The sequence below is a fragment of a genome, unplaced genomic scaffold (genome assembly GCF_019419815.1).
Source record: "Pyrus x bretschneideri cultivar Hongxiangsu unplaced genomic scaffold, Pyrus_bretschneideri_v1 Contig16, whole genome shotgun sequence".
NCBI classification, from domain to species: Eukaryota; Viridiplantae; Streptophyta; class Magnoliopsida; order Rosales; family Rosaceae; genus Pyrus; species Pyrus x bretschneideri.
Window position 1 is genome coordinate 3,903,060 of NW_025999457.1, and position 61,136 is coordinate 3,964,195.

Sequence of the window (61,136 nt, forward strand, 5' to 3'; positions counted from 1 at the left end):
CTTTACTGATATTTGGAAAATGTCTTGAGTTTGAATCTTCATCCCTAGTTTAAAACTGCTCGAATCTTCTGCTTCATATTATCTGACAGCTCTCATTCAGATTTGTTTGACATGTTTTGTTTGAACCTCTCATTCAGATTTTTCGTACATATTTTTTAAAACCCTCTTCTCTACACCCCGAGTTGTATTTTAAACTAAAACACTGCACGATTGATTAGTTCAAGTGCAACTTGTCATTTCCCTACCTATTTTTCCATGATTTCTGTTTTTCTAGGTATAAGTATACCTAGAAATTTTGTACTTGTTTCAGTTTGCTTTTGATATTTGCGGTAATGTTGTTTTATCAGCTGATATAGCATAGCTGGATTATATTATTTGGTTTGTTCTTTGTGCCAGATGGAAAGCATGCAGTAGCATAATGTCCTTAATATTTTTTTCCTTTTTTTTTTTGTTTGGATAGATATGGATCGAAGGAAGCTTTTATTGATCTTATTGTTAGAGATGTCTCATTTAGAGACGATTTGCATTTGTACGATTCTTGTGTTGCTGATGCTAAAGGCAAAACAGAGACATGTTGAACGACGCACCTTGACTAACCGTTCACTTGTTAGACGAGAGATTAGTTTGTGTTATCTGAATGGTATAATAGGGAATACTGATGTTGAATGTGTCAACGAATTGAGAATGGATAGAAGGACTTTTGGCATATTATGTGACTTACTTCGTCAAGATGGGAGGGTAAAAACGGATGGTTTGGTCTCTGTAGAGGAGCAGGTGTGTATGACTTTACAAATACTAGCACATCATACTAAGATTCGTAGTGTTGGTGGTAGATTTTATAGGTCGGGAGAGACTATAAGTAGGTATTTCAATAGTGTATTGCAAGGAATTTTGCGATTACAAGGTATCCTACTAAAAGTCCCTCAACCTGTGCCTATTGATTCTACAGATCCTCGGTGGCGATGTTTTAAGGTATGTTGATAATTATTTTCATTTTCCCTAAGCTTTAACTCTTCATTCCCTTTGTATAAATTAACAAAAGCTTATTTTTTTTTTTAGAATTGCTTGGGAGCATTAGATGGAACACACATTGATGTGCATGTACCTGAAATTGACAAACCAAGATACCGAACTAGAAAGGGTCGAGTCGCAACTAATGTATTAGGTGTATGTTCAGGAGATATGCAGTTCATATATGTGTTTCCGGGGTGGGAGGGTTCCGCATCAGACTCTAGAGTGCTACATGATGCAATTACTAGGCCTAATGGTTTTAAGGTACCAACGGGTAAGATTATTAGTTAGTCTCAACTTTGTAAGTTAGGTCTAGTTTTGTTTGTGAACTACAAAATACTAATATAAGGTCTTTTTTTTAATTAGGTTATTATTACCTTGTAGATGGTGGTTATACAAATGGTGAAGGATTCCTTGCACCCTATAGAGGAATACCTTATCATTTATCTGAATGGGAAGGACGAACACCTTCTAATAAGGAAGAATATTTTAACATGAAGCATTTTAAGGCAAGGAATGTAATTGAACGTTGTTTTGGCTTGCTAAAAGGAAGGTGGGGGATACTAAGGAGTCCATCTTTCTATCCGATAAGGACACAAGGTCGAATAATTACCGCTTGTTGCCTACTACACAATCTTATTAGGCAAGAGATGTCTATAGATCCAATGGAGAATGTGCCAATAATAGAAGATGGACAAAATACAGAAGAAGGTGAATATGTTGGTAGTGTTGAAACATCTGACCAATGGACTGCAAAGAGGAATGCCATGGCTCAGGAAATGTATAATGAGTGGAGAGCAATTAGGAACCAGCAACCGAACTAGCTATATGTGTTAATGATAAGATTTTATTTTAGTTTTCCTTTTTATCATGCATATGTTGCATATTATTAAAATGATTGGATATTATGCAAATTGATTGGATATTATGCAAATTGATTCTTTGTATTGTATTTTAGTACTTTCAAATATTTTTTGTTTAGGTATGGATAACCACAATAATTTGAATGCTTCTCAAGAGCCAAAAGGAAGAAGGCGTAAATGGGAAGCATTTGAGGAAGAAGTATTACTATCCGTTCTTGAGGATTTTGTTGCTCGGAAGCAACGATGTGACACAGATGCTTTCAAACAAGGTACTTTGATTGAAATAGCGAAAGCTGTCAATGTTTTATGTCCTAATTCAAATATAAAGGCAACTCCACATATTGAGTCAAAGTTGAAGAAATGGAAAAAAACATATAGTTTGGTCCTTGACATGATAAACACAAGTGGATTTGCATGGAATGATGTCAAAAAGTGCGTTGAAGTTGACAGTGATGACGCATGGCTTTCTTATGTGCAGGTTCATATCCTATTTTATTTATACATTAGTTATATTCTTGCTGCTATATTTGTTATGCATGCTAAATTTTAGTTTTGCTATGTTCATATAATCTTAGAAAAATAAAGAAGCTGATGGATGGAGAAGCAAACCTTTTCCACTGTACGATAGATTTGCATATATATTTGGAAAGGCCGAAACCCCTGCTGAAATGATGGAGGAACAAAGTCATGATCAAGTTGGTGCAAGTGATATTGGAGGTGAAAATGTTGTATCTTCAATGAACCAACAAAGCCAACAAAGCACCCCATCTGAAAATAGCCAAAGAAAGAGGAAAAGAGCTATGGGAAATTCAAGTGATGGAACCGAGGCAATTATTAGTGGACTGAAAGAATTTTATGTTGAAAGTGGGAAGAGGATGCAAATGGTAACTGAAGCTTTAGTTCAAGGTACTGCAAATCATACTGACATAGCTAACGAACTTGAAGCAATGGGTCTTTCTCCTATGGATCAAATTGATGCATTGACTCTTATTTTGGAAAAACCACAAAATGTGGGAGTGTTCAGGGCAATCAATTCGGGACTCAAGAAAGTGTTCGTCCAAAGGCTTTTAAGCGACAAAGCAAGCGGATGAGTATATTATGTGGTGCCCTTAGACATGGAGGTATTTTATTAATCGTACAATCTTAGGTTATGGCTTCTAACTTAGCTTTGCACTATGACGTATTTTGGCAAATGTTAACTAGGATTTTGTAAAGTATGGAGATCTACTTTGGAATGCTATACTATAGTTAACTGGCATTTTGTAAAATATCCTGGATGAAAATTTAGTGAATGATGTATTTGTCGGACTAAGAAATCCTTGGATCAAGTTATGTTGATATAAGTATTTGATGGCTAATGACGTTTAATGTGTGATAAGAAGACAAATTAAATCAACTTTTAAGGGCAAGTTGTGGATTGATTACAATAACAATTCAAGAGATTAAACTCAGGGCAATGTGCCCAAATATTTGTAGTAATTTGTAAGATTGTTACTCCCATTTCAATTTCAATGCTGCTACACCTATGCCAACCCCAATTCCAATTCCAAACCCTCCAATATTTAGGGCGTTGGACACATGTATTGGAGCTATTAAAATAGAACAATAATGTAATCCTAGTCTAAGCAAACACAAATATGGTGAATAATCCTGTTTTCATTATCCTGCTTCTTAGTCCGACACTGCACCAAACGCTTCACTAAGTTAGTCCAGCTTAGTCTAGTCTAAGCCAGTCCAACTTAGTCCCTGCAGCTAGTCCAGTCCGAGACAGTCCGGTGCAACAAACGCACCCGTATAGTTTTCAAAAAATCATACTACGTATAAGTATGAAATCAAATGTAAATCAATAGTAAATCCAGGAAATATTCCAAATCACTACATATCAGTAGCAGTATAATAAAATCAGGTGTTCATCAATCTATGCTGACACACGAGTCAGAGTTGCCTAATGCAACTTGTATGACTCATAGGCAACCTGTACGACAGTGTCGGAGTTGCCTATTATTGCAACATGTGTGACAGTGTCGGAGTCACCTATTATTTCAACATGTACGACAGTGTCGGAGTTGCCTATTATTGCAACCTGTGTGACAGTATCGGAGTTACCTATTATTTCAACCTGTACGACAGTGTCGGAGTTGCCTGTGATTGCAACCTGTACGACAGTGTCGGTGTTGCCTATTATTGCAACATGTACGACAATGTCGGAGTTGCCTATGATTGCAACTTGTACGACAGTGTCGAAGTTGCCAATTATTGCAACCTGTACGACAGTGTCGAAGTTGCCTAAAATATAGTCATGCCATAACTCAATCATTTCAAATAACACCATAAACTCACATGAACTTACATGCGCATCCCACGTTCACCTTAGCACTTCAAAGCATTCACAACAATTATATGCAGATAATATGCATATGGATATGCCATGATGTAATCTAAAACTCAACCATATCATAATATTTTAAAATATATATATATATATATATATATATGACATGGCGTAAAATGCATAAATCAATTTAAAAGAATTTGTGGAAATATCAATCATATATATACTATAAAGAGGAAAAAACTCACTCACCTGAAGTCTACTCTACAATTCCCTAGCACAAATATCGAGGCATCACAAACTATCGTCGCCTATAACAATTATCAAATAATGTCTCAAAATTCTTATCAATAGAACATGTAACTTACATAAAATACATCCCCAAGGATGTTCTAGAATGATTTGAAACTCATTTACCAAAAGTCAACCGTTGGTCAAAGGTCGACAGTAGGGTCCACAATCCTACGTAACTCAATCCAGAAGATCCGTACCTTGGATTTCTGATCCATAACTTCCAAAGATTCACATTATGCTTCTAGAACATCATACTAAAATTTCATTACGATCCAAGGGTCGGATCTCCGCCGATTGCTAGAATTAAGTGGCAGACCTTAATGGCCTTAATGGAACTAAGTTCAAATGACGGAATTTCGTCAATTGGACTTCACATATGGGATTGGAGTATCAAATTTAGCCTAGAAAGGTCTAGGGACACCTTGGCCCATGCGTCGCCGCAGCTGGCGGTTGGCCGCCCCGACTTGCTGAAAAATTCAACTATTTTCAAAAATTTCCATATTTACAAGAATGAAGATCTCAATGAGTAGAGCAAGTTTTATACTTGTGGCCAAGTTTAATTTGGCCGGCAAAGGCTCCAAATTGACCCGAACCCTCTGGAAACCCTTAATTTGGGTAGTTATTGATTCGTCACCAAAACAAACTCCGATGCCTCATCCAAGGCTTGAAACTTACTCCCATAGTTGAGAGAATTCTTTTGTTGGTGGTCATCGATGGAGAAGCTCACCGGAGCCATCGGAAAAAGATAAAACAGCTAGAAAGGTCATGGGCTTTGTGGCTTTGAACTGGAAAAATGGGAAAGAAATTGGGAAATCTAACACTACAGGGATGTAGGGCTCATCAAGGGCTTTATATGGACACCCAGATCACCCAAAACAGAGTTCATATGAAGAAGATATGAGCAGGTCAAGTTGGCGGGTCGGGTGGAGAAACCGGGTTTGGCCGGTTATCTCCTTCTCCTTTCCCTCCTTTCCTTTCTTCCTCATTGGCCGGTTACATTCCTCCTTTCTCTCCTTGTCATCCCAACCGTCCATCTCTCACTTCCTTTTTCAATCTTAGCCACACATGTGGCTCATCCCATTACCCAGATTTTTTGGAGCCTTTTAAATGGTAAATTATCTATTTTGCGCTCCACTTCACTCATTAATAACTCCATTTCACGAATGGTTTGTGCCTATGCGTTCGTGAGGTCGAGCTCTATCCAAATATGTCAAGAAACATGACAAAATATACGAGGATCAAATACGTCCTCGAAAAATTAGGTTTTGCCCCCTAGGGCATTTCCATCAATTCCCTCGATTAAAATAAATAAAAACGTAAATTTAGGAATGGGTTGTCACAATTTTGTCACATCCCAGTCGCAACTCTGCCATAGCACGATATTGTCCGCTTTGGGCCCCGGCCACGCTCTCACGGTTTTGTTTCTGGAAACTCACACGAGAACTTCTCAGAGGTCACCCATCCTAAGATTGCTCATACCCAAACTCGCTTAACTTCGGAATTCCGATGAAACCCGAGGCCAATGAGTTCCCAAAAGGCCTCGTGCTATATGGAGGTGGGCATGTACATATAAGGTACATCACCCCCTCTCCATTGGTAGATGTGGGATGTTACAATCCACCCCCCTTAGGGGCCCGACGTCCTCGTCGACACACTTTCACCACAAGGCAGAGTGGCTCTAATACCATTTTGTCGCATTCCCAGTCGCGACTCTGCCGTAGCACGATATTGTCTGCTTTGGGCCCCGGACCACGCCCTCACAGTTTTGTTTATGGAAACTCACACGAGAATTTCCCAAGGGTCACCCATCTATGATTGCTCTTACCCGAACTCACCTAACTTCGAAGTTTCGATGGAACCCGAAACCAGTGAGTTCCCAAAAGGCCTTGTGCTATATGGAGGTGGGCATGTACATATAAGACACATCACCCCCTCTCCATTGGTCGATGTGGGATGTTACATGAAAGCTCCAAAAAAAGTAATAAAAAATAAAAACTTCTACTCCAAGCACACGTAATGAAGCAGTAGACAATCAAGTGAAATCCATCCACGAAATAATTTGATATATGGACAACATCGTTGTAATGAGGGTCTTAAAGTAACTCAAAATCTTGCCGTTTAAAAATAAAATAAAACATATAATTTTAATTAACAAAAAAAAAAAACAAAATTTTATCAACAAAAATATAAAATATAAAATTTGCCATTTAAAATCAATTACAAATTTATAAGTCAGTTGATTAACAACATTTGTGTATGCACTCAGAAATTCTACGTTGTGTGTTTGGTCTTTATGTAGAAACGGCCTTCAAGAGTTGACTAGTGCATATTGTTCATTTTTATCTAAATCAAATCAAAAGTATATATTACCATATAAAGCATGTGTTAGGAGGCCATAACAGCTATATATGTCAACCTACTCTCGAAGAAGAAATATGAATGTCGGATGAATACTGCTCAACTCATTGACCCAAGATTCAATACCATGCCACCACCTATAATCACCATAACTCTATTAATTAATATGTTCGACGTATTATATGGGACAAGTTGCTGCCAATAATATAATACGTGCCCACATGCAAAGATGGAGTGTTGGTGTCAAAATTTGGACGGAGTCTAGATTGCGTTTAACATGTATTTGTTTCGAGTGTTGTTTTCAGTTTTGGTGCCACGGAATGGCTCGAGAGAAAGAGAGAATAGATGTACCACCGTTAGAAGTTGCCAACAATCGATATTTGTGTTTGAGGGTGTGTGTGTGTGTAAAAATTGCGCGTAAATCTGGCTTCATAATTAAATGATTATTTGGCTATCATTTGTCTGAGAAAATGTTCAAAGAAGAGATCTGATTATTCAATATATTTCTACTTTAGAGAAAACTGTAGATGCACTCACCAAGGGTTTCTAATCCGTCTATGTGCATCATTGACCAATTTAATCGAGTTACCTCAGTTGAGATAACGAGGTCAATTGATTCTGACATGTAGATTAACTAGTCTTTAGATATCTATTGTGAGTTGTTAAGTTTAATTAAGAATTAGTTAGGATTAATTAGATTACTTTGTAATTAAGTATGCTTAGCTCAAGTATATAAACAGGTCTATCATAATTGATTTTGTGTAAAATTCTCTCTTACGATACCAAAAAACTTTTTCTCTATTTGCTTTCTCTCTCTCTCTTCTCAAGTTGTGTAGTAAGGTTGCGAAGTAAGGACATTTATCTAGTAAAACAGTGGTTACGGGGATAAAGTTTTTGAGGCAGGCACACTTTCAGTACCTTTCTTTTGAGAACCTAGATCTCGATTAGAGTTTGATCAATTAAAAGAGAAACAAGATTCTCCAGTTGGTGAGCACGAAGACAAGCAACCTGCTCATCTCGTTGCGAGGAGCTTTTTAGCAAGCTCTTCACTACCTTGGTAGGGAAATCAGAACAATGTCCGTTTCGATTTCATAACTTCCTTTTAATTTGAAGCCCCTTTAAATTTGAATAAGGCCAGGACCAAGTGCTTCCTTATAAAACAAATTGGCTGGGACCTTCTTCTTCTTCATGAACAGTTATTTGATCATTTGATCGGATATAGTTGATCAGATTAGAATCAGAGGTCTAAACTCGAGTTTGTGAGAAACTTAATTATCATTTCACGTCCACAAGAAGAGAATAAGTAATAAATTTAACTTAACTCTCTTGATTTCATTAGGGACCTTTTGATAATTATTTTATTTTCAATTTTTTGCTTTCATTTTTCACTTTTTGAAAATTAAAAAACTAAAAGCGAAATAATTATCAAACCAAATTTAAGATAAGCACAAACATTACGCGCGTTGTTTTATATTTTTACAATTTCTGTGTTCATACTACTTTGACATACAGTCTTCAAAGCCAATTTCAACTTTAATCATTGTATGTTTCCTTGTCTGTCATTTTTTGCCTAATATTTGTTAAATGAAGACTTTATTGCCACAAAAAAGGAAAACACTGTTACGGATAATAATTCCAATGTGCATAACAACCCAAAATCCAGAAGAAAATATGTATATAATTCAGTAGTGTCGTAATCAAATAAAATTATGCGTTGTAAAACGACCACTTGGCTTCACTGTATATTCAAAGATTGGGACATCCCTTCCTTACCCTTCCGTATTCCGTAATGCCTCTCACGAAAACGGAATGCTGGATTTTATTTTTTATTATTTTTTGAATAAGAGATATTATCGACATTAAATGAGAAGGAAAGAGTTTAATCTCACAATAAATTAGTAATAATGTAGTACAAATTCATTTTTAGTGAGAGTCGGACTCAAGACCTTCATTTACCAATGAAGAAGAATACAAGTAGACCATAATACTAAGATCATCTCCAATAGAGAGGGCTAAGGGTCCAAAAAAACCAAAAAATGACTTGATATTTCAGAATACTGATCTCCAACCAATGACTAAACTATATTATGTGGATCCCATCATGCCATTATTTGGCCAAATGTAGCCCCTCTCTTGGTTTTTTTTGTTGGGACTCAGTTCCTCAGTTGCAATAATTAATTCAAATTCAACAATTATTTTTGAAACTATACAACGGTACTTTAATTAAATTATCAATAAGTTTAAAGTATAAACTTAAAAATAATAAATTATTAAGAAGAGCTATGTTTAGCCCATCCGGTTGGAGGTGATACATGAGTATGGCTTAACATTGTTCATTAAAATATAAGTTTTTGCAAGATTATAATTCTAGACAGAGTTATATTTAGCCATTTAGGTTGAAGATTGGCTAAGTGGCCAGAATATTGGATTTTTAAATTTTATAAAAGTAGAACGGACAATTTTATTAAAATATTAGTTAAAATATAAAAAGTAGAGTGAAGAGGTTGGACCGAATTTGAGGTGGCTAATGGTGTGGGCCCCCACATACTCAAGCCCAGGATTTGACTGAAAAACGGGGATACCCTGCCCGCGGTCACGTCCCTTTTCACGTTATGAGCGCGAAGGCGTTTTGAGTCTGCGTCCGGGCAGCGGTCTGCACCGTTCGGGCAGCTCTCTCTCTCTGTCCCAGCTTTTTGCACTATCACTCCACTCCCTTTCTCTCTCTCTCTCTCTCTGCGCGCACGCTCACTCAAAAAAAGCGAAATTAGAAAAAGCATTAGAAAAAAACAGAGAGAGAGAGAACTATTAAGAAATAAGAATCCCACGCAACTGCTCAGAGGAGGGGGGAGAGAGAGAGAAAGAGAGAGCAAAAGGGGAAGGTAGGCGAAAATGGTAGCAGAGAAAGCGAATGAAATGGTTGAAAATTTATGATTTTTTAACTGGTGGGTTGCTTATGGTGGTGAGATCTTAGGGTTTTGAATTTGGTAGTGTGGGTGAATTTTGTGATTTGGGGAAGTGGGTAATGGTGGGTTTGTTGTTAGGGTGAGATTTGTGAGCTGGGATTTTGGTAATCTGAGTGAGTTGGGAGGGAGTTTCTGGGATGTTGTGTTTGGGGGTGAGACACCATTTGGATCTGAGACTTGTAAAAAGCAAGTGAGAGAGAGATGGAGAGAAAGGTTGGGAATTCAGTTTGTCTATGGTTCATCTTGGTGGCTCATCCACTATGGATGACAATGGTGCTTGCTAATATGGAAGGTCTGTAGTTGTTTGCTTTCTTCGGCTAGCTTTACTTATGCTGATCTTCCTTTTTCTCATTCTTTTTCCTACAGAATTTGTTATCTTTTTTAGTACAGAAAATTTAAATAAATTACTTTATTTTCTTGATATTATGAATTTTTGGAAATGGGTTACTGTTAGTGGAGTTTAGTATGCTCATTTAAACTTAGTTGCATACCTTGTACTGGGACTTGAAAGCCATTTATGAATCTTGAATATTGGAGTGTTTTCTTAAGCTTTTGATATGCTTAGAGAACTATTAAATGTAATGAAGTGGAAGCTGAACTTCAATGTGACAAAGCCTTGAAGAATCGTACTATTTTACAGCTTTTATCGGTGTTTCGGTTGTTACACTTGATTTTAAGTGCCATTATTTGATTTTCCAGTTGTGGCCTTATGATGTGTGATTTCTGTGTAAACCTCTATATATTTTGTAAGTGTTATGTGTCAATAAGACCTTGAGGGTAGTAGTTGCCTTCCATAGTTAATGAAGTGCTGTACCCACAGAACTTTATGATTGAAAACCTAAATTTAATCATTTGTTTCTGCTTGTGATCAATTGTGGGGATCGCGTTTTGCTTTGTACTTAAGTCCCACAAATTCCAGAAACTTGTATCTTTATGGATTATATTTACTGCTTTAAGTTCTCAAGCAATCTGTTTTTTTCTGCATAATGGTTTTATATTTCTTTCTGGATATTCTAGAATGGTGTGCTCTTTAAAATTCAAACTTTGTGGTCTGATATGTTAAGCCGTTCTAGCGTATTTATGGCTTACGATGAGCAACTAATTAGTTTTCTTGTTTTCGCAAACAGGTGATGCCTTGCATACTCTAAGGACCAACTTGGAGGACCCCAACAATGTCCTGCAAAGTTGGGATCCTACTCTTGTGAACCCTTGTACGTGGTTTCATGTTACATGCAACAATGATAATAGTGTCATAAGAGTGTACGCTTTCTCGCTCCTGACATCTTTAAAGAACATGCTCTTGCATCACTCCATTTGGGAAGAATAATCTTCATGATGCTTTGTTTTATGTGTAATCTCAGTGATCTTGGAAATGCAGCCTTGTCTGGTCAACTTGTTCCACAGCTTGGCCTTCTCAAGAATTTACAATATTTGTAAGTTACTTGGGAGTTTAATTATACGCTGTTGCTTTCATTCTTTTTCTAAGTATTGTTTGTCCTAGTGGAGTTATTTGTTTGTCCCAGTGGATTTATACTCATTCAATTTGCTTTCATACATTGCCATTTGATTTTTATGCATATGAAAGAACGTAGTTATTAGCTTAGCACATGGTGTAGCCTAGGCCATGGCGATCAGGTTGTTGGGGGCACAATATTCTCTCCATTTCGAGGATCTTTCATTGAGTTACTTCACTGGCAGTCCTAATACATGGAATTGGGGACATGGTTGTCAGATTGGTTGGAAAACATGATGTGCAAATAAATTGAATTCCTGGAATAAATACACTTCGGTCATATAAACAGAAATCAAGCACTATGATGGTGAAGAACTTAGCCTGCACTTTGAATCTTTTCTAGTTTGGTTAGATATACTGATATCTACTTAATGGAAGGATGTAAAGTTATGAGAATTTTAGAAATCTTAATGGCAAGTAGTAGACCCTTAAACCTTGACTACTAAGGTTGGTGGTGAGTTGGGGCTTACTTTAAAGAAAAAGGTGGCACTGTGTTGGAATAGGTCTTCATTTAGATTTTTTTTATAAAAGAAAAGTTAAACAAAATAAGGTTTCCTAATTTATTGCAAATTGTTCTACTCAATTTTGAAAGTATCTTTAAAAATAACATTTAGACTTGTTATACATTTTATGCCGTGATGAAACCATATGATGCTTGATAGGTAGACAAGCTTATGGAGGACAGCTTGTTGATAGTATAAATCAAGATGATTGCATAATGCATGGGGTAATGTAAATAGCTAACCATTTCAGAGTCAGTTGACACGGGCGGGGGAAGTAAGTGCAAGATTTTTTATCTGCCAACCGTATCTTGCCCAGTTAGCAGGATAACGTATGTGGTTGCATTCATCATTTGCAGAATCACACTTATAATCCTAATGAGCACTCGTGTTGTGTATTTTAAATGAGGTTTTTCTATGACTACTGTAACTTATGTCTTTTATACCTGGATGAAAACTAAACCAAACCAGATAGTGACATGAACTACTAAATATATGGAAAACTAAACCAAACCAGATGGTGTCTTTGAAAGTTCTTTGTCGATACAGTTCTGGTAGCTCTCCATTTCTGAACAATGAGATGTGGCTGTATGTAGAGATCTTTCCCTTATTGGCAGTCAAGTTTATTCAGTTTACAGTATTTAATTGTCACATGAGTATTTGTGGGAATATTCTCAAAATTTTCATCTCATATTCATTCAGTGTTTGCGTAATTGTTAACCGGTTTTTTAGTTGCTTCTCATCCAGATCATAAATATTGTCTACCAGTAGATTTGTTCTTTGATATTAAACTAGTTTCAGTGATAGCGAACTTGTTACAGCAGATAAAATTTGCTTTGAGATGTTGTTTGCCGTTGAGCCATGGGGGAAAGCCATATAGTAATAACATCTTTTGTATGCCCTGACCCTGAGAATGTTGGGTTTTTTTGGCAGATTAACTGGAAATCGCTAATCAATACTATCTAGCATTGTTTTTTTTTATTTTTTTATTTTTTTTATTTATTTTTTTTTTGTGACATACACGCTTTGAGATCACATTCTAGATTTTTCATATCATTTGTTTGCCTGAACCATCTGATAGTATTGCACAGTTTTTCCTGAACTATCTATTAAACTTATATGTTTTTTTTCCCTTTATGATAGGGAGCTCTACAGTAATAACATGAGTGGACCAATTCCTAGTGAACTGGGGAACCTAACCAGCTTGGTGAGCTTGGATCTTTATTTGAATAGTTTTTCAGGTCTAATCCCAGGCACCTTGGGCAAGCTGTCAAAACTGCGATTCCTGTGCGTATACTTATCTTTTACCTTATTTCTTTAATGCCCATGTTATAAACATAAGTACCATGTCATGCGTGGGATTTTTGGTTAGTCATCTAAAGCCTCAGGACCTAACAAAGATAGTGAAAAAGAAACTGCGAACTGCAGTATTCTGTACATTTTTTTAGTATAAAAGTAAAATTAGGATTTAGGGTTCTGTGAGCATAGAACGCCGCTGGGATGTTGATGGCATAAACGAGCATAGAAAACATATATCAAATCAGGTGGTGGTATAAAATCACCATTAATTATATTATACAAACAAGTGTATCACATTTCAGTTGAAAGATTAAGCGTATATAAATGTTGTGCTTGTGCTGTTTTGTTAGACTAGCATAAATTATTTATTTGTTGTCTATTAATGTTTCAAATGAGGGATTGACTGTAAATCTTACCGTGTATTTTCTTGAAATCCTTTGTGCATGGATAGCCGGCTTAACAACAACAGCTTGGCGGGTCCGATTCCCATGTCTTTGACTAATATCTCTTCACTTCAAGTACTGTGAGTGCCAATCTGATCCCAGTCTCTCTCAGACATCACATCTCATGTTTAGTATTGTTCGTTGCAAGATTCTATGCTCTGATATTGCTTTCAAAATGCAGGGATCTATCAAATAATCGTCTCTCAGGAGTAGTTCCAGACAATGGCTCCTTTTCTTTATTCACTCCCATAAGGTTTCTTGTTAATAGACAAACTTGGTTTTCTGACTCTGTTTTTTATGATTTCTGAATGACTGTTCTCTCCCATTTGCAGTTTTGCTAACAACATGGATCTGTGTGGCCCAGTAACTGGTCGCCCCTGCCCAGGATCTCCTCCATTTTCACCTCCCCCACCTTTTGTCCCACCACCGCCAATTTCAACACCAGGTAATTGATCTTCCTGTTATTGACTATTAAATTTCAGGGGTTTAGGTGATGCGTGTTGCGTGTTTTCATCCTGAAGCTACATAGCGTGTTTTCATCCTGAAGCTACATAGCATGTCTTTGCCTAAAGGCACAACCTGGTCCTGGACTCGAATGTTTTAAGTTTTAACATCTATATGTAACTTGGTCATTGTTGTTAATTTCACTTGCAAGGAGTTATCAGTTATGTTTATAGCAGTCGCAGTTTTATACATTACTTGAAAAGTATTTTTCATTTTCCTTTTGTTGTACAATTTTTTTTTCTCTCTATATTTTCCCCTGGTTAAAAATGCGATTGCTGACCTGTGGGAGGCTTTATTGCATTCATCTCTGCAAAGGCAGGTCTGGTCTTGTCATTTCAGGCTTCCAGAGTTTGGATCAACTGCACTATCTTTCTAAATTATATATATTTAGTGAAGTATTCGCATGTAACCTTTTTATTGGGCTATAAAACTGTGTGTAGCTGGTGTCTAATCTTTATTTCATCACATATCAGGAGGTAATGGTGCCACTGGGGCTATTGCTGGTGGAGTTGCCGCTGGTGCTGCTTTACTATTTGCTGCCCCTGCAATTGCATTTGCATGGTGGCGCCGGAGGAAGCCGCAAGAATTTTTCTTTGATGTACCTGGTTAGTAATTTAACTGAAATATGAATCACTTTCAGTTCAATAGTTTGTTTAAAAGCATACCATCATCTCTTGCAGCGGAGGAGGATCCTGAAGTACATCTTGGGCAGCTCAAGAGGTTTTCTTTGCGAGAATTACAAGTTGCAACGGATAGTTTTAGCAACAAAAACATTCTGGGGAGAGGTGGATTTGGTAAGGTCTACAAGGGGCGCCTTGCAGATGGTTCGCTAGTCGCTGTGAAAAGACTGAAAGAAGAGCGCACCCCTGGTGGGGAGTTGCAGTTTCAAACTGAAGTAGAGATGATCAGCATGGCTGTGCATCGAAATCTTCTTCGGTTACGTGGGTTCTGTATGACACCAACTGAACGGTTACTTGTCTATCCTTACATGGCTAACGGGAGTGTTGCCTCATGTTTAAGAGGTATAGCTTCATTGCATTTTAGAACACTTTTATGATGATACTCTACCTTGGAAGTTTTCTTCGTCTCACTCAATGTGCTGTTTATTCAATTATAACTAAAAAACGCTAACACTGGTTTCCACTTTCTTATTAGTTACTTAATGCTCATTGTCCCATTATATGTTCTTGTTATATTCATGCCTTTATTTATACATTATTCCAGAACGCCCGCCAAACCAACCACCTCTTGATTGGCCAACTCGGAAGCGAATTGCACTGGGATCTGCAAGGGGTCTTTCTTATTTGCATGATCACTGTGACCCGAAGATTATTCACCGTGATGTGAAAGCTGCAAACATTTTGCTGGATGAGGAGTTTGAGGCTGTTGTTGGAGACTTTGGGTTGGCTAAACTTATGGACTACAAAGACACCCATGTCACTACTGCTGTACGTGGCACAATTGGACATATAGCTCCAGAGTACCTGTCTACCGGGAAGTCATCTGAGAAAACTGATGTTTTCGGTTATGGTATCATGCTTCTGGAGCTTATTACTGGTCAGAGGGCTTTTGATCTTGCTCGCCTTGCAAATGATGATGATGTCATGTTGCTTGATTGGGTATTTTTCTGTTCCATTGTTACTCATTTTTGTGAATTCAATTTGCTTCTGCCATTTTTGCTGTGATCCCGGCCGCGGTTGGACATTTTCTTGGACTGTAGCTGTGAACTTGCGTTATAGCTTTTTATCCCTTGTGTAAAACCTGTAGAAACCAACAAGCTGTTTTCTTGATAATGATATCCAATCTTAGAATGGAGGTAAGTGCTATTGAGAGAGGATCAGCCTAGGTAGGGTAGGAATGCGTAATGAACTTTGCTTACGTATACTAATAAACTATGGATATTGAGACACCGTAAATGTAAATTAACAAGGTGAAGATTCTGTTAGAAGTTTTTGTTTATTTGCTCCTATCTGCTGTAGACACTTGTAATTATAAACAATCCGCTTAGTGGTTGTATGGCTAAAATTTCTAGCTCGTCTCAAGAAACTCTCGAGAATTGCAGTCTGACTAGTTTTCTGTATATTCGTTGCCTAAATTCAATACCCGGTGTCATATTTGGTATATGTTGAGTCAGATGACAAAAGATTTGTATTTGCTTTCTGGTGTCATATTTTTCCCCATTCATGTGAATGCCTTGCACAACTTGTCCTCTTTTGATTAAAAAGAGGAATTATCAACAATCTCGTGTGTGGGGTTTCTCTGCATTCGTAACAGAGTAAAATACGAAATTTCTACAACATTAACAGAGCTGAGTGCTTTTCCAGGTGAAAGGACTACTGAAGGAGAAAAAGCTAGAAATGCTGGTTGATCCTGATCTCCAGAGTAATTATGTAGAAGCTGAGGTAGAGCAGCTAATTCAAGTTGCACTGCTCTGCACACAAGGCTCCCCAATGGACCGGCCTAAGATGTCGGAAGTTGTAAGGATGCTTGAAGGTGATGGCTTGGCAGAAAGATGGGATGAGTGGCAAAAGGTCGAAGTGCTTCGCCAAGAAGTGGAGTTAGCTCCTCACCCGAATTCAGATTGGATTGTTGACTCAACAGAAAATTTGCATGCAGTTGAGTTATCCGGTCCAAGGTGACGTTGGTGTGGTAGACGCGAAAAAAGATGGGAGGTGAGGAATTATTTTCTACTTAATTTTTTAACCTACAATTTTTCGTTTCCTTTCTGAATGACGATATCCTGATTAATGTATCTTATAAGTCCATTCTGCATTTTATTCATTACACTTGTGCATATGAGTTGCTTTAGTAAGATGCAATTTGTATCATCTGCTGCAGTGTGACAAAGCCCTCCATTTTTTATATAAGAAAGCTGTGGCAGTCATAATCTTTATGCTCTCCATACTTATTTGCGGTCCAGTCGTTTTTGTATCTTATCCGTTTATACGCTGGCAGTCTCATCTCGGAATGAGGTCGAGTCCCGTAGTTGGAGCTGAATTTTTCTTTGGATTAATTTACTGGTTTGCTCGTTCATGTCATATAGGCCATATTCTGAAGAACAACTTACATGAAATAACTTACATGGAACGGGTTTAGCTGTTCCGTGGCATCTTTATCCAACAATGTATTGTCATGTGGAGAGCAATTTGCACGGGGTAATGCATTATTATACAAGGGGTGTCACGTGACAGTGAACGTGGGGCGGCAAAGAGTTGTGCTTGAAGTTGTAAGCTTTTGCGGTATAGTGGTGGTATAAATACATCACAAGAGTTGCTGCGTTATTTGTACAGAACGGGCTTTGGGGCTCTTTAGTGGCCGACTGGCCATAGTGTATGGGCTGACCATCCATTAACGGTGACCCACAAATTTTTATAAATTTTTTTTATGGTGATTTTAATGAAAAACTTCCGGTACTGTTTATTTTAACGAAAAATCATATTTTTACATTAAAAATTTAATCATGGTATTATTCATTTTACCGTTTATTCTGTCTTAATCGTTAAAACTTAAAGTTTTCAAGTTATTTTCATTAGGTTTTTTTTATTTTTTTTTATTTTTTTATAGAGATGGTACATGAATTTTCGCCCTAATTTACAATTAGTTTATGAATTAAAAATTCATTAATCGATGCTTAAGAGTATGGACTTGGATCCTTTCCTGAGCCCAAGGAGAGGATCCTTCTGACCAAATGACTTGGGCAATTGGATGAAAATCCAACGGTTACAAACATGGAGTTTTTTGAAAGTTATAATAATCCAAATGACTTGGGCAATTGGATGAAAATCCAACGGCTACAAACATGGAGTTTTTTTAAAGTTATAATAATTATAGCCGTCGGATTTTCATCCAACGTCCCAAGTCCTTTGGTCAGGAGGATTTTTTCTTTGGGCTCAGGAAATGATCCAAATCCTATGAGTATAATAGAAGTGCACTAGTGAAGAAGTGACACGTGTAAGAAAATGATTCGTGTTATTTGAAAAAGTGAAAAGATGCAAATGCAACTCCGCTTCGAACGTTGAAACAAATGAAAATTAGAAATTGATTCAATTTAAAGACCGCAAAATGTAATATAAAAAAATATTAAGACCTCAGAGTACACTTAAAATCACCTCAACAAGTCAAGACTAAAACTAATTTTGGGGGATGACCACAAAAAATCTTTATTTCTCCTAGTTGGAATCCATGAAAAGCAAAAACAACGGAAGAAATTTTATTTATTTATTTTTTTTTTCAAGTATCTCTTTAATTGTATAATAATATTTGACGTTTCATTCCATAATTCGGACACACTAAACAAATCTCTCCCCAATCTAAGGGTATTTTGTAAGGAAAGAGATCATCTCCGGATCTATTCCACCAAGGCCATCGGATCAAGTGAAGGTCTTTGAAATTTCATTCAACGGTCAAAAATTATTATAATTTTTAAAGATCAAAACAGGTATGCTTTTGAATGAAATTTCAAAATTACGGATCACTTGATCCAGTAGCTTTAATGGAAGAGATCCAAAGAGGATCTCTTTCCATTTTGTAAATGAGCGGTGGGCTCAAATCAGCCCCCAGGCACGTGAATAATTACTTTGGTGGAGACCACGACTTGATGGCACGGTGAAAAGATGATGGAGCACATCGCAGAATACGGCGACTTCCAATCTATCTTCGAAAGGTTCTTGTCTTAAATTTTGTACGCCGTGCTATTTAATTAGGTTGTTGTACTAAAAATTTTCTAGTAATTTAATTAGCCCTCTATGAATGGAGACTGAAAACATTAATGTAACATCCCACATCGCCTAGGGGAGTGATCTTTAAATGTATATTCCCATCTCCACCTACAGCGAGGCCTTTTGGGAGCTCACTGGCTTCAGGTTCTATATCGGAAGTTAAGCGAGAAGGGGCTAGAGCAATCCCATGATGGGTGACCCACTGGGAAGTTGCTCGTGAGTTCCCAAAAACAAAACAGGGAATGGTAAGCCCAAAGCGGACAATATCGTGCTACGGTGGTGGAGCGGGCCCGGAAAGTGATCCGTCCCGGACCGGGATGTGACATTAATCCGCTACTTTTCTGAAAAAATAATTACATTTTTTAGGATATACTTGGATACTTATTAGTGAATACATTTTAATTTTGTTGAATTATAAATTAACACATATTTTATTGTTCTAAAAAACAACGAACATATCATTAATTTTTTTGGGCATTAAAAGAAAGAAACACGTAGCATTTTTACTAGTCCAAATTAGAAAGTAGATCAAACCAAAATGTAAATACATGGGATACTCTCTAATGAGTACTAAGTAGTATCCTATTTTTTATGGCTAAAATTATGTCCAGAGCTTTTATCAACCCTTGGAAATGGCCTAACATAAATGCCCCTCACATGTTAGGGGGTTTTATTTACTTAGGAGATATATACATATACTTTTTAGCTTGTCGCCTATTCTATTTATTATTTTTAACAGCGAGATTCAAATTGAATAAATCAAATGAAAGCAACAGGTTATATTAAAGGTTAAAAATGATATTTTTACTTAACTAAATCATTGATCCGTAATAAAGGGTGTATTTTTATCCATCACTTTCAAATGATAATACTGCTCATCACTCTACTTGTTAGCACGTAATGAGTTTGAAGTTTAAAATTTATATTTAAATTCAACGTAAATAAGTAAAATGACGAGCAAAATTATTCCCCGTAATAAATAGTCAATTACTCCCTTGTTTCAAAAATGACGTAGCAGCAAAAAGGCCTGCAAAATTGCCTCAAATTCATGTAAAAACTCCCCATACATACATATACATACTCAAACGTACGGTTTTACAGATTACAGTGATTACACCATAACCAAAATCAAAAGCAAATTTGGAGTTATAAATTGAGCTTAATGTCACCCAAATCAAGCTCCGCCGCAATCTCCTCCAGCTGCTTCTTCACGCTCAAGTCAATAAGCTTCGACCCCGACTGCCCGTACCTCACCGTGAACCCCGCCACCAGGCTCGGATCAATCTCCGTCTTGATCCTCACGTTCTTCGCCCCCGTCAGCTTCTGCACCTGCTTCGCTATCTGCGCCAAGTGCTGCGACTCCAGCTTCACCACCGAGCTCACGATCGCCAGCTCCGTGTCCGTTATCTTGTTGTACACCACCTCGAACTCCTTCACGATGTCCTTTATCAGGTCGATCCGCCTCGCGTCCACCAGGATGTTGAGGAAGTTGATCGTGTGCGGCTGCAGCGCCGACGACTTGGCGATGTCGTCCAGCACCTGCCGCTTCTTCTCCAGGCCGATGGTCGGGTTGATGAAGAAGTCGAACACCGACGGCTCGCCGAAGAACTTCTCGATCTTTTCCACGTCGCCGCTGGTGGTTTCAAGGGTGTTGTTCGAGTTCGCCACGTCGGCTAGCGCAGAGGCGTAGCTGGCGGCGGCAGAGGCGTTCATGCGGGCGCCGAGGGAGCCGGAGCCGTTGCGGCGGGCGGTGAGGGCTGAGGAGGAGAGTTTGAGGGGGAGGGGGGAGAAGGTGGAGGAGAAGGAGAAGGAGAGGGTGGTGGTCCGCGGAGTGAGGGCGGAGGAGAGTGGTGGGGATGGGGTTTTGGATTGGAGAGAGATTGTGGTGTGTTGGAGGGCGGCCATTGGTCGAAATTGGGTGGCTCTCTCTCTCTCTCTCTCTCTTTTTTTTTTTCTGATGATTTGTTAGAGAGAGATTTAGGAAATGGAAAGAAGTGGGTTGGACCTTTTGGAGATGATATGAGGGATGGATGGACGGTTGGGATGGTGGAGAAGGAGAGGGATTGACGGTTGATAATTGAATGAGCTTTTATCCTGAATTTGGAGTTCATAGCCACTTACATCTTGAGGGGATAAATGATTTGACGCGTGGCTGACCTTTATAGGCTAGCCAATATTTTCTATATTTTGTCGGAGAAACTCTTCCTCATTAACAAGTTAAATTTAATTTCTAGTTGTCCAAAAACAAAAAAAAAAAAAAGAAATTTAATTTCTAGTTGTTAGGAAGTGTTTGTAAAATAATCAAATCCGCTTTTAGATTACCTAAAATGTTAAAAGTGTTTTAATATAAAAAGTTAGAAGTGTTTTTAAACAGTTTTATAGAAAATGTGTTTATTATGTATTTCTTTCATGGGTCATTTATAGTGTTTATCAAAGCATCACTTGCATTTTTATTAAAATATTGTTGTGCTTTTACTAGAAGCTGAAGTGCTTTTGGGCATAAGTGTTTGTTAGAGAAGTATTCTTAATGAGTCTACCACAAATTGTCAGTGTATCATGCGTTGTGATATTCTAATTTCTATCTAATTTTTTTTATCCGCTTGATAACTATATTTTTTTTAGGAAAAAGAGAAATGAAGAAGGGTGGTAGGAGTGAAGGGAAACAACAAAGAAGAATGAATGAAAAACAAAATCATGAAGTGAAAAGAAATTCAATATAATTTTTAGGTTTTTGGTCTTTTGGGTTTCTTTTTTGTGCATATTTTCACTCTGTCGTGTCTCTCATTCTCGAATGTACTTCTTCTTTCTTTCTAAAACAAGAATAAAAGGTGAAAATAAGAGACAAAATAATTATCAAACGAGACCTTAATAAAAACTTTTGCGTTCGTTTTCCTGCTACTAATCATGTTTTTTTAAATAATTTAAATCTTAATAGGTATATGTGTGCAAAAATAAATCTAACAAAATTAGTAAATTTAAAAGCCGCTCGTATATGCAAATATAGGTTGGGGTAGTTGACGAACCTCATAAGTTCACAATCACAATTATATTTTGGTAAATGGTTTGCCGTTGTTTTGCACTCAAAGTTCAAATTTTCCTCATCCAGGCATAGAGTAAATAACATTTCATGAACTATATATATGTGTGTGTAGTCATTTCGAGCAGCAAACCAAGTGGTACATTGCTATCCCAATTGTCACCAAGACAACATACCATGAATTCTTGACCATGAACACCTCCACAGAATCAAAAACTCAAAACTCACCCAATAAACTTACACATACAAAACTATACAAATAACTCTGAAAACACCCTATAACAAAAGTTCGAGTGACAGTATAAACCATATCCCCTGACCAGCAACATCTGAGAAAGAAAGATTGATCCGACGAGTCAAACAGAAACTACTCAACCTCAGCGTCCTTGGGAAGGGAACGGATTATCTGTAGCAGACTGAGCAAGAGATCCCACATTTGAATTTTGTGATGGAAATAAGTTTGGGTACGAGAAGTATGGGTCGTCATCCATTGAAGACAATCTCTGAGGCTGATGACGAACAGGCTCGCGTTCATAAGCATGATCATTGGGAAGCGGGGAATCAAAACCAGCATTAAGAGGTTCCATAGTGACGGACGAAGCATTTGATATCTCGGATCCCTGGCTATATAAATAGATTTGATGGGGTACCGGAGAATTCATAACACCATCAGAACCACCACTGGGGATATGATGATCGAGGTCTGGTTTTTCTCTAGCATCCGACTGATTAGAAACGTCTTCATGAAATGGATTTTCACTTTCAGACCCATTTTCAGAGGCTTCTTCGCTGTTTTTCTTGGTAATCTCGTTGATTTTAACCTGTGCAAGACTAGCTGCTGAGCGAGCAGCTGTCGCTGCACGTTCTACAGAGTCCGCGGCAGCTTGAGTAGCCGACTGATCAGGAATGTCTACATGAAATGGGTTTTCACTTTCAGACCAATTTTCAGGGACTACTTCGCTGTTTTTCTTGGTGATCTCGTTGATTCTGACCTGTGCAAGACTAGCTGCTGAGCGAGCAGCTGTCGCTGCACGTTCTGCAGAGTCCGCAGCAGCCTGAGCAGCAGCTAACACATCCTGCAAATCAACATTGACCTCACTTCTTGTTCTTGTTCTTGATAGAGAGGGTGGTGGATTGCTTTGTCTTGTAGGAAATGATGCAGAAGAAAGTGAAGGGGCAGAAATAAATGGCAAAAACTGCTTATCTTCCACACCGCCAACCGAGAGATGAGACTGTTCCTGATTGTTAGCTACTGATCTTTCTTCCATCACTTCGCCGGACTCAAGGGATGGCTCTTTAGATTGATTTTCAATGGACCCACATTTGTTTGACAAGTCTTGATCAATTTCAGGGTGTGGATGGGTTGGTAAAGGAGGAGGCATCATTGGTGCTGAGGCTGGATTTGCACTTGGTCGTAGTGACTGCTTAGGAACTTCAGGAAAGTGTAATGAGTCCAAACCGTCATCAGAATCAGACAGTTCTTTCTGGGCTTCATCCGAGGCATATTGCAATGTTTCATCATGTTTTTCTTGGGGAAGGGGCAATTTAGACCCACTTACAAACTGTGTCGGACCACTCTGACAATTAGAGGACAGATTTAAGTAGACATAGGCAAAAAGGAAATAGGGAAAAAGAACAAACAAAAAATGAAACCAAGCAGGGGCGTATATGCTTACCAACAAATCTTCATGCGGTTTGTAAATTTCAGCTTCAGATGCAGCAGGATCCCAATCCAGGCCATGCTCTTCAGCAATTTCTTTAAGAAGCTTTAGTTTTTTCTCAGGTGAGGGAGCACGAACAGATAGCAGTTCTATCAACTGCATCAAAATTGAGTGTCACAAACAGATCATAGGAGCCTAAATATCATGAACAACACCCTTGCAGTTTTAGTTGACTAAGATGAATATCATGGGAGAAAAAGGGAGTACACCACAAAAAGAAAGTTCATAAAACCTGGCGATTGACACCACAATCCGGTATGAGCTCTGCTGCAGCTGCTACAAATTCTTTCCCATATTTGGCGGCAAATAGCATTTGAACTTGCAGCAACTCCGGCAGATCAGCACATCTTGGCGCAGCAAAACACACACTGGATATTGCTTCTTTCAAGTCTATAGGGCATTCCCTGTATCAAACAAAAAGTTATAACCAAATTTTTTAAGATTAGGTGAATTTTAAAATGTAAGTAATTACAAAACTTGCTAACTTTTTGTGTCAAGACTTCAACAAACTTTAATGCCAAAAAAGTAAATCAAGTATCAGAGACAACACTTTGAGAATGAGATAGTGGAAAGATGAGAAAATCAACCATATGAACCTAGTTAAGGTACACAGACTAACCAAGATAACAAGCTAAGTGATGCTAGAAGTGCATGTGTTGCCATGCTACCTCGTAAAGTAACATGGTGGGTTATGTGGAAGTGCCATGTGAGTTAATGGAATTCCCTGGGATACATGAGGGTTGGGGTTGTATAATGCATGGTATGCCATCTAAATCTCCACTACAGTTCACAAGTCTTAGTACAGTTAGAAATTTCATAATGGGTTCATTAGATCCTCCATCAAGGAACAAGGACAAAGTAAATGTGAAACTCAAACAAACTTCCCATAACTGATACTATTGTACTCCCTATTCCAAAAACACGACAACAAACCATCGGTTAGAGAGCAGACAGTGCTCCCCGCTAGCATTTGGTGGGTTTAGTGACTGAATTGCAATCCCCGAATGACAAACTCTGTTTGGTTTGTAGAATATATCGGTAAAAGATGGTATTAAATATTTTATTTGTAACAATTTGGGAAGAAAAGTACGAGCCTATACAACAATCCAGCTTAGCTAAAGTGCTCATATTCCACAAGAAGAAAACCCAATCACTAGTTCTCAAATTTTCTTTTTCCTCTCTCTTCTCTCCCCAACTATTTCTAGAAGCCAACTTAAGTATATATATGAAACTAGAAAGCCAGAACAAGGTTAAAGAGAGAAGGCCCATTAGCAGCATATTTTCTATGGAACTGCAAATTCATGCATATCTATTTTATGGGAATACAAACAAGTCAATTAAACGATTAAGTTTGGGTTCCCCAAAACTTAAAAAAATTGTTTGACTTTGGACCTTTAACTAACATGTAATACGATTGATTAGACTTCCAAAAGAAAATATGATCATTGCACTTTCAAATTATTTCAAAAAGCTTTTGTGATCTAACCTAAAATGCAGTAGCCAAATTTCTTCATACCATGAGAAAACACAGGCTAGTATACAAGCTTAGTCAGACACTAAAAATAAAAAGTTTTACCCCACAAATTACAAGCTTTGCAGATGAAGCCACAGCAACATCTGATTAAGTAATAAAATGATGTATTCCTGACTTAACAAATGCTATGAGAAACCATATCATCATATCCAAAGTACCACGTCCTCATATGTAAGAAATGTAGCTATGCAATTGAAGTCTCTTCCTCTCATCTATAATTTTCTCTTAACAATTTTATCTCTGCTCCATGTACATTTCAAAATGATGCGTGTGTTTGTGATTCTGTGCTTTTGTCTTAGTCTAAAGAGGTTGGTTCTGTTAACAGTTAACACCCACTTGGAATGTAGGGGCTGTTTGTCCCCTTCGCTATAACATGTGGTTTATAAGGCTCTTCTCCAAGATTTAAGTTTGTCTGGTGTTTCTGTGAAGAAAAACTAGTCACATCAATCTAACGCAAAGTTACAACTAACAAGTCAAAGAGCTTTATTTGGTCTTGTAAGGAAACTTGAAAAGAGAAAAGAAAAGAAGTTATTCAGAAATTATAGTTAGGTTTCAAAATCAAAGATACATGGGCATGCTTTTCTAATTTAGATTATCCTAAGGTAATAACATATAAGAATAAAATTCCAATAAAACTCTTTGATAAAATATGGGTGGGGAAACAGGTATGGTGGGGGGAGCAAAGGGATTTTAGCTGAAGTTAAAATCTTTCACACTTATAGCCAAGGTCCTGTGCCAAATCCCTCAAATATTTAAAAATAATCCTTTGATTTGATTTGATTAATTGATTAAGTGTCATTTTATTCTTTATTCTAGCAACAAAGGTCTTCCTTCTTTACAACATATCAATTGCTTTTTAAGAATGAGATTCTACAAAGAAAGTGAAAGCATGCATCAACCAAAAACTAAATCTTCCTGCTTTATACAATCCGCAAACGGTCATTCCTTCACCATACTAAAAGATATGTATAGATATTTTCCAAATTTGCAAACATTGACTTAAATTTGATTTGGTGAAATCAAGTTAATCAACCTATTGGTGCATAATTAGCCATTCAAAAAGATAGCAGGCATAACAGCATGCATTATAATCCCTCCCAAAAATCATCTGAGTGTTTTTCATTAAGAAAATATACAGTACTGAAAATGTTCCCTGTGTAGAGAGAATACGAGATATGACATAACTTCAGCTTACGGTTCTGACCACAAGAATATAAGCTTACACAAATGTTAAACCAGAAGGTTGGGCAGTAATAACATTTCTTTAAAAAAAAAAAAAAAAAAAAAAAAAAAAAAAAAAATCGAAGATAGAAATTGCATGCTAAGTTATTGGAGAATAACCTTTGTGATTCAATAATTGGAAGGCGGACAGCAATAAGCTCGCAAAATAGCTCAAGGATCTCATGAGCTGCCATCATATTCTCTTCTCTAATAATATGCTCCACCTGAAATATAAATATCAACAACACCATTACACAATGATCATTATAAATACCCACACTAAACTTTTTCTTCATACTCTACTTTCTAATAGGAGTACCCAACTCATATATAATTCATACATAGCAACATCTCCTGGTATCGAGAATATAGGGAAAAAAAGATGTATTACCCGAATCCTAGCAGTAGCCTCTTGGCCAGTCTCAAGAAGCTTGCCAATGTCGCGGCGCATCTGTTTAATCTGAATTTCTCTCCTGTTCCTCAACAATTTCATCCGCGGAATCGTCAATTTCAGCAGGGTTTTGCTGCACATACAAATACACACTTACATAAAATCACCCGAAACCGAAAAAATCAAAATCTCAAAGTTGCATAGCACATCCACAGAACGCAAATAATTCCAAACCCACGTCCCCAAAATCCTCAGTAGATCATACTACAACGGGTTTTCTAAAAAATAAAAATTTTGTAAAATCTCACACTTCCAGACAAACGGAGGTACCAAATCGATCCAAGTTTTCGATCGCAATAAAAATTTGGACGAAACTACAACGAAAAAAGGACACAAAAACTGAGAGAAAAAGAGAGAGAGAGAGAGAGCTGAGTGATGGGTACCATTTGGCCGCCTTGAAGCCTTGTTGAAGAAGGAATCGAGCATCGACATGGCCGATGAAAATCCAAATCGTCAATTCCCAAATCAAAGTTTCAATCTTTTCTCTGCGTCTTCGATTTTGTTGATGTCGCAGAAGCGGAAGGAATTGGGGAGATAGAACAATGATCAGTAGCTGAGGAGAGGATTAACTGCTACGTAAAAGTGACACACAGAGTGTTTGGCTACGGACCAAACTCACGCGTGGTTTACGAGTTTGCTTAATGGACAAGGACTCCCTTCCTGCGTGTACGGCCTTGTTTGCGCGGGTGGTCTCTCTGCTGTGCGGTTATTCTTAATTGTGGGGCCAAACACTGCCTTCTTTTTTCTTCTTTTTTTTATAATTATTATTATGAAAATGAGAACGGCAGATAAGTTAAACATTATAGATCAATCTAGAGTAAAGGATAGAGGGACTTGTAGGAAGATTATAAATAAATGTCGCACATTTAAAAGATTTTTAAGGCCAAGCGGTGCTTGCAATTAGTGGAATTATGTAAATCGCATGTAGCGCGTCATAATGTAAAAAAGGTATTTCGCACACGCAAGGTGCGTGCAGAAAGGCTAATTATTATTAAAAGGAGAACGATGTAACCAACCCTTTGAGATAAAGAAATTTTCTCCACTTTTAAGAGCAAACTAAAGGAGCCACTTAGTACTACAGTCTAATAGTATTCTTCTTCACTTGTGAGTGAGAGGTTTTAGGTTTGATTCTCGACAAAAGTAAATTTGAATCGCATTATTGTTAGCCCATTGTAAGGCTAAGCCCACCCTCTCTCTGTCTTCCCTTAATGTAGATAATATCGCTTGTCCAAAAAATAAAAAAAAAGAGCAAACTAAAGGAAATGAGGCACTCCAAAATGAAATATCTTAATAAACCTTCTCCTAGTTAGATGACAAATTAGAAGCTCCAGAAATTAAGTTTCAAATATGACGGATCATAAAAGCTTTATTCCAACAATGGAACCTCTTTGAGCCAAGGTCCCCTTCTGATTTAGGGGGACAACCAAGCCACCTTAGCTGAAGAACACCCTAAACAAGTAACATCCCTTAGGCATTCTTTGGGGATGATTAGATGTGAGCACCAAAAAACTTGAAGGCTAGAAAACACAATTTGGGTGAGTTGCAACCTCCCAACACATGAGAGAACAATATTCTTGAAGAAAGCTGATGTTATACCATAAAATCAATTGACAATTATGAAACCCAATACTCTTACCAATTCTCATAGCTTTTACCCCTTGCTTGAGTCTTGTCATTTAAATAAGAACAATCAGAGAGCTTGAGTTTGGAAGTGATGATCGACCGATCACAAAACTCAAAGAAATAGATCGGCAAGGATTCTAATAGAAAATTAAACAAGAATAGTGTTATTTAAACACTTATTTACCTTCCACATACACTTATTAATATCTTAACCTTGATCTTTTTGAATTCATTTTTTATCTAAGATAAAAAATAAAAATTAGTCAGCAATCCAAAACTTTAGTTCCACCGGTTCAGCTTACTGTACATTTTAAAAGTTTTGAAATACCAGAAATACCCTTAATGGTTTTTGAAATTCACCACGTCTTACCCCCTTGTTTCTGCGATGAACATCTACTCCCTCGTCTGCAAAGCCTTCACTAAGACGTCCACTCTCACAACAATCTCTCTCAATCTCCCTTCAATCTCTCTCAACGCGCTCAAAGAAAGGGCCTCTTTTTCGACACAAAGGTAAGCAAGCAATCTCCTCAAAACGTTCGATTCTAGGGTTTCAATGGTGCTCCTCATTTCGTTTGTTTTGATGCCAGACTCAAATTCCCACGCTAGGGTTTCCAAACTGGTTCGAAATTTGCATTTTTTAGGGTTCTTGCGGACTCTGGGTACCATGCTTCGTGGGTATTTAATGCTTATTGGCTTGTGATCAACCTTTGATTCTTCGTTTCCTCGGTTTTGAATTTAGATTCAATGCTCCAACACTGGGATTTTTTTTTTTTCTTTCTGGAATTTGAAATCTGATGATTTCCTTGTTATTAATTAAGCTTCTTTGTGGTTTCCTCAAGGTTTTTTATTTATTTATTTATTTATTTTTCAATTGAATTCGTGTTAAGCTTCTTGTTGCGTTTGGAATCGTATGCATTAGGCGAAATTAGTAGAAGGGGACCTACTAAGGTTAATTACTTTGATAAACCTACTCCAATTGTATATTAATTTTTGAATCTTGCATGATGTTTTTTTTTTGGACTCTGTTATATGCTTGTGATCAGAACGCATATAAGTAAATAACTACGATGTATTTTTTTCTTATGCAAATAAAAAGTAATTGTCCCGAAAAATCATTCTTATGATGCAAAAACTTGATCGTGGCTTGCAATTTTCGTAGAGCAGTGATCCCTTGGTTTTCTCTCCTGACTCCTCTGGCCCAAAAAATAGGATTTGGTTTATTATACTTCATTATCATCGAGTTTTCCTGCTCCAAACCACTGAATCTTGCATAACCTTCTGGCTTGGTGCTATGGCAAGGCAACAAGTTAAATCCTTCTTTGAGCGAGATCTTGTTTCTTTGTCTCAGCTGGCCCTTTGTGAGGCACTTTATTCTGGCCTATGTTGTTTTAAAAGCCATGAATTTGCATACCTGTTTTGAATGATTTCAAGGTAGGAGGTGGTTTTTTTTTTCCTTTTACTGGCTTATATTTTTGGTTCGTTAACTCAAATGTGGCTTTTGGCTTTTGGTGTTTCAATAGTCTGACTTTTGGGCTCATCAGGTGCTATTGTTTTGTTAGGTTCTGGAAATAAGTAGCAGAGATGATTTCAGAGAAGCCCAGTTGGATTAGACATGAGGGAATGCAAATTTTCTCCATTGACATTCAACCTGGTGGACTTAGGCTTGCCACTGGTGGGGGTGATCACAAGGTACAATTCCTCTCCTCCTTCTACTCTGTTTTCTTGTTTAGGAAATGTAGAAAATTCAAAAAAAATCATTGTTTATTGTTTCTCCAACCTGTACTCCTTTTGGGAACTTTACAAATTTTCTTGTTAAATGATATGTCATTTACATCATTGTTGTGGTTTAGTTGGGAAAGTACTAATCAGATAGTACATTCGAGTTTCCAAAGACTCTTGACCTCAGAATGCATTTGATGAGCTTAGTTTGTTCAAATTTTCAATAAGAGTGTCTTCCTTGCTGGTGGAAAATTTGGTGGATATAAGTTGTAACTTATGTCTAATGATATGTTTGGTTTGTGTTTTTAGAAGGGATCTGAGTTCTTATTAGGAATTTTGTTTTGTGTTAATAAAAAATGGAAATCAGAATAGGGTGGATTCCGAATTCCTCAGAATTGATGATAGATAAATCTATCTTTTTATGTTAGAGTACGTTTGATGAAAACAAATTAAACTTTGTAGTCAAATATAAATCCACCATTTTAAATCTATGTAGAAAAATACAGAATAGCTTTTAAATCCAGAAGCTAAGGATATTATATTTTTGGTTTAGAGCATAACTTGTTTGTAAGGTTGCATGTATTTCCGGTGTGTGATAGTGAAAGTTTAAGCAGATATTTATTGAATATTTTTTATTTTTCATTTTAGCGTTTTCATTTATGTTTCTTGTCTACTAGAATGGAACCCTTATTGTGTTTTTTTATATTTTATCATTTTTTAACTAAGGTTTACGTATTTCAAAAATGGTTATTGAAGTACTTCTTGTGCTATCTGTACCTTACTAATTTTTATTAATTCACAATTGACATTTAAATGCAATAGATGAAAAATATTGATACTTAGAGGTAGCATCTCACGTATGGCATAACTCATCTCCTCAAAGTCTGAATCTGGTGTGGCAAAGGTCCACCATAGTTTGAAAGTAATGCCTCCACTTTAGGTGTACTCCATGCTACTTGCATTCTTTAAGACCATGAAGCCATTTTCTACGTGCGTTCTGGACCTGAAGTAAATCATGTCATTGTATTTGTGCTATCATATTCTAGTACTAGAATTCATTGCAAACACATTTGGATGAAAAATCAGAAAAACAATTAAGTCCAAATGATCACCACTGGCGTCACTAATAGTGGGAGCATTCTGTGCATACATTCAAATTTTCCCATAAAACTATGTTTTATAATTCATTATTGCACATGGTGTTTGAACAGCCACATAATCTCATTGACGGTATATCTTGTGTTAAGACACATCTGGTCATAGTCACATTTATATTTATTTATATTCAGACTTGTTGCATCAACTTACATGATATCATTTGTTATACCATGGAAGCGATTTATTCCTCCCCACTTTACCACTTACAGGTGCGGGTATGGAATATGAAATCCCTTGGCAGGGATTTGGATAATGAAGAATCAGCCCAGAGGCTACTTGCAACTCTCCGTGATCACTTTGGTTCTGTGAATTGTGTTAGGTGGGCTAAACATGGTCAGTTTCTTGCATCAGGATCAGATGACCAAGTGATTCTAATTCATGAGAGAAAGCCTGGTTCAGGAACCACTGAGTTTGGCAGTGGAGAGCCACCTGACCTTGAAAATTGGAAAGTTTCAATGACTTTGAGAGGGCATACTGCAGATGTGGTAATGACATTGCTTTCACTATTTGGGAGGCACCACCTAAATAAATTCTTTCATCTTATAGTTTGTTGAAATGGAGTATGTTTTGCTTCATGAATATGATCCACCTTTTGTTTTCAAAAATCAAGTCATCTTGCTTTTGGTGGATTATCTTGAGCTACAGTGAATTGGGTCTTTGAAGTTAGATCTATGATTGCAGCTGCCCTTCCAAAGAAAAAAACATGGATAGTTTAGTTGTGTTTTATTTCAATTTTCCCAAATGAATGCTATGAAATTTTTTTATAGGTTCCTGATGGGTGTTGTCTTTCCGAGGTGTTGTTTTTCCATGCTTAAAGTAGGTGGATCTTAATTGGTCTCCAGATGACTTGATGTTGGCCAGTGGAAGTTTAGATAACACTATACACATCTGGAACATGAGCAATGGTATTTGCACTGCTGTTCTGAGGGGTCACTCTAGCCTGGTTAAAGGAGTTACTTGGGATCCAATTGGCTCCTTCATAGCAAGTCAATCAGATGATAAGACTGTAATTATTTGGCGAACAAGTGACTGGAGCCTTGCTCACAGGACAGACGGCCATTGGCAAAAATCAGTATGTTAATCGTGTCAATGAAGTTTATCGTTATACAAGTTCCAACATCTTTTTCTAACATGCCTGTGTTTCTTCAGCTTGGATCCACCTTTTTCAGGCGGCTGGGATGGTCCCCTTGTGGCCACTTCATTACTACCACTCACGGATTCCAAAAACCAAGGCATTCTGCACCTGTTCTAGAGAGAGGGGAATGGTCTGCTACATTTGACTTCTTAGGACATAATGCCCCTGTGATCGTGGTGAAGTTTAACCATTCAATGTTTAGGAGGAATATTTCCAATGCTCAGGAAAAAGCAGCTGCACCCATCGGGTGGACTAATGGGGCTTCAAAGACAGGAGAAAAAGAGAAAGAACCACAACCTTATAATGTCATTGCTATTGGGAGTCAGGACAAGACTATAACAGTATGGACTACTGCAAGTCCCCGACCTCTCTTTGTAGCAAAGCATTTCTTTACTCAAAGTGTTGTGGATTTATCCTGGTATGGTTTCCATTTTACAATAAATATCTGCCATTTAGTATTTTTCATATTCTATATCATTTTTAATTTAGCTTTTTATTCATTTTATGTGGTTATTCTTTTATGTAATGTGTTTATGTTTTTCTCATTGAAATAGGAGCCCTGATGGCTATTCACTTTTTGCATGTTCTTTGGATGGTTCGGTGGCAACTTTCCATTTTGATGTTAAAGAACTTGGTAACCGTTTAAGCGATGCTGAACTGGATGAATTGAAGAGAAACCGTTATGGTGATGTTAGAGGTCGGCAAGCAAATTTAGCAGAAAGCCCAGCTCAGTTATTGTTTGAAGCAGCATCTGCTAAGCAAGCCTCAAGCAAAAAACTGGTTCTGGAAGTTCAGCAAAACGAGACAGTTGTAAAACCTTCTACTGAAGCAACGGTTGCAACAATAATTTCTGCAGACAGCTTAAATAAGGTTTCAATACCTGCCAGAATTTCAAGTCCCGTGAAGCAGAGGGAATATAGACGCCCTGATGGTAGAAAGAGGATTATTCCAGAAGCAGTTGGGGTGCCTCTGCAGCAGGAAAATATATCTGCTGGGGTTCAAACCCAGGCACTTGACTTCCCTTCTGTACGTTCTGATAAAAACAATGATGAGAATGGATTAATTGCTGCTGATAGTGGCATCAAAGAAAGTTCTGTTAGGGGAGTAATTGGCAGAAGCACTGAAATAAAGGAAGGACATGGGGTTACTGCTAGAGCTATGATTACCAAGAGCCTTGTTATTGAGAAGGTTCCTTCTTCCACAGGTGGAGATGAAAGCATAGCTGTGGAACAGTCAGGTAATTTGAAGGCTTCTAGTTCAGCAGGTTCTTCATGTTCCACTCTTTCAATTAGGGTGTTTGATAGGAAAGAAGGGGAAGACAATGTACCAGTTTTCTTGGAAGCTCGACCTCGGGAACACGCTGCAAACGACATCGTTGGCTTGGGAAATACATTTATCATGAAAGAAACAGAAATTACTTGTGCAAGAGGGTTACAGACTCTTTGGTCAGATAGGATATCTGGGAAAGTCACTGTTTTAGCTGGAAATGCAAACTTCTGGGCTGTTGGGTGTGAAGATGGATGCATACAGGTGAGAATCGATATTGCTTTTGCACTTGTATACATTCAAGTTTTATCCTTTTCTTTGTTTTTTCTCCCAAGTGTTATTAATAGATTTTGTTCACATTAAGTCAAAACTCTGCATAATATATTTCAATTTGTTTCCTTGGCGGTTGCACTCCTCAGATCCCATCTAAAGTTTAGCATAATTGTCACGAAAATGTTTCTTTCGACATCGACTTAGTCACACATTATGACAAACATCTTCTTGGTACTAGAATTCTGAAGCCAACTTGTTCTTTCTAATCAATCTTTTCTATTGAATTACCCTTGAAGCAATAGCATTCTATTTCCTTTGCAGCATTTTATTTTTAAGTGATTGTAACTGAGAAAGATGCTAATGTACCGGAGGCTCAGATCTTAGCATTCTTTTTCTTAAGGTACTCTTGAAAATCCATTAAAAAAAGAGATGTAGGTTTTGCACAATTGTTTGGCTTAAGCTCTTGGTTGGACATACGGTTCATTCAAGGGGGAGGAATACCCAAAGTCCTAATTCTCAAAAGCGAGTTCAATCTCCCTAACTATTCTGAAAAGCATTATGCCATTTATGTTCATTATAGATTTAGACATAAATATTACCAGTTACCACCAAGCTTGGTGTAAGTGGTTGAATTTGTTTAACTTATGGAAATTGTTGGTTGCCTTGAGTAGGTTTACACAACGTGCGGGAGACGTGCTATGCCAACTATGATGGTAGGATCTGCAGCAATATTTATAGATTGTGACGAGCGCTGGAAATTATTTTTGGTCACAAGAAAAGGATCCTTTTATGTATGGGATCTATTCAAGCAGAATTGTCTCCTCCATGACTCATTGGCATCTCTGGTTGCTTCAAACCCAAACCCATCTGCAAAAGATGCAGGTACCACATTGCACTTGTCTTTTCAACCCTTGAAGTGTCTTTTTGGATCTCTATTTGGTGGATAGCCATAGCCTATGTCTTGTCAGCATGAGGTCTAGATGTGCTTAACATCTTGACCACTGTGGCTGTGGGTATTGTTTTCTCCTTTTATTTCTGATCCCTTTTTTTATATAATCTCTTATTTCTGATTTTTTTTTTTTAATACATGCATTCCAGGCGTGATCAAAGTTATATCAGCAAAGCTATCAAGATCTGGTTCTCCTCTTGTTGTTCTTGCCACTCGCCATGCCTTCCTCTTTGACATGGGCCTGATGTGTTGGCTTAGGGTTGCAGATGACTGCTTTCCTGGGTCAAATTTTGCAAGCTCCTGGCATTCAGGTTCAACTCAGGGTGGTGAGCTGGCTGCTTTGCAGATTGATGTTAGGAAGTACGTGGCCAGAAAGCCAGGTTGGAGCAGGTTTGTACTGAAAACTATGGAATTTTGAGATTATAATATGTGCTGACCTGCACACTGCAGTTTAGTATCCTGCTTTTGGAATTGATTTGTTTTATTTTCTTGTAGGGTGACAGACGATGGGGTGCAGACACGTGCTCACTTGGAGGCTCAGTTGGCTTCCTCGCTAGCTTTAAAGTCAGCTAAAGACTATTGCCAATGCCTTCTATCATATATTCGCTTCCTTGCAAGGTATTTTTTTTTCTTTCTTTTGTGCATATATAATTGAATATAGGAAGACCTATATGTCCTTGCCCTCCTGCTGCTGCTCTTTTGTGCTATTTGCACATACATTTCTACTAATTTTGAGAAACTCTTTTATTATTATAATGTTCCTTGGTGGTTCTTCTCTTCAACTTCTACTGGTATGCTCTGCTTCTGCACTTTTTTATTGTTGGTGGCATCATCTTTTACCCGTTATACAGCAAAAAACATGAGGTGTGAATTTGGTTGTGCAAATTTGACTCTTAAAGTATGTTAAAATTGAAGACTTCTTAGACACTCTCACAAAATGGGGTGTATATGTTTGGTTGTCAATGTTGTCAGCAAGTGTAAAAGTAAGAGATGTATTTATGTCCGTGCAGTGGATGTTGTTGCTTGTGGGCTCTGAATGTCTGTTCTTAAGATGTGATGCCAACATAATTTGTGTGTGTGTGTGTGTGTGTGTGTTGATCTTTAACAATTTTAAACTTTTGATGCATAATAACTTCAGTTTCTGCAGCAATACTCACATATACATACATACATACATACATACATATATATATTATGACTATGTTTTCACTGATTTCAGAGAAGCAGATGAGTCTCGTTTACGAGAAGTGTGTGAGAGTTTCCTTGGACCTCCAACTGGGATGGTGGGCGATACAACTTTAGATTTAAACAGCTCGACATGGGATCCTTGTGTGCTTGTAAGGCTGTCCATACAGTTCTTTGGGTGTCTTGCTATTTTTCAACCCATTTCCCCCCTGCTGTTCATATACATGTTTTTCACTTGTGTTTTTGCTTTTGCAGGGAATGAGGAAACATAAACTTTTACGAGAAGATATCCTTCCAGCAATGGCTTCAAATAGAAAAGTACAGAGACTGCTTAATGAATTCATGGATCTCATTTCCGAATATGAAAGTGCTGAAACAAATATAGAGAAAAAGATTCAAACTTCGCTGACAGCACATCCACCAGCAGCTGATGAAATGGACTCTGCTCCTTCCAGGACAAACGAATTGGACATTGTCCCTGCAAGCAACAGAGAAAACGAAGTCTGTTCCTGCCTCAACCTGACCAAAAGGACTCTTCCCAGTTAGCAACAGATACAGAAAATTCTGCTCCAGTAGCCGAAGACAAAGTTAATCCAGATCCGCCAATGATCAGTCAAGTTAGTGTTGCTGCACAAGATGCAGGTTCTTGAGTTTTGCATCTGGGAAATGCAAGAAATAGCGCGTGTTAACTTGTAGTTGAACTGGAGTCCTCTTGATGATGACCTATGTATATGTTTCGCCGATCACCTTCCTAGACTGGAGTCCATTTTTCCGATCACCTTTCTTCTCGGGGAAAAGCTAACTACGGCTGAAAGCATATCATATGCTGTGTTAAAGACAATGTTTGGTGATCTGTTGATGGTTTCCTCTCAGACGCATTTAGACCAAAAAAGGACTTTCCAAATGTAGTGTACCATATGTAGCCGGCTTGTACATTATTCGGCGTTATCGGAATTAAGGTCGCTTAATATTTTGTAGTTGTAGACTTCTGGTGTTGTACTAGGCGTGCCTGCCATAAGGCGCTGATGAACACGTCTGTGTACTGTGTGTAATTTATTGGTAAATTTTTTTTCTTAAATTATTCATAAATTTTACTCGTCTAATGAATTAAACTTGATTCTTTCCTGCACTGGTTGGAAATAGTAGGCTGTAAAAACGGTGATGGCTTGTGGCTTCGGGTTTTGAATGGTCAATATTTGAACAAAATCACAATTCAATCAAATACTCTGCTTCGATGACAATTTGTTGCAATCACAGGAAGCAAACGCAAACGCCAATAACCGCAGTTGTTGTCCGTCTTTGGATATCATAAATTAGTAATTTTAAATTTTAAATGAATTAAATTTCTTCCACATTTTTCTCCAATACCTCTCACTTCTATAATTTTCTCCGAACCACAAGATTGCTGGTATCATATTATATATATGTATGTATTAGTAATTTTAAATGGAGGCGGATCCGTAGGACTACATTTTTTTACGTAAGTTTTAGACCATTAGATTGGTCCACTTTTAATGGTTGAGATCTAATCTAGTAAGGCAATTAATTAGTTAGATATTTATTTTTTTCAAACAAATTTATATTGGAAATAAATCTTTGAACTTTCTAATTATAATTTCATGCACCTAATCTTGTTGTCAATTTTTGGTGTTCACTCTAGATAATTGTTGACTAGTCTTCATCTCACAAATAATGTGAATCTTGATGCAATAACCAGAGCACCATAACAGATCGACTAACAGTGATGGCAAGAGAAGAGAAAATAAATAAATAAAAAATAAAAAAGGAAAGCGAGGGAACAAATCAATCACAATATTGAGGAGAGAGAATGTAAGTGATAATTAAAAAGTTTTAAAATTTTAATTTTCTATGTATATTTGTTTAGAAAATTAACTAAATGCCATGTCAAATTAGATCTCAACCATTAAAAGTATAAATCTAACGGTTTAAGATTTGTGCCAAAATTTATGTCAAAAATACGGTGTCACGGATCCGTCCCTATTTTAAATATGTATTTATTTTTTACAAAAATAAATTCCAAGTCCTAAGCCCCTCCCAATAAAATGCTAAAACCCTAACCGAAAATGATCAACACCAGCCCTTGACGAACCTTCGAAAACCCTAAACCCTCAAAGTTCACCTCACACTGCACCGGACCTTTTAAAATTATAAAAGAAATAAACTTGAGAACAAGTTAGAAATCTGCCCTATCTTTTATTTAGTAACCGGTCACCTGCAATAAAATTTGTGACCTATTTTATAAAATTTAATTAAACCTGTATTTTTCCTTAAAGTCGAAGTCAAACTCAGTATTTAATCTGAATTTATCTTGTATGGGGCTTGGCTTGCCACTGGACTTCGTTGAGTGGCATTACAATCCACTCAAAACTCGCCATGTGACAAGTCTTAAATATAATCTTTTATCATTCTTTTATATTTAAAATTTTTATAATAATTTTTTTAACTAATTAATATTATATATATATATATATTAATGTTATGTTTCCTTTTTTATTTCTTTCCCCCAATTTTTTTTTCTTCCCAAATCACCCCACCCCCCAAAAAAAACACTTTGTTTTGCCATAGGTGTCTTAGGTTTCAGTACTCCCTCCCCCTTCTTTCTTTCCCAGTTTTGTTTCCTTCTTTCTTTAAAAAAAAAAAAAAAAAAAAAAAAAAAAGTTCTGCACCCACTCCAATTTTATCATGGAAAGCAACCAAGAATGTGCAAGTTTCTTTTCTTTCTTTATACAATAGTTGCTTTGATCATATGACATGAATAATCCACATATATAGCTGTATTAGGGTTTTGTTTTTTTCTTTTAATTGGGGGTTTTTGGGTTCGGATGAGGGTTTTTAGTTTTTTATACTTATAATATGAATTAGGGTATCTGTTATGTTCACTACCTTCTTTATTATGAGTCTTTAATTAATATGTTAGTTTAATCTTTGATTTTTTTTTTTTTCAATTGATCGGTTGCTGTTGAGGCAATGGAGTTTGAAGAAGATCTAAAAATCGGAATGATGGTGCATTCAGATGCTGAAGCTTTTCAAGTATGCAATGCTTATACTTTGAGGAAGGGGTTCAGTCTTCGTAAAGGGCATATTCGAAGAAATAAATCAAATAATGTTACGCAATGAGATTTTTTTTTTTTTTTTTTAAAGAAAGAAAGAAACAAAACTGGGAAAGAAAGAAAGGGGAGGGAGTCCTAAGACCTACGGCAAAACAAAGTTGGGGAGGGGGGATTTGGGAAGAAAAAAATAGGGGGAAAGAAATAAAAAAGGAAACATAACATTAATATATATAATATATTAATTAGTTAAAAAAATAACTATAAAAATTTTAAATATAAAAGAATGATAAAAGTTTATATTTAAGACTTGCCGCGTGGCGAATTTTAAGTAGATTGTAGTGCCACTAACGAAGTCCAGTGGCAAGCCAAGCCCCACACAAGTTTTTCTCGATTAAGAGAGCTGTTTAGCTTTTAAATTTTTGTACATTCTACTATATGACCTAATATTGTAATTTTATTTGGGAATGTTATTGGCACTCTAAAAATCTCATTCTACACTCCTCACAAGTGTATTTTGCTTTCCAAATATAGAAAGTTTGGAGTGATAGAATGAGATTTTTAGAGTGACAATAACAATTCCTTTTTTTTTTTAGTACGTCAATATTTTTACACTAAGGATTCTTACCCAATAGTATAATTTTAGACATGCACTTCAGTATCTATATATTTAAAGTAACAGTACAAGTTCCAAATTTTGTGCTTTTGAAATCATCACTTGTGGGCACTGCAAAATCTGGGACTTTATGTTAAAATTGGAAAACTTGCCAAAACATGTGATACTTTGAAATTGAAAGGATGGCCGTGGATCATGTGAAGTGCAACAGATGTACCCTGCCACATGCCACATGCCACATTTAAAACCATTCCCTCCTCATTTCCATTTAATATTTTACCCCTTACATAAATTATGTGTATATATTTACCCCCATCGATATCCCTTATCATGCACCTTCTTCTTTCTTACTCTCTCTCTCTTTAGCTTTTCTTAAGTCTTCCTTTGTAATGAAATCTCTTTTCAGGATTTGCCTTTAGTAGTCCGACATTTTAAACAATTCTTATCGCTTGATTTCTTAGAGTTAATATTTTTAAAGTTAATCTTCATCAGTTTATTTTCCGTGCTACTGAGTAGTTCCTCGTATTTGTGTAGTTAATTTCAATCACTACAAGAACTACAAATTACAAACAAAACATGAAGAAGAACTTGTCTGTTGGAGTTGCAGCTCACACAAGTTTCCTCCTTGTGGTTTTCTTCATGCTAATTACGATAGGCAGAAGCCTATGTGTTAGGCTTCCTCACGTCCCACGTACGTATAATCCATATCTCATTCATTAATGTTGGTTACATATATATGATCACTCTTAATTTGTCTTCCTTGATACTTCAGTAGACCTTCAAAGAGAAGTCGGAGCCGGTAACAGAGACAACCTATACCGAAGCAAGGAAGGAGGAACGGAAGAAGCGAGGAAGGACCTACTTGGAAGCGGGTCGAAGTTGCCGGACTGTTCACATGCGTGCGGACCGTGCTTTCCATGTAAAAGAGTGATGGTGAGCTTCAAGTGCTTCGTTTCAGAGTCATGCCCAATTGTTTACAGGTGCATGTGTAAAGGGAAGTACTACCATGTTCCCTATAACTAGTATTCATCATCAGATCACCACATTGCGACGGCCTTTGCTAGTTATACGCATGCATGCATGGGGATTCCTCGCTAGGAACGCAATGTGTCAACTTGTGAACCCAACTTTTTTTGGAGCCTGGCAGTGGCAGTGGCAGTCGCCCTGCTCGCCCTATGCCACAACGGGCCTTAGGAGGATGCATGTTAACTTGTGCGAGCGGATTTTTCTTATTTATGTACGATTAATTTGTTTCGGATTTAATTGTAGTTCAGAATTTTCAGATGAGCAGAAGAAAAATGTATTAATTGTAGGGGAAAGTTAATTTGTATCTCATCACGAGTTCCTTGTTTTTCTTTTTTTTTTTCCCTAGCCAATTATTATATTTGAATTTTTGCCTTCTATCTCTGTGATTTATAGTTTATACCCATGAATGTTTCGGCAGTGATGTCATTAATTGTTGTAACTGCCTGTAATGAACCGTAAAAAGTTTCCTAGTTAATAGTCAATTCAATCCACCCAAACGAATAGTAACTAACACTAGCTGTCCTAGTGCATCTCCACTCCTAATCTGAATAGCCTAGGTAATTCGCATCAAAATATTATTTATTTTTTTAATATTTATTTTTAATTTCGAATAGGTTTTTTAACCAATTTTGTCACGTCACGAATTATGATCCAAAAGTACAATTTTTCGGATAAGATTTTTAAGTAGATTTTTAGCCAATTCTGTAGTGCTATGTGTCATGATTTTGTAAGAATTATATGGACAGATTTCTGATAAGATTTTGAACAAATCATATTGCGCCACATGTCACTATCTGTTTAGAATCCTTGAGAATATATTTCGATAAGATTTTTAACCAATCACGTCGTGCCACATGGCATTATTTACAACCTCATCTTTTTTTCCCATATAAACTCTTCATCCATCCTAAAGTCATACACCAAAATCAAAATAGCTCAGAATCTTTCTTCATAGTTTATAAATCTCGAGTTTTTACAATGTCTTCTTCAAGTAGATTGTTATAAATCAATGAGCAAGAGAAATAATTCTTTGAGGAAGATGAATAATTGTTCAATCTCGAGGATGGTAAAGATGAGGTGTTCGAAATGGAAGAGGAAAAAGATGATGAACTTAGAAGCGGGGTGAGATCTCCAGACTTCTTGCACCAATCTTCTCGCAAAACAAGGTACGAACCGTCTTCCAAACTTCTCACAAGTGCACCTCATTACTTGTAATCAGATCATGAGTAGCTTGAACCCAGGTAATGTTTTATAATATGTCTTCAGGGTCAATATTTGTTATATTAAAAATAGGTATAGGTTGGCCAAATGCTGACAAAATGACTCACTTAAAATTGAAAAAAAGTTTGGCGATGCGTGGTCGTTTTACAATTCCATAAAGACTTGTGTCCTCAGTTGCTTGTACCTCCATGAACATTATTTCCAGCTATGCCCCATATATGATGTTGCAGTGAATCATTAAATGGAACCTGAAAATTCCGCAGACGGATGACACCATATCACCAGCTGTGCGACATAAGAATAAGGGTTAGTTTGGTATTGTTGTGCTTTGAAAAAAAACCTACTTCTGCTATGCTCTGAGAATAAGCAGCTGTGAAATAAAGCAGCAGAGTATTTAGTAAACTTTTTTGTAAAATTGCTTTTGAAAAATAAAAAAAGTAATATTATAGTGTTTGATAAACTTTTATGTAAAACAGATGTGAAAAAAAACTGATTTTTCAAAGCTAGGTTTTGCAGCTTTGTGTTTTTGGCTTTTTTTCATCCAAAACTGTGAAAAAAAACTGAAGCTGAATGTTTACCAAACATAATAATAGCCAATTTTTTCAAAATCACCTCAGTACCAGGCTAAGAAAACAAAGTTTCCCACCACAAAACAAAACAAAACAAAACAAAAAAAAAAAAAAAAAAAAAAAGATCATAAACTCAAGATTCATTTGTAAATTTAGGGAGTCATATTATGCTTGTGAAGGAAGAGTCATAGTTCAAAGGTGAATGACCTTCTCTTGGAATTCCATCATTCACCCATCCTTTCCACATGATCTTACACCGCATGCACCACTTTATTTTGATTCTATTTTGTGAAATAAAATTACAATCCAAACCCACTAACCCTAGCCAAAAACGGCCGTAGCCTTTTTTATTCTATTAATCACTTTTCTATCTGCTCCTCGTCTGGTAAATTCTAAATCCGACGATCTATTTCTTCGATTTTGTTTTGCAAATAATGAAATTATTATTGTGTTTTTGATTAATTTCGTTGCTTTGGGTTTGTATCTCTGAAAATTTTGAATTTTTAGCTCAAATATTGCCAATTTTCTTGGATAATTTTAGTTTTCTTGAATTTTATGGTTTTGGATGGGTAATTATGCATTAAAGTTTTATTTGGATGGGTAAGATTGTATTAAAAAGATTTGCTGGGTTGTGTAGAACTTTGTTGGGTTTGAGTAGCTGTGTCTACATATACATATCCGTTGCTTGTCTTCAGCCACCATTGCCATTGCCATATATACTAACCAGTTCACTAATTATGATCGACTTGTAGGAAGCTTACTGCATTTCACAGAGGGTAGAGCGAGCAGTAGCAGCAGAAGCAGCAGCGACGGCGGTAGTAACCACGGAGGGGAAAGCGTGGTGGTGGATTATGGAAAAAACAAAAGCTCACGGTTCGTCTCTCTCATCAACTCCCTCTCTCTCTGTCGTAATTTGTTTGGTTGTAAGTTCACAATTTGGTTGATTTCTCTTGCTATTTAGAATTTGAACAAGTTTAGAATTTTGATTGTGATTAATAGAGCCGTGTAGCCTTTAAAATTGATTATATTCTTCGGATGGTTGTCTGTTCAATCCATGGTCGTTGCGAATTCTCGAAAAAATTGTAATTTTGAATCATTGGGCTTAATTCCATGAATACAAGATATTGTGATCAATTTGCAAATTAGTTATGAGGGTTCTAAGCTATTCGATTTCGACAGAAAGAGTTGGGATGTTAGGCCAATGCTAATTGCGTTTTATGTATTGATGTCCAAGATATAAGGAAAATTGGTAATTTAATTGGAAGGCTAGGAATTGAACTAGAACTAGAAGTCAGTCCAGCTTCTTAGGCCGACATACACCAAACACTGCATTAAGTTAGTCAAACTTAGTTTATTCTAAGTCAGTCCAACTTAAATCCTGAAGCTATTTCAATCCGAGATAGTTTCGTGCAACAAATGCATCTTAAATTACCTAATATAACACTTTTGTATTCACCGCAGACAAGAATGAGTGTGCAATCTATTAGGTTATAATCAATGAGGCCGTGAGCCATCTAGAGTTTTTAATTTTTAGCCATGATACTGTTTTTTAAGAATTTATCTAACACTGCACTCTTTCAAAGACATGACACAGTTGGTTGACTACCTTTAGCTAGGATATTGGCTCTTTAGAGGAAGAAGAATTTAGAAGTCTGCTAAAGCAAAACTCAACTTCAGTTTGGAAGACTCTCTTGTCAATACACCACCAACTGTCATAAGTATCAAGCAAAATAAATTAATGATCTCATCAATCGCGTTTTGAAGGGAGGTGTGTGAATCTTCGAGATTTCCTTAGCCCTCCATCTCTGGTAGTTTCAGAGCTCCAGCCCAAGTTAGGACAAGTCCTTGTGTAGTTATGGAGTTGGCTAGGATGAGGGTTGCACTTCTTGCAAACTGTTTGGAAAATCTATCAATTTTAGATATTGATCTGAGTTACTGTTTGGACCCAAATTTACGCTATCGGCCTGAGCAATCGAGACCGTAGAATGAGTAAAATTCTGAGCCATTGGATTGGAAGAAGGTTGAGATAATTGATTAATAATTTGTCTAGATAATATTATGATTTTAATAATCACAATATTATCTAGGGAATTATTAAGAAAATTATTTCTAAAAATGTGGAGATAATTGAGGAGTCCAAAAGATTAAATGCTACCGGATTAGAAGATCAAAGGTGGCTTCAATGTCGTGCGGCTATGCATTTTCAAAAAAGGTGTTTTGGATTTGTGCATGTGGTTGGAAGAAAAGGATGTGGCATGCATGGTTGCACGGGCAAATAGGTGGTGATAGGCTTTGGCCTATCATGAGATAAGGAAATGGCCACGTGGAATGCATCCAGAGGATAAGGAAGGAAAAACATGGGCTTTTTGAAAAATGGTGATAATACCAAAGCAAATTTAGGAGATGATGGCTTTCAGTCAGTTTGAATTGAAATCAAATTCTACTAGTGAAGCCGCACCATGCATTTGCTTCTATAAATACAAGGCTGCGAACACCATTCAGGGGACCTCGAATTCAACACCCAACTGCCCTGCGCAAAACCTCTCAAACATCTTGAGATTTTTTTATTTTCTTTTTTCCGCCGACACATCTTCAGTTTGGATAAACAGCACTGTGAAGGCAACCGGCGAACATCTTCAGTTTGGATAAACAGCACTGTTGCCGTAGAATCAGCCGTTCCCGAAGCACCTTCAGTTTGGATAAACAGCACTGCGTCGGGGCCGACTGGTTATCTATCCAAGTCTCGGTCGAGAAGGATTTTCAAATCCTTATTGGCAGAGGTCATCTCATTAGCCTTCTCGGCGAAGTGAGGTGTTACCAGGTTACTACATTCGGCACCTTGAGAGCCGAATTTGATATTGAACTTCATAGAACTAGCAGCCTTGTCTTCAGGCTTGAGAATCCAAAGGCCGAGATTTGTTCCTTCCTCGGCCGCAGTCGCAAGATAGAGAAGTCACCGACGCGCTCAACGCAACATCAACAAATTTTACTCCTCGGCCGAGCTCGGCCGACGAGTTGGCACGCCCCGCATTCAACCGAAGGACGTAGTTAGCTTATTAGTTACTCGGCCTGCGCGCCACGTAGGCTCTGTAATTTTTGTAGTCAACATTTTGGCACGCCCGGTGGGACCCAGTGCTAGAACTACGAAGTTCATATGATATATCAAGATTCCAATCTGGCTCAACGTAGCCGATTGTACGAGCGCCTAGAGGAATTGAAAAAACACAATGAAGAACGAAAGAGATCTTTGGAAGTGGAAAAAGTTCTTCGTGGCCATAAAGAATTGCAAAAGTCATTCGCTTACATGTTGAGAATAAAAGCTCATGTTACCCTGCAAGAGCAATGGGTAAATGAAGACAGGGCTCGATTTAATGCCTGGCTAGATGGAAAATATTTTCCTTACGTTTTCGACTACAAATCAATTCCATTTGAGGAATGGTTGGTTGAAAAGACTGGGGGGCAATTTTCCGCTTCGGCCGTAATCAGACATCGGCCTAAGAAAATTGTTAATTTGGTCGAGGAACAAAGGCCACCTATCTTTTCGGCCGAGACTAAAAGTGTGGTAGGCCTAGAAGAAAATGTTCAAGTTTCTGAGCCAAAAATTGACTCAGAAAATGATTCTTTAGAGGAGTGTTCCAATGACGACCAATACCGATACACGACTTCAGACCATAAAACCACATCAATTGATATGGTAATTGGAGACATGGTTTTAGATGCCGAAACTACGCCAATCAATATGATTATTGGTGATAAAGCCGATAGGGAGAAATCCCATTCGGCTAAGTTGTTCGAGTTGAAAGCCGAAATTGGCGAAATTGTTATGCCTGGGGAGCATAATAATTGTCCAACACATTTGGCGGCCGATGGTAAAAAATATTTCACCAAGTCAAAAATATTTGGAGAAAATTCTTTATTCGGCCTAGAGCAAAATCAATTTGAGAATTTTGATATTAAAAGATCTCAGCTTGGAATAAAACATCGTTGGCCTCCTCCTGATTATGGTTCGGCCACTTTTATTTCCATTTGCTAAATTATTTTCTTAACCATTCGGCCTCTCGGCCGATACTTAAGAAAATCAGGGGGGCAACAGGCATTAAGCCCTTGTAGAAAGCTAACCAATGACCACCATGTTTATTAGACACATAATAAGTGGTATGCTCGGCAAATGTCCTTGGTTTTTAAAAAAAAAAATATATTTTTGCAGAAGGCCACCTGTGCTAAGTGGTAGGCCTTCACGTGGTTGGATATTTCCAAAAAAAAAAAAAAAAAAAAAAAAAAAAAAAAAAAAAAAGAGACAACTCTCGGCTGTCTAAGCCGAGGCCAAGAAACTCAAGAAGATGCTGATCATTCGGCCTTTCGGCCAATACTTTAAATGGGGATCGGTCGAAGAACTTCCAAATGACTTCGGCCTGCTTCCACCAAGCCTTGGTCGAGAAATATATATATATATATATATATATATATATATATATATATTTATATATATATATAAAAGAGGTGATAGAAATATGCATGCCCGACAACATCATTCCAAGGCCAATGGGCCAAGTTTTGATTTTGTTTTTTGTGGTTTTGGATTCATATATATGTGATGATGGTCTTCGGCCACTTTAAGACCTCGGCCGACAATGAAGTTCCTCGGCCACGAAACGTATCTAGCTAATGTTCCTCGACCACTTTTATTAGTTATATATAATTAGTTATGTATATATAGGCAGGCCGAGCTCCAGGAATGGTTTTCATCGTCTTCGACCCTAGTTCTACTCGGTCTCGGCCCCACTTTATCCTCGGCCCACTTTACAAAACTATATGGCCGAATATATAAAAAAAAAAAAAAATATATATATATATATATGTTTTGGCCGAATGGTTTGTGTTCGCAGTTCCAAGACACGAATAGTGAGATGCTCATTCGGTTAATAAAAGGAGGCCGTTGAGACTGGCATGGAGCCCATTGGTGGAAAACATATGAATTTCCTCAAAGCCGAGTGATGGTGGTTTTGATGATGTGACTTTAACCCAATGCTTCTTGAACTCGGCTCATTTCTCTCGGCCCCATATGGTTTAGCCACTTTTACAAGTCACTAACATATATATACACGAACACACATGCCGAGCTCGGCGAGATGATGCTCGGCACAGGTTTGTTTTATGTGTGTGTGTGTGTTTGTGTGTATGTGTGTGTCTATATATATGTATATATATATATATATGCTAAAGGCATGGCAGACAAATCATATCAGGCAATCAACTACCCCTATATATATATATATATAAATTCCGAGTTAGATGAGAAGCGGTGGCCCATTTGGTGAAACATAATGAATTTCCGTAAGGCCGAATGATGGTTATTCGGTGGTGGTTTTGATAATATTACATGGGTGTTATTGCCAAAAAGCAAAGTTTCTTTTTCAGTGACACGATGAGATTTTGTTGGCTATGAACAATTAATTTCCTTGACCATTCGGCTTATGAGCCGAAGCTCAAGGAAACTGGGGGGCAATGTTTGGACCCAAATTTACGCTATCGGCCTGAGCAATCGAGACCGTAGAATGAGTAAAATTCTGAGCCATTGGATTGGAAGAAGGTTGAGATAATTGATTAATAATTTGTCTAGATAATATTATGATTTTAATAATCACAATATTATCTAGGGAATTATTAAGAAAATTATTTCTAAAAATGTGGAGATAATTGAGGAGTCCAAAAGATTAAATGCTACCGGATTAGAAGATCAAAGGTGGCTTCAATGTCGTGCGGCTATGCATTTTCAAAAAAGGTGTTTTGGATTTGTGCATGTGGTTGGAAGAAAAGGATGTGGCATGCATGGTTGCACGGGCAAATAGGTGGTGATAGGCTTTGGCCTATCATGAGATAAGGAAATGGCCACGTGGAATGCATCCAGAGGATAAGGAAGGAAAAACATGGGCTTTTTGAAAAATGGTGATAATACCGAAGCAAATTTAGGAGATGATGGCTTTCAGTCAGTTTGAATTGAAATCAAATTCTACTAGTGAAGCCGCACCATGCATTTGCTTCTATAAATACAAGGCTGCGAACACCATTCAGGGGACCTCCAATTAAACACACAACTGCCCTGCGCAAAACTTCTCAAACATCTTGAGATTTTTTATTTTCTTTTTTCCGCCGACACATCTTCAGTTTGGATAAACAGCACTGTGAAGGCAACCGGCGAACATCTTCAGTTTGGATAAACAGCACTGTTGCCGTAGAATCAGCCGTTCCCGAAGCACCTTCAGTTTGGATAAACAGCACTGCGTCGAGGTCGACTGGTTATCTATCCAAGTCTCGGTCGAGAAGGATTTTCAAATCCTTATTGGCAGAGGTCATCTCATTAGCCTTCTCGGCGAAGTGAGGTGTTACCAGGTTACTACATTCGGCACCTTGGGAGCCGAATTTGATATTGAACTTCGTAGAACTAGCAGCCTTGTCTTCAGGCTCGAGAATCCAAAGGCCGAGATTTGTTCCTTCCTCGGCCGCAGTCGCAAGATAAAGAAGTCAACAACGCGCTCAACGCAACATCAACAAATTTTACTCCTCGGCCGAGCTCGGCCGACGAGTTGGCACGCCCCGCATTCAACCGAAGGACGTAGTTAGCTTATTAGTTACTCGGCCTGCGCGCCACGTAGGCTTTGTAATTTTTAGGGTCAACAGTTACGCTTCCGATCCTTCAATGAGAAGCTTCTTCCATAGTTGTCCTTGTTGTAAAGTCATTCGCATTGAAGGAAACATACATGAATTGCCAAAAGAGAGGCGGATGTTGAGCATTAATTCCACAAGTCTGATTGAATTATGGATCTGCTTGTACATCAAGTTTGGCCATTGTGATGCAATTGATATTCGAACATAACACACGTTCAAGGTAACTGCTCTGGATTCGCGTCTTTTGGACTTGGACGACACTACATGCGCAACCTACGACTTTCAAGGCTTTATAATGCTTAAGGCAAGAGTGCAGGTCGACGTATTCCTCAAAACGTGTCTCGTCCATTAGAAAATGACGAGGACATGTTAGATCATATACATGAAGTGAAAGTAGAAGAAACTATGAACATTGTGTTTGGTTTGTCCGCAAGTCATCTCTTAAGTCACTTATCCTATTGTGTTTGGTTTGTCCATCAAAATCGAATCTGCAAGTCTTGTGACAAATGAAAAGATTTTCAAGCTGTTGATTCTCCTTATCATTATGTTTGTTACATGGATGATGGAGCTATATATTATATCCAACGTCTTAATTAATCAAAAGGTTACGGTCTAGTAATATTCATCTTCACTTGTAAGTGAGATGTTTTAAGTTCGAATCTCGTGGATGGCGAGTTCAATAGCAAATTAGGTTGCCTATTGTGGGGTTTAGCCTAATTGCCCTTCCCCTTAGTGTAAAATATGTTGTTGTACTAAAAAAAAATTAATCAAAAGGTTTACCCTTTTGCTTCTTCCTCCTTTGAGATGGTAAAATAATACATGTTTGAAGCCTAAGCCATCCATCATGTGGACTGGAGGACATATTTCACAAGTGTTGTACTGTAAATAAAAATAAAGTTACAAACTCTCATTTCCGGCAATAAGGCACAAATAGATGAAGTAAGAAAAGGAGGAGATTGCTTGGCATGGCATGCCTTGGCATTGCGGCGGCAAAGTTAAAAACATCTCGACTTATCGATGAACCATAATTTAACATAGTCCCTTAAACGACGGCACAACCCAAAGCGCTCTTGGACAATTGGCGTGTCAAGAGTAATGTTGCACGATGGTTCCATCCTTTAAGTTGAAGATGCCCATATCACATGGTTCATCACCTTCGGACAGCGGACTGCCTGAAACGAAATCATCGGTGTAATATATGGAATTTGGGCGGCATCCAACAAAGTTTGAAGCCAAAACGGAGACTGAATGATTGTCGTCCAGGAAGACAGCTTCGTCTCCAAGGCCTTTTGCCTCAACCCAGCGCGCAATGCATCCATCCTCTTCATCGTTGAAAACCCACTTATAGACCAGAAATCCCTTAGTCCGAAACCTGAAATACCTGTCAGGCGCAACTTCCCTCATCCAACAATATCTTAGGATGTGAAATAAGTCGCCCTTAGCTGATTCCACAAGATATCCATTACCGCTATATCTTTTAAACGGCTCTTTAGGAGTGAGTAGCTTTAGTTGTGGCGGCTATGCACCAGGGTTATCAATATCCAGTGAGCTAATGCTTCCCTGCATACTAGCTGCGTAGACTTAGCCTCTATAAAATATAACATCAGCGGTTTCAAAGGACTTTGCGATCAAATGCCAAGACTTCTGGCCTGCTTTGAAGACAGACAGCCTGGAATTCGAAGCGTAAATTGCTACAACGACATAGTTGTTCGGATTCAGAGAGGGATCACCGGACAAGATAACCTTACGGACAAAATGGTCATGGTAGCTTGCTACCTATTTGGGGATGAAGACATCTATGGGAAGTAGACGAATAACTGGCGATGCTTGTCTGAAAGGGTTCCTGAGTGCTATGACGAGACCTTCGTCTATGCGCTCTACTGTGGCTAGCCACCCATGGCTAGAGTCGCAAGCCCTTATCCTAAAGGGCACTTGTAACTGAGCATGGTTGTAGATTCGTCCCTCAGAAACGCTGTACACGAGTCTTTGGTCAGCTTGTGGGCATTCTCGTGGGGATCAAGAGTATGGGAAGTAACTGACGCCACCGGTTTGTTGCAAGATTATACAGTTTGGAAAGAGAACGCCACTCCTTGCAAACGGCAGCGAAACGAACATGGTCTATTGGTTCCGGCAACCTGTCGAGAATGAGAAAGATGAATGCAGGAAGGCTTGCCCATCCAGTAGTGCTGAAGCTGACAGGCGTGATCCTAGGACAGGGCATTGTGTTAGACTCAAACAATCCGGACAAGAAACGACGACGAAACCAAATCTTTAAATAACCAATGGAAACCAAATCCTTTTTCGTTTTGGACGTTCCTTTCCCGTTACCTTAAAGGACAAGGAATCCCACAGCAGCAAGGTAAATCAGCATCCCAGAGCTACAAGGAGATAAATGATATGTATTTAATTAATCAATTACTTAAAATTAAGCTAGCAAGCAAGAAATCAGTAGGAAAAATGTGCAAATACAAAGAAAAGCAAGAACTCAATCCCCTCACCCCCCGTAGCAGGTCCAGGGCTCTTACTTCCATGAAATCCAAGGCTTTGAGCAGCAAGTTTCGAGTTTTTGCAACGCCGTAATGGAGCAGTGGTATCTTGTCGATGATACACTGCAACTAGTAACTAATCAAAACAAATCACTAATTAATTAAGATGCTCAATGTTCGCTTACTTGTGATTAAGATAATCACAATCCTAACATCCTCCGTATGCTGCCTGTGCCATGTCCGGCGCCGATGTTTTCTATTCCGATTTTTACTTTTTTACTCTTGCTTTCAACATTTAAATAATCAGGTTGAAATAGTAATTTTATGTTTTCACAAACGATAGTGTTAGTAGGTTAAATTGTTAGTTGTTACGAGAGGAGATCGTTTTAGAGATCAAACTCGCATCAGAATGCATAAACATCATTGATTTCTATCTCTCCAATTTGAAAAAAATAAAAATAAAAAAGTCAAGTAAAACAACATTACAACGAGCGAGGATCCTTTGTTGATCCTATTAACAAACTTGTCAAAGTCTAACCTAAGAACTATTAAATTACTAAACCAGATTCAAGATTAATTATAGTTGAATCCTAACGTATCGAACCTATCTACTGCCATGTTAGCCGCTCGAATTATAAGACTTTATCGTATAATTAGGAATTTGATGCAGTAGGTGCCAAATGTCCTTCCATAAAATTTGAGGTAAATTACGGATTGACCTCCTGAACTATTGCCTTAGTTGAAATTGACCTTCTAAACTCTTTTTTTTTTTTTTGATAAATTACCCTCCTCAACTATTTAAAATCAGGCAATTAACCCCTTGCCGTTAGATTGCGGAATCAATTCCGTCAAATTCAAGGGCAAATTAGTCATTTCATCATCAATTGTTACTTGTTAGCTATAACCACCAATAAATTTTGACACATAGACACAGAATAATTCAAAAACATATAACATAATGAAAAAACATAAAAATAAAATAAAACACAAACGTTTATATAACGGACCATCTCACATTATCATCACACGTTATTTTATTTTCAAATGTCATAGGTTTATTGATGGTTATAGTTGACAAGTAAGAATTGATGAAGGAAAGACTAATTTTCCTTTGAATTTGACGAAATAGTTGATGGAATCTATCGACAAAAGATCAATTGACTAATTTTAAATAGTTCAGGAGGTTAATTTACCAAAAAAATAGTTCAAGGGATTAATTTCAACTTGAGTAATAATTCAAGAAGTTAAATAACAATTTACCCTAAAATTTGCCCAAGGAACTTGAATACATTTCTTAATTGCTTCCATCAAAATCTTCGAATCGCCCTGAACAGCAATTTTATGGTAGTGCTGGAACTGCCAAATTGGAGGGCCATTCTTAAAGTTGTAGCCTCTGCCTGCAAAACAGAAGTACTCCCAATTCCTAAAGGAAAAGCACAACTGAAAGTCCAAAGTTTAATATTTTGACCATTTCCAACTATTACTAACAAGAGAAATGATTACAGACTCTTTTACAAGTAAGACTCTTTGTAGACCTTCAAAAAGTCTTCTTAGCATTTCTCTACGAGACTCTCCAACTATTGTAAAACATTGTGTTAAAAAAATATAAGGTGGTAAACAATCCATAAAAAATCTTAACTTTAAAAAATTTTCTTAGCATTTCACGTCCAACGAATTCCCTTCAATAAAGTAGGTCTTGGACTCGTCCAACGAGCAAAGAATGGGCCCTTCAAAAGCTTTTGGTTTGTACCAGTTTTCTCACCAGAGCAATTACCTCTACAACATGCAATATATATACATGTATACATGTATATATATGTATATAGATGTATGTATGTATGTATATTGGTTCGTTAAAGAGTCTAAAATCAAAAGAGTGGACGATCCTCTTAAATGAATTGCAAGTTGGAAATTAAATTAACCCAATTTGAGGGACAAGTTAGTTAATTTGCATATATAACTCAACTCAAAATATTATTTGACTGACTTTTCATCCAGAATTTTGACTACTTTAATATTTGATAAAAAAAATATATATAGAGTCAAGTACAAATAACAACTCAATTTTTCAAAGTAATTTTAAGTTGGTAGCAATTTTTTCAAACATTCTAAATAACTAATTTTATGAAAATTGGACCGGTTAGATCACCAACATTAAGATATAATAACTTAATGATTATATACCGTATCATCCTTGAACTTTTTCGTGTTCTCATAAAACTTTTTGAGATTTGCAAGTAGTGAATTGTTCCTATGAATAAGTGGTTTATTTTCAACCCATTGTGTCCCGACTTCAAACTCGCCCCCTGGGATGTTAGTAAGAAATTATTCACAACATACACGTGCTAGCTTTCCGCTTGAGGTTCATGGTGTTTAAGTTTTCGCCAAGAAAGTGGAACCAAGCAGCCCTGATGTGGCTAAATACGTTTTCCAAAGAACAAGGTGTTTTCCAATAACATGCTTTTGGACTAATGACTTTTTCAATATTCTAGCTGCTGAAGTTAATGTGTTTGTTCGCATAAATTAGTAATAAATTAATTTACCGTTTGAAAAATAATTTCCTATATAATTTACATTTTAATGCATAAAGTCAATATTATGAGGTGTTTAAAATCTGGTGTCGTTGAAAATATTCATATTTAAATTTATAAAAATATTAAGGATATATCGAATATCGATAATGATATTAGTTGTTTTTGATAAAAATGAAGAAAATTTAAAATGAAATTTTAGAGATTGTCAAACATTAATTTTAAGGAAATATGATAATTTTTCCGATATTTTACCGACAAGTTATAAATATCTATGAAAATTGTTGATTTTAACTTAACTTAAGAATTTTTCAAATATGAAGCGAAATTTAAACTTCACCCGCCATTTTCATATCTTTCTCTAAAAGAAAATTAGATGAAAGACCAATTATTTGTTATTAAAGAAGTGAGAATGAAGGGCCGATAATTGATTTCCAGACCTTGTCGCCACATTTTAAAATTTGCAAGATTCAACCAAGACAATTCTTGTCACCAACATGCCACGTATAAAAGTTTCACTTCCCATTTGTCACGGCAATGGATAGTTTGGTAATTGCATTGCAGCATAGAAAATGACATTAAACACCCTCTCTACTACCACCACGTGGCCAACTACCACGATAGCCGTCTGCCCTTGCCAATCATTTAACGTCACCAACAACAAAAGAAGGTCCTCCAAGAATATAGCAAGCACTTGTTTATTTGTCAAATAAAAACAACAAATGTATATAAAAATGCCGTCTTTAGACTCTTTACGGCTGGATGGCATTCGGCAACGTCACAAAGCATTCCAGCCGTTCTCTACCATATCAACTTTTGGTTTTTCGCCCTAGTACGCAACAAGAGAAATGCTAAGGCGGTTTTTAAATTAAGATTCTTTGTGGTTTCTATATCATTCTATAGTTTAACGTTAATATTATGTCAAAAATATGAGGTGTCAGAGAATTCATGAGAGTTTATTTTTGAGAGAGTCTCCTTAGGCAGGGACGGATGGAAGTAGGGACCAATGTAGTCTTAGGACCACCTGAAGTCCGAAAAATATACATGTGAAGATCGTTCGAGGATCCTCCAAATGTTTAGTACGGATTTCTTTTGTACCTACTAAATGTTTAATGTAATTCATACTAAACATATCTCAATTCTCTATATTCACTTATCATATTCCTTCAACATATGCTGTTATTTGTTAACATATGTGCAACATAGTTTGATTGACAACAAATCTACCAAAATTTCGATAAACTACCTCAATAAATAAGCAGATTTTTTTTTTTTACACGATTCACACTCTTAACACTGCTGAATCCGCCTTTCTCACTCCAATGTTCAGAATTTTTGACCCTCCAATTTTCTATTTTAATATAAAAATCCACTGATGTTGTGCTCAATTGGTCGTTAAATCACACTACGAGGTATTCTCAGAAGTCAGAACATACTAAATCAATGGAGCAATAAGAATCTTATTACAATTCCTTGGTACATATCATATGTTAATGGACAGAAAATCGAATTTAATTTCACCCCAAGAAAATTTGGGTGTACGTAAATTATATCATATTTTGCTGAAATTAACTATGTGTGCTAAAAATTCTAAGAAAATTTAACGTTTCAATTTGAACCACGCGAATCTAATTGAATCAATTTTATGTTAAAAATATTCTGTGAGATTCCCATTTTTCTACCTCAAAAATTCCCAATTTCCATCTTTTATGCCCAAAGCTTTTTTTGTCTTACTTCCACACCAAAACATTGATTTTTCTACCAATTTCATGCATTCGTTAGTTTATACATTGGATCATTCGTTAACTAATGACGTGGTAGCAACTCACGAGAGATTTTTCAGTGTGATTGGCACACGAGGTGGTACACCACGTGTTATTATGTAAATGGTGAGATTTATGTGTTAAAAAGTTAATAACTTAAAAAATAAAATTTCCCACCATTTACATAAAAACATGTGGTATACCATCCGTGTTCCTATCACAATGAAATTTTTTTCGCAACTCACGACACAATATGACACGTAAATATATAGGAAATCATTATTAGCACTCTTAAAAAGCCATTGTGCACTCTTCACCTCTCTTTTTTTTTGGTCAAATGATAGATTTGTTAGATTAGAGAGCCGACAAAGTTTGAACCCACACTATGATGTAAGGGCAACACTCATCTCTACCACTATGTTAGATGGCCACTTGCTCTTTTTTGTGGGTTGTGCCAAGCCCGAGCAGTAGTGCAATGCTTGAACGACACCCAAGACTCCAATAGCAAGCTATTGTAATAAGTCCTCATCCTAAAGAAATTAACTTGATATCGTGTGTACCATTTACCCACTCTTCTCCTCTTTCATTTTCTCAATAAAAATTAGTGCAGGGTGGATTATTTGAAATGGCAATGGAAGCCCAATTATTATAATTTGACAAAGAGTAGTGTGTAGTTTTTGGATGCCTATAGCAACTATTTCTCTATCTTCAAAGGGGAGCTGTAAGTGTTGGTATTGCAAAAGAGTCATCATCCACTCATATATTATACATGGAGGAGTGCACATGATTTTCTAAATGGCAATCATAGTCTCATTTTTCGAAAAGCAATAATTATATATATATACCCACACACGTATGATCGCTCAAGCACTAACTGGTTAGTAACTTAATACGATGTTGACTACTTGTCTAGGTTTGCTCCTAGTTATTAACTTAATCGGTTATATGATTTCCGATCTCAGTGAGTTTTTACACCGTTGATCTTTTAATGATAACTACAAAATGATCAGTCCACTCGTAATTACCATTTCTCAGCATTTGCAAACATATATACCCTTACTGGACAAAGGTGATGAGGTATCATTTCTAGTACAAAAAACCTCTATATAGTCGTAATGTTGAGGCTAAATTACTTTATTACTATAAAGATGTTATTATTTAACAAGGGTGTAGCTAAATATATATATATATATATTTTTTCCTTAATGAAACTTGTATGGTTACAAATAATGAAGCATGTTAATTTTCAAAATATAGACACTGGAAGGAAAGAGAGCCTAGTCTCTAATAGCTACATGTAGCTCTCTCTTTAACGTCAAAAGTTTCATGCCAAGAGTCTGTAAATATTCTTGACAAGCTAGAAACATTTTGACTTCAGCAAGGTGTCTATATTGACGAGTTATTACGTAATTGCAACCTCAAATACATGGAATCAACTCTAAAGAATAATTCACTGTCTAGACAATTTTAGATAAATATTTTATTTCATCTTACATTTTTATTAGTGACATTACATATTTTTGGAATTATTGACAATTATTACCATAAGGAGGTAAGTTTCTTAAGACGAGACTTAGAACAAATTATAACTTATTACAATGTGAAGCATATTCCTATATATCATTGGCCCAAGTTGGGACCAAAATGTTTTATGATTAAAAAGAGGTTATTCATATATAGATTACCACTATGGAGATGTTTAGATTTGTGGCTATCGTATTTAGTTATGCGATAAGTTTGTTCAATTCGAAATCTTTGTGGCGATTGTTGTTTAGATCTGAGATGGTGGCGTTGTGATTTTTGCGCTCAGCAAATTAAAACTCGATGTTAATTTGTTGGAGGGGACTCATCTTAGGGCTTCTTTGTCATTGAATGCAAATCATTAGAGATAGGTGTGATCTTTCCCTCGTGCAACCTCTCTTATAGTTCTTTTAAGGTTTAGAACTAAGGATCTCCATGATTGAAGAACCCTACTGTATTTTTGAGGTGTCGTGACATTCTTTTCATATGTGCAATCTTTTGAGTTGTTTTAAGAGACACGTTTAATATATTTGTTTTTAATAAAATTTCTTCCGCTCAAAACAATTGTAAAACATGTTTTCAATTGAATAAGCAGGTGAATTTCATTTGAAAAGAACTCATTTTGTGAACCAAACGGACCTTTATGGATACAGGGTGACGAGATAAAATTTCTTTCTTGTATATGTGGCTACACGCAACAATTATTCTATGTAATTAATATAGGCAAAATTTCCGTATTGACGTGATGTTAGCAAAATTTATTGTATTATTCTTATGGTATTAATGATAATTATTCAGTTGTAATCAATTTTTATTAATTCTTCCAATAAATGCATATCACCTCAATTTATTACTCTTTTAAAATACAATTCATTGATCACATATTGATTACGCAACGATGACATATTAGCCACACAACGATAATACGCAATGAACACCAATCATTTTTGCAACAAATGTCAAAAATTAATTATTCCTGCTAATTTCCCAAAGGAAAAAAAAGTAATGTCATCAAAACACAAAGAGTTGGCAGCCACCATAGGGTGGCCCAGTGATGAGGCGAATTCTAGGCCCATATTCTACACGGCTCATTTTAGGTTCAATTCATGGCGCTAGTGAATCACACGATGATATTCAGGAGAAGGTTGAAATATCTTTCTGACCCTTTAAAAGGGTGGAATGTCGTGACTTAGCTACTGGCAGATCCTCTTTTTAAATTGTAAAGAGAAAATACAAAGAGTTGCCACCATTATTTCAAAATTGTAAAAATACAACAAAACCCTAATACCAAAACAACCAAAACCCTAAAACAATAAACATTCCTAAATCGTGATCAAGCTCGCAGTGTCTAATTACAAATAAACCAATGTTGGAACAAGGGGTGATATGAAGAAAACATGCATTGATCGAACTACACATAAGAGGGTAGAAGGATCACATAATAAGGAATAAGGATCCTTATTTGACAATGATGACGAAAAACACATGAGTAGATGGCAACAGAATCATTCAACAACCATGTTCCGACTTTTGAGAGAAGAATTGGATTCAATTTGTCGACAAAATGTGATGGACTACTGAAATCTTTATCATAGTTTAGATCAGGTCACCACAAAGGAATAAGGATTGCCGATGGAAGGGCTAAAAGTGCTTTTTCCCGAAGAACTTGAATTTTCAATGTTTCAACCGGTTTACATGTTTGGGATTGCTTTTCGTGAGGAGAAATTTGTTTTCTAACTACGGGGGTCTATTTAATTGAGAATTTGAGAGATTTTAATGGATTTATAAATCCATGGATTTTTATGTAGTTCAATTGATTTGTAGAGATTCTATTTAAAATTTTAATTCAATTCCTTCGAAATCTCAAGGGAATAGGTGAGATTTGTGGATGTTTAAAATGCACTACGAAATCTCTTCAATTCCCTCTAATTTCTCAACTTTATTAAATTCTTTAAAATCAATTTCTAATTGAATACACCTGAAATGTTATAAACTTCTTTAAAATCTTAATTGAATACACCCAGATTTCTAAGGATTTTAATAAACTATCTTAAAACTCTAATTGAATACATCTTGAATTTCAGAGAATCACTTAAAATCCTGATTGAATATCCCTAGATTCTTTAAAAGAATCAAAATCACCCAAAATCTCAATTGAGTACACCCCTACATTTGGTAAAAAGATTTAGAAGTAATTCTCACATAAAATCTCTTTTGATAGACACTTGTCAGATGATTTTCCAACAAGTACTTGTCAAGTTCTTATTTCGACGCTTTAATTATAAAAACTCTTTTAACAAAAACACTTAAAAGCAATCCCAAATAAAACTGGTAGAAGATTTGTTTATGAACAAAAATGCTTTTGGTCCTAATTCAAAAGAAACAAAAAGAAAGAAGTTGAAAGGTGGAGAGTGGGATCCCCTTAGAGGCTAAGGTTTGCTTTTTTCTTTTCAGGACTATTTCATCCTCCATAATTTTCTGTTTAAGCAGATATTTTTTTTTTATTTATTTATAATTTTTATGGACAAATAGCATAAAAGTAGTTAAGAGGCTAATTAATTAGAACGGGTACCAACTTAATCAAAATAAAAGTGCATGTCTAGCAGCTAAGCATAAAGTGGTTGTCTCATTGTGTGGCTTAACCAAAATACCATTTAGCTGGTATTTGAATTCTGGGTTGGAGGGGGAATTCGAAATGGATTTTTCATCCCCATTAGACCCTCGCTTATTTCTAAGATTCTAAGATTGTCCTTCACATTAACCCAACACCACCAACCGCTGCGCAATTTAATACGAAATTCAACAATAATAATAACATTAATATAAATAAATTTTAAAAAAATTAAATTTTAGTGTATTTAATATTTGGTGAAATGAGGTATTTAACTTTTATTCTATTAATTAGTACATAAAATTTTACCAAAAAATTAGTACATATAATAATTTATTGCAAATAAGGACATTTTAGTGAGCATGTTAATTTTTATTTCGATTCAAGTGAACTAGTAAATAGTTTATAACAAAAAGGGCCTAAGGGTTTGTTGCCATTAGTCAAAATACAGCATTGTATAATTCCACTTCAATCCTTTTGATTTGGGATAATGTAACACATCGCATTAACAGATCGGTGGTCATGGCTTTTAGCTATGTACCAATTCCTTTCTAATTCCAGAAGGTTTTAATAAACAATATCAATATGAATCAAATTCTGACTCATTTACATTCCAACTTTTTATCAATTCAATTCCTTTCATCTTAATTACAAATTAGTAAACGAGTTAGTGTAGATTATCATTTGTAATAAAATAAAACTTACTATCTATTAAAGTCAAACCAAGACCTTTAATTTATAACTATTTGGGATATGAATGCAAAACTTAAAGGTAATTTATTTTTAAATACATCAATATTATTTTTACATTAAAATTTGAGATAAACCACTCCATAATAACATGGTATTGAACACATAATCTACGAAATTCAAATTTAAAAAATTTTACTTACAAGTGGTGAGAAATATCATTGCACTGTAGCTGCAATTTAAGTTTATTGTTTTCTTCTAATAATAAGAAATACATACTAGGTAAAGGTATGAAGTA

At 36.7% G+C, this 61,136-nt stretch overlaps 3 protein-coding genes, 1 long non-coding RNA gene and 2 pseudogenes across 6 annotated transcripts; 3 read left to right on the plus strand and 3 right to left on the minus strand.

Moving 5' to 3' along the window:
- The first annotated feature begins 9,596 nt into the window (after window positions 1-9,596).
- LOC125475755 (somatic embryogenesis receptor kinase 1) lies at window positions 9,597-17,558 on the plus strand. 3 transcript variants are annotated; one of them, XM_048580999.1, is made up of 12 exons: window positions 9,597-10,113; window positions 10,949-11,081; window positions 11,183-11,254; window positions 12,978-13,121; window positions 13,585-13,656; window positions 13,758-13,829; window positions 13,909-14,021; window positions 14,554-14,685; window positions 14,761-15,102; window positions 15,305-15,699; window positions 16,405-16,752; window positions 17,124-17,558. In XM_048580999.1, the coding sequence occupies exons 1-11, from the start codon at window positions 10,023-10,025 to the stop codon at window positions 16,717-16,719; spliced, it is 1,881 nt and encodes a 626-aa protein (XP_048436956.1). In that variant the 5' UTR covers window positions 9,597-10,022; the 3' UTR covers window positions 16,720-16,752; window positions 17,124-17,558. The 3 variants fall into 3 exon arrangements, with proteins under 3 accessions (XP_048436956.1, XP_048436957.1, XP_048436955.1); XM_048581000.1 differs by lacking the exon at window positions 17,124-17,558 and adding an exon at window positions 16,919-16,982; XM_048580998.1 differs by lacking the exon at window positions 17,124-17,558 and having other exon boundaries at window positions 16,405-16,982.
- A 2,252-nt stretch (window positions 17,559-19,810) lies between these two features.
- Window positions 19,811-20,790, minus strand: LOC125475756 (ATP synthase subunit delta, chloroplastic-like). Its single transcript, XM_048581001.1, has one exon. It carries the CDS (start codon window positions 20,701-20,703, stop codon window positions 19,945-19,947), a length of 759 nt encoding a protein of 252 aa, XP_048436958.1. The 5' UTR covers window positions 20,704-20,790; the 3' UTR covers window positions 19,811-19,944.
- Window positions 20,791-21,907: 1,117 nt separating this feature from the next.
- On the minus strand, window positions 21,908-27,194 carry LOC103931336 (annotated as a pseudogene).
- Window positions 27,195-28,762: 1,568 nt separating this feature from the next.
- LOC125475757 (protein HIRA-like) lies at window positions 28,763-37,173 on the plus strand. Its single transcript, XM_048581002.1, is given in 13 exon segments — window positions 28,763-28,895; window positions 29,927-30,074; window positions 31,472-31,747; window positions 32,083-32,334; window positions 32,412-32,815; window positions 32,952-33,927; window positions 34,608-34,818; window positions 35,035-35,275; window positions 35,381-35,503; window positions 36,105-36,222; window positions 36,326-36,553; window positions 36,555-36,590; window positions 36,592-37,173. Coding segments are annotated over 12 exon segments (3,102 nt in total). The 5' UTR covers window positions 28,763-28,895; window positions 29,927-29,966; the 3' UTR covers window positions 36,721-37,173.
- Window positions 37,174-42,694: 5,521 nt separating this feature from the next.
- Window positions 42,695-43,599, plus strand: LOC125475795. The gene is made up of 2 exons (XR_007257218.1): window positions 42,695-42,955; window positions 43,323-43,599. It is a non-coding gene; the product is annotated as an uncharacterized LOC125475795 (long non-coding RNA).
- A 5,580-nt stretch (window positions 43,600-49,179) lies between these two features.
- LOC125475844 lies at window positions 49,180-53,279 on the minus strand (annotated as a pseudogene).
- Between the last annotated feature and the right edge of the window lie 7,857 nt (window positions 53,280-61,136).

Coding starts and splice junctions, on each gene's coding strand:
- LOC125475755 (XM_048580999.1), top strand. CDS start 10,023: ATGGAGAGAAAGGTTGGGAATTCAGTTTGTCTATGGTTCATCTTGGTG. Junction 10,114..10,948: donor GGTGCTTGCTAATATGGAAG/GTCTGTAGTTGT, acceptor TTTCGCAAACAG/GTGATGCCTTGCATACTCTA. Junction 14,022..14,553: donor ACCGCCAATTTCAACACCAG/GTAATTGATCTT, acceptor ATCACATATCAG/GAGGTAATGGTGCCACTGGG.
- LOC125475756 (XM_048581001.1), bottom strand. CDS start 20,703: ATGGCCGCCCTCCAACACACCACAATCTCTCTCCAATCCAAAACCCCA.